General features: G+C 44.5%; 3 protein-coding genes and 2 pseudogenes across 3 annotated transcripts; 4 read left to right on the top strand and 1 right to left on the bottom strand.

Annotated features, from left to right (window-relative positions):
- The first annotated feature begins 1,136 nt into the window (after positions 1–1,136).
- LOC117978449 (heterogeneous nuclear ribonucleoprotein C-like 1) lies at positions 1,137–2,745 on the top strand. The gene has a single exon (XM_034951237.4). The coding sequence runs from the start codon at positions 1,736–1,738 to the stop codon at positions 2,615–2,617; it is 882 nt and encodes a 293-aa protein (XP_034807128.3). The 5' UTR covers positions 1,137–1,735; the 3' UTR covers positions 2,618–2,745.
- An 11,320-nt stretch (positions 2,746–14,065) lies between these two features.
- On the top strand, positions 14,066–17,932 carry LOC129393894 (PRAME family member 15-like). Its single transcript, XM_055098115.2, has 3 exons — positions 14,066–14,373; positions 15,041–15,622; positions 17,371–17,932. Exons 1-3 carry the CDS (start codon positions 14,081–14,083, stop codon positions 17,930–17,932), a joined length of 1,437 nt encoding a protein of 478 aa, XP_054954090.2. The 5' UTR covers positions 14,066–14,080.
- Positions 17,933–35,224: 17,292 nt separating this feature from the next.
- On the bottom strand, positions 35,225–38,283 carry LOC134728966 (PRAME family member 2-like; annotated as a pseudogene).
- Positions 38,284–39,665: 1,382 nt separating this feature from the next.
- Positions 39,666–40,834, top strand: LOC134728965 (heterogeneous nuclear ribonucleoprotein C-like 2). Its single transcript, XM_063596223.1, has one exon. It carries the CDS (start codon positions 39,900–39,902, stop codon positions 40,779–40,781), a length of 882 nt encoding a protein of 293 aa, XP_063452293.1. The 5' UTR covers positions 39,666–39,899; the 3' UTR covers positions 40,782–40,834.
- A 9,261-nt stretch (positions 40,835–50,095) lies between these two features.
- On the top strand, positions 50,096–54,489 carry LOC129395009 (PRAME family member 10-like; annotated as a pseudogene).
- Positions 54,490–60,706: the final 6,217 nt, after the last annotated feature.

Below are 60,706 nucleotides of genomic sequence, written 5' to 3'. Positions count from 1 at the left end.
TGCAGGGCCCTTCAGATCACCTGGCATCAGTAGTTTCACTGACATGCAGAACCTGAAAGAATATGTCAAATGAAAAAGTTAATGCTTCACAATGCTTAAATTGTTGTCTGCAGGGCAGTTAAGGGGAACTGTAATTTAAGGTCTACATGATTTTGGGACAGTAGGCTGCCAGCAACCATGAGGAAGCAGTTCAAGCTGACCTCATGATGAATGCTGAATGAGCTGCAAGCTTGCTTTATTTTTGTTTCTCCCCCTCCCTTCTTCACTGATTAAATTCATAAAGTTTATATGTATGGTTTCAATTTCTTTCAGAGAAGCCTTAACCTAAGCCCTGAGACCACTGACACCCTCAGTAGCACCTCTCTTCCACCAGAATGAGCATATAACCTGCTACCTTAGGTGATATAAAACCCACAAGACCATTCCATACATGGAGCTTTTTATTCTTATTTTGTAGGGATGACTTCTCTGTTTTTATAAAGCTATTTTAACTATAAAGCATTTTTAAAATATTGATGTGGCCAAAGATCTCCCAACAACACTACTCTCAGGTTTTATTTTTCTGTCTAATGTCCGGACCAGAGCAACCCCTTCCCTGCCTCACACTCAGGGCTATGAAGGTGACATATCAGTAAAATTCCATCAGTGCTTGTGGAGTTCGTGAATGAAGGCATTCTTTTTGTTGTTGTTGTTGTTGTTGTTGTTGTTGTTGACAGAGTCTCCCTCTGTCACCCAGTCTGGAGGGCTGTGTGCAATCTCGGCTCACTGCAACCTCAGCCTCCTGGGTTCAAGCAATTCTCCCACCTCAGCCTCCCAAGTATCTGGATTACAGGCAGCCGCCATCATGCCCGGCTAATTTTGTATTTTTGTAGAGACAGGGTTTCACCATATTGGCCAAGCTGGTCTTGAACTCCTAACCTCAGGTGATCCGCCTGTCTTGGCCTCCCAAAGTGCTGGGATTACAGGCATGAGCCAACTCAGCTGGCCTTAAATGAATCAATTCTTGACTTCCACTCTATCCCTAATGCTGTCAATTTCTTGATTCATGAAATGAATATGGATATGTGATATGAATGGATATTTGGTTCAATCCATTAATATGCGGAAAGCCAAAAACCCAATCAGGATTAGCTGGGTGGAACTTCAGAAATGCAATCAGATATTGCTTTTTGATTGGAAGCTAGCAGTGCATACGTGGAAGGGCGTGGGTGGGAGTTGTGATTAGAAAGGTCAATAAAAGCTTCTAAAGACCCAGAGGAGAGACCCAAAGTCTTCAAGCCTGGAGTTCCTGCTTGGTTCTTCCTGAGGTCTGAACACCCTGCAAACTGAGTCCAGATCTGGTAAGTCACCAATTTCTGTAAGGACACTCCCATCTGACCTACAGTCAGCCGATGTAGAATGGTGACAGTGCAGCCTACGATGGCACAGAACTCTATCCTGTCTTTTTTTCTTTTTTTCATAAGAACGGTTTCAAGCTTTGATCTTTTTTTTTCTAAATGCAGTTTTGTCTTTATTTCAAAAATGTTGATTGTGCTTTTCTTTACGTCATTTCAGAATTCTTGTTGGGAGCCATTTTGTGAAGAGAGGAAGACTGAGCTGTTTTGGCTGCATTTCTGGCCTCGAGCTGCAGTCAGCTTCTCCACGTAGAACCCGGCAGTAAGAGACTTAGAATCGAATCTCTTCTCCCTCCCGCCTCCTGTTTTTGGCTTTTGGAGAAACCTTATCATCCAACACAATGGCCAGCAACGTTACCAACAAGATGGATCCTCACTCCATGAACTCCCGTGTGTTCACTGGGAATCTCAACACTCTTGTTGTCAAGAAATCGGATGTGGAGGCGATCTTTTCCAAGTATGGCAAAATTGCGGGCTGCTCTGTTCATAAGGGCTTTGCCTTCGTTCAATATGATAAGGAGAAAAATGCCCGGGCTGCTGTAGCAGGAGAGGATGGCAGAATGATTGCTAGCCAAGTTGTAGATATTAACCTGGCTGCAGAGCCAAAAGTGAACCGAGGAAACGCAGGTGTGAAACGATCAGCAGCAGAGATGTACGGCTCCTCTTTTGACTTGGACTATGGCTTTCAACGGCATTATTATGATGGGATGTACAGTTTCCCAGCACGTGTACCTCCTCCTCCTCCCATTGCTCTGGCTGTAGTGCCCTCGAAACGTCAGCGCGTATCAGGAAACACCTCACGAAGGGGCAAAAGTGGCTTCAATTCTCAGAGTGGAAAGCGGGGATCTTCCAAGTCTGGAAAGCTGAAAGGAGATGACCTTCAGGCCATTAAGCAGGAGTTGACCCAGATAAAACAGAAAGTGGATTCTCTCCTGGAAAACCTGGAAAAAATTGAAAAGGAACAGAGCAAACAAGAGGTAGAGGTGAAAAATGCTAAGTCAGAAGAGGAGCAGAGCAGTAGCTCCATGAAGAACGATGAGACTCATGTGAAGATGGAGTCTGAGGGGGGTGCAGATGACTCTGTTGAGGAGGGGGACCTACTGTATGATGATGATAATGAAGAACAGGGGGACAACCAGCTGGAGTTGATCAACGATGATGAAAAAGGGGCTGAGGAAGGAGAGGATAACAGAGACAGCACCAATGGCCAGGATGACTCTTAAGCACATAGTGGGGTTGAGAAATCTTATCCCATTGTTTCTTTACCTAGGAGCTTGTCTAACATCAAATTTTTCACCAGATCCTCTCCCTTAGTATCTTCAGCACATGCTTACTGTTCTCCCCATCCTTGTCCTTCCCACATTCAGTAATTCATATTGCCCTGCACCTGGTTCCATTTTCACTTCCCTTGGTGCTCCTAGAAGTTTTCTTAAGTCTTACCCTGCAATTTTTGCTTTTAATTTAGATACCTCTTTATGACTTAACAGTAAAAAGGATGTATGGTTTTTATCAACTGTCTCCAAAATAATCTCTTGTTATGCAGGGAATACAGTTCTTTTCTTTCATACATAAGTTCAATAGTTGCTTCCCTAACTGCAAAGGCAATCTCATTGAGTTGAGTAGCTCCTGATAGCAGCTTGGAGTTAGAAGTATGTGTGTTACACCCCATATTAGTGTGCTGTGTGGGGCAGTTCAACAAAAATCTAACAATGTATTTTTGTGAATGAGAGTTGGCATGTCAAATGCATCCTCAGAAAAATAATTAGTGTTATACTCTTAAAATGTGTTTTCTAAAGTTGATACTGTGGGTTATTTTTGTGAACAGCTCCATGTTTGGGACCTTTTTTCCTCAAAATAAACAAGTCCTTATTAAACCAGGAATTTAAAGAAAAAAATTATTGGTGGGAGCAGTGACTCATGCGTATAATTCCAACACTTTGGGAGGCCAAGGTGGGAGGATCATTTGAGCCCAGGGCTTCGAGACCAACCTGGGCAACATGGCAAAACCCTATCTCTACAAAACATTTGTTTTGAGGGGTGGGGATGGTATCTGGCTCTGTTACCCAGGCTGGAGTGCAGTGGCATGATCTCAACTCACTCCAACCTCTGCCTCCCAGGCTCAAGCGATTCTCATGCCTCAGCCTCCTGAGTAGCTGCGATTATAGCCACCCGCCACCATGCCCGGCTAATTTTTATATTTTTGGTAGAAACAGGGTTTCACCATGTTGGCCAGGCTGGTCTTGAACTCCTAACCTCAAGTGATCCACCTGCCTTGGCCTCCCAATGTGCTGGGATTACACCAGTGAGCCACCAATGCCCTGCTTCTTTTTTAAAAAATTAGCCGGGCTTGGTGGCATGGATCTCTAGTCCCAGCTACTTGGGTGGCTGAGGTGGGAGAATCCCTTGAGTTCAGAAGATTGAGGCAGCAGTGAGCCATGTTCACACCACTGCTGTACTCCAGCCTGGGCAACAGAGTGAGACCTTGTCAAAAAAAAATCTTAGCCAAAGAGTTTTTTAAGACAACCAATTAATTGTAATCAGTAGGCAGATCCCAAATTCCCCAAAAAAAGAAGAGAGAGTTTAGAAGGCTCTACGTGCTAGCATCCCATTCAGACTGTTTAATCCTACAATTGTGGTTTTGTAAGAAAAACAGTCTTAAAGATTTCCAATAATTCCCACAATGGCCATAAATTATCCTGGGTGTCATTTTCCCATCAATTTAAAAAGGCACATGAGAGGCCGAGTGCAGTGGCTCAGGCCTGTATTCCCAGCACTTTCGGAGGCTGAGGCAGGTGGATCAGCTGAGGTCAGGAGTTCAAGACAAGCCTGGCCAACATGGAGAAACTCCATTCCTACTAAAAATACAAAAAAGAGCCAGGCGTGGTGGCGGGCACCTGTAATCCCAGGTACTCAGGAGGCCGAGGCAGGAGAGGCACTTGAACCCAAGAGTTAGAGGTTGCAGTGAGCCGAGATCATGCCATTGCACTCCAGCCTGGCCACAGAGCCAGACACTATCTCCAAAAATAATAATAATTATTATAACAGCATGTCTATTCACTCTCCAAAGTGTCTGGGACTGGACAATTAATTGTGAGGTCCTTTTCTGTAGCACCATACGCTATAACATATATGTGGATTTAAATAAATACACATACAAAATGCAAGTATATAGTCTATATGCTTTCCATATACTTATGTTCCATGAGGTCACAAGCAAATTCAAGGCTAGGTCAAAGAGTAGAGTGGCTGTCTATGGAAAGGAGAGTGGAAGTGAATCATAGTAATAAAAGGAAATAGATACAGATATGAATAGGTAGACATACACACATATAGCTGCAAGAAACGGGGTTGTCGTGGACCAATGATGTCAGTGAGCCATGTAAAAAGGCTACAGTTCTTGTGATTGTGTGTCCGTTTTCAGGATGGGTTGTAGATTACCTTTTTAGAAAGACTGATGCCACAGTCATAGTCAAAAAAATGATTATAAAATTTGCTTCCTTTCTGGGGCATCTCTGGAGAAATCTCCAATGGGAGGAGAACTCAGTTACTGGGCAGGTTATCACACAGGTAAGATTTTACTGATCCAATGGCACTAATATTAACTTCATTATCCTTCGTATTCTACAAAGGTTGAGTGAACAGACTGTATCTTGAAACTAAAATTAGCTGAACCAATAAAGGAGACTGCATTCTTTTTATTTTTTGTTTAGAGACAGAGTCTCTGTTGCCCAGGCTGGAGTACAATGGTGCTACCTTGGCTCACTGCAACTTCTGCATCCTGGGTTCAAGTGGTTCTCCTGCCTCAGCCTCCTGAGTAGCTGGGATTATAGGCACATGTCACCACACTGAGCTAACTTTTGTATTTTTAGCAGAAAGGGGGTTTCTCCATGTTGGCCAGGTTGGTCTCAAACCTCTGACCTTGGGATCTGCCTGCCTCAGCCTCCTAAAGTGCTGGGATTATAGGCGTGAGCCACCATGCCTGGCTGAATCTTTTTTACTTTTCTCAAACATGGTGTCATAGTATTGGGTTCTATGCACTTAGAAGAGTGAGCCCATCGTTCAGTAACAATATGAATCAATACTGCAAGACCTTGATGCAGTATTTGAAAGACTATTTCCACTAGGTGAAGGAGGCTTTCAGTGATGCTTAGACCCTCATGCCCTAGCATTTGGAGATTGCATCCTTTAGAAATGACACCAAGGGAAATCTGCCCATGAACAGCATTGGATCAGACCGTACCAGATGACTTAAACTTAAGGATATCTGAGGAAAAGCCTTCCCTAGAAGCACACATCATCACCTGGTAGACAGCTTTTCCAAGACAATGGAGCAAGACTCCATTTGATCTTCTTCCATTGACTGAGACGTGGTTTTGTTTTGTATTAACACAAAATTATCAAACCTATATTTTATGTTGTTAGGTACTTTCACCACTCAAACCAAACACTTTCTAAGATCTTCTGTTCAAAATGTGGCCACTCTCACTAACCAAAGCAATTGCTGGCTATGGAGTCATTTAGATGAAAGGGAAGGATCACACCTAATACTAAAACCTGCTTTCGTACACATTTGGGTAGCAATTGAGGATGCTAAATTCATGATAAGATTTGTTATCCTTCCTTTGGTAGGTTGGTTAATATTTATAATTAAATGACTTGGCATTGAGAAGAAGCTATAGGTGCAAATGGGTGACCTATGACTATTATTGATTTCATTACTGGTAACTTATCTCTATGCATAGAAAACATTAGTGTAACTGGGTCTAATCTAGATGGTGTGCCAGACTCCGACTAGAATAAACTCTGGTTTGACGCATATTATGAAGACTGGAACGCTATAGTTATCGACATAGACACAGAATCAGAACATGACCATGTTACCCTCTGCCATATAATCAGAGAAACTTACTGAAACTAGACATTGGTTCATTGGAGATTCTAGAGGGAAATAGAATGCATCTATAGCTCTAGTATATGAAATAAATATTAGTTTTGTTTATTGGATGCATCAATACTCAGGACATATTTGGAGAGGAACCTACTCATTCTTCTATGGAGATGACATGCAAGGATTACTTTATAAAAGACATAGAAATATTTTTTCTTCCCACCCCAATTCAAACCATTACCATGCAACCTTGTGTCAATAGAAGATAAGGCTGTTGAGGTAGAAATAATTAACGAAAGCTTCACTGGAAGCTAAATGTGAGGATTGACCTGGAAGACACACACTGACAAAGTGGGTGTTTTCCAAAGTCTGTTACAAGTTGGAATGCTTTTGTAAGAAAGGTTAAAAGAAGGGAATGGGACTCCTCCTATCAGTTTGTTTTTAAATTTTCTTTTGTCTTATTGACCTGGCAAGGCTCAAATAGAATTGAGTTTTTGTTTTTGTTTTTTTCCATTGGACAGGACAAGACAGAGTTTACAATCATTGGCTTTAGATAACAACATAACAGGATAAAACATATTCCTTGCAAGACAACCAGCAAAACTTCATGATCAGAATCAAATCAGCGTCCTTCTCACTGTCAGTGGGTGAAGCCTTCGTCAATACTTGTGGGGTTTGAGGCACTCATGAACTCATGATCAGACACTTTACTCAGGGACAGGATGTAAGCCAAGCAAAAGACCTTCCACAGGTGGTGAATTTGGAAGCCTGCCCAATGTGCCCTGCAAGTTTTCACTGGCAATATGCAGGTGCAGATATGACAAAGAATAATCATGACCTTTACATCACCCCCAGCTGTTGAGGAATGGGATCCTTTTGACCGTTTCTGTCCAGAGAACCAGGTTACTCATCTTGTGTGGCAACAACATATATGGTCTACTTAACAGAGAAGAAGACTCTGTAAAAAAAAATGTTTATTATGAAGTAAGCAAAGAAATGGGAATAGATGTGAGATTATTTGGGGAGATAAAGGAAGTTGAAGGTTTTGAAAGGAAAAATAAGGAGGATTATACAAATTGTTTTGAAAGACTCATACTTGGTCATAAGGATTAAAACCAAAAGGGCATCAGTGCAATGTTAGATAGATTCCTCTTACACCCACTCAATAACCCCCAACATGTTCAGCAAGTCTTGGTTCACTCCCAGGTTCCCATTAAAAACCCAGCTCAACCCTGACCAGCTCCACCCTCACTTCCCATTTGTAATTTTCACATGACTTTATTACAGGACCATCAGGTTCCTATGCCTGCTGCACAGTAGCTTAGCAATATTCTGAGACAGCAGGGTTTGCAGCAGAGAGTTTAATGATCACAAGGTGGCTGAATGAGAAGCTAGGAGGAGATCCTCAAATTCATCTCCCCAAGGAGTACTGAGGGTTTCCAGTGGATGCTGGATAGCAAGGGGCTGGAAAGTTGGGGTAGCAGTAAGAGGGAAGAAGTCAACAGGATGTAGAAACTGCATTCTTTGGTGAGTTGGTGCATTGCAGGGCCCTTCAGATCAGCTGGCATCAGTAGTTTCACTGACATGCAGAACCTGAAAGAATATCTCAGATGAAAAAGTTAATGTTTTGCAATGCTTGAATCGTTGTCTGCAGGGAAGTTAAGGGGAACTGTAATCTAAGGTCTATATGATTTTGGAACAGTAGGCTGCCAGCAACCATGAGGAACCAGGTCAGAGAGCAAGAAGACCTCCTGATGAATGCTGAATGTGTTGCAAGCTTGGTTTATTTTTGTTTCTCTCCCTCCCTTCTTCACTGATTAAATTTATAAAATTTAGGGAAGTGGTTTCAATTTCTTCCAAAGAAGCCTTAACCTAAGCCCTGAGACCAATCACGCCCTCAGTGGCACCTCTCCTCCACCAGAACGAGCATGTAATCTGCTACCTTAGGTTATACAAAATCCCAAAAACCATTCAATACCTTGAGATTTTTATTCTGATTTCATAGGGATGACTCCTCTGTTTTTATAAAGCTTTTTAAAGTATAAAGCATTTTTATCTTTTGATGTGGCCAAGGATCTCCTAACAACACTACTTTCAGATTTTATTTTTCTGTCTAATGTCGTAAACAGATCAAATCCTTCCCTGCCTCACACTCAAGACTATGAAGTGCACATATTAGTAAAATACCATCAGTGTTTGTGGAGTTCATGAATGAATGATTTTTTTATTTTTTGACAGAATGTCCCTCTGTCACCCAGACTGAAGTGCAGTGGCACAATTCTGGCTCACTGCAACCATTGCCTCCTGGGTTCAAGCAATTCTCCTGCCTCAGCCTCCCAAGTAGCTGGGTTTCAGGCGCCTGCCATCATGCCCAGCTAATTTTTGTGTTTTTGTAGAGACGGGGTTTCACCTTTTTGACCTGGCTGGTCTTGAACCCCTGACATCAGGTGATCTACTCACCTTGTCCTTCCAAAGTGCTGGAATTACAGGTATGAGCCACCTCGCCCACCCTTGAATGAATGTATTCTGGACTTCTACCCTATACCTAACACTGTCAATTTTTTGCTTCACGAACTGAATATAGATATGTGATATGAATGGATATCTGACTCAATCCATTAATCTGGGGAGAGCCAAAAACCCAATCAGGATTAACTGGGTGGAGCTTCAGAAATGCAATCAGATATTGCTTTTTGATTGGAAGCTAGCAGTGCATACGTGGAAGGGCGTGCGTGGGAGTTGTGATTAGAAAGGTCAATAAAAGCTTCTGAAGACCCACAGGAGAGACCCAAAGTCTTCAAGCCTGGAGTTCCTGCTTGGTTCTTCCTGAGGTCTGAGCACCTTCTAGACTACATCCAGATCTGGTAAGTCACTCATTTCTGTAAGGACACTTCCATCTGACCTACAATCAGTCGGTCTGGGATGGTGACAGTGCAGCCTAAGATGGCACAGCGCTATATCCTGTCCTTCTTTTTTTTCATATGAACAATTTGAAGCTTTGAATTTTTTCCTCTAAATGCAGTTCTGTCTTTATTTCAAAAAAGTTGATTGTGCTTTAGCTGATGCCTTTTTAAAATTCTTGAAGGGAGCAGTGACTCATGCCTTTAACCCCAACACTTTGGGAGGCCAAAGTGGGAGGATCATTTCAGCCCGTGGGTTTGAGACCAACCTGGACAACACCACAGAAATCCTCCTCTACACAACGTTTTTTTTGGGGGTGGGGTTGGAGTCTCACTGTGTTGCCCAGACTGGAGTGCAGTGGCACGATCTCAACTCACTGCAAACTTTACCTCCGGGGTTCCAGCAATTCTCATGCCTCAGTCTCCATCCTCAGAAGCTGGTGTCACAGACATCTGAAACCATGCCTGGCTAAGTTTTGTATTTTTAGTAGAGGTGGGGTTTCACCCTGCTGGCCAGGTTGGTCTCAAACACCTGACCTCAAGTGATCCACCTGCCTTGGCCTCCCAAAGTGCTGGGATTACAGCTGTGAGTCACTGGTGCTTGGCCTCTACTTTTTTTTTTTTAATTAGCCGAGCATGGTGGCATGCATCTGTAGTCCCAGCTATTTGGGTGGCTGGTGTGGGAGAATCACTTGAGCCCAGAAGATTGAGGCTGCAGTGAGCCATGCTCACACCACTGCTGTACTCCAGCCTGGGCAAAAGAGAGAGACCCTGTCCAAAAAATAAAAACAATATCTTAACCAAAAAGGGTCTATGACCTTAATTTTAAACCAATCACGTCCTCACTGTAATTCTTCCACCGGAATGGAGACATGGGTGTGGGGGTGCATGCCTGTAATCCCAGCTACGTGGAAGGCTGAAGCATGAGAATTGCTTGAATCTCAGAGGTGGAGGTTACAGGGAGCTGAGATGGCGCCCCTGCACTCCAGCCTGGGCGACAAAGTGAGACTCAGCTTCACACACACCAAAAAAAATTAGATTATACCACCCAGGTGATCATTGGATACATGAAGATTTCTATTGTGTTTTCTTGGGGACTGTCAACTCTGTCTTTGAAAACTGTTTTAACTCTGAAATATTTTGAGAAATTTGATGTAGCCAAGGATCCCTCAACAAAGACACTTTCAAGTCTTTTCTTTCTGTCTAATATCAGGAAGAGATTCAACCCTTCCCTATCTCACACTCAGGACTGTGAAGGACACATATTAGTAAAACTCCATTTTTGTGAAGGGAATCAGTGGATGAGTCCTGGACTTCCACCCTATCCCTAAATCTTTCACTTTGATGGATGAATATCTACTTCCATCAGTAAATCTGGAAGAAAGCCAAAAGTCCAATCAGGATTAACTGGGTAGAATTCGAATCAAATGTCGTTCTGTCTCTCTCTTTTTTCTTTTTCTTTCTTTTTTTTTTTTGAATCTAGCCTATTTCCCAGGCTGGACTTCAGTGGTGTATTGTCAGCTCACTGCAACCTCTGCCTCCTGGGTTCAAGGGATCCTCCTGTCTCAGCCTCCCTAGTAGCCTGGACTATAGGCGCAGACCACCGCAACTGGCTAATTTTTTAATTTTAGTAGAGGTAGGGTTTTACCATGTTGGCCAGGCTGGTCTCAAACTCCTGACCTCAGATAATCCACCTGCCTCTGCCTCCCAGAGTGCTGGGATTACAGGTGTGAGCCACTTCGTCTGGCCTTGAATGAATGTATTCTTGACTTCAACCCTATCCCTAACACTGTCAATTTCTTGCTTCATGAAGTGAATATAGATATGTGATATGAATGGACATCTGATTCAATCCATTAATCTGGGGAGAGCCAAAAACCCAATCAGGATTACCTGGGTGGAGCTTCACAAATGCAATCAGATATCATTTTCTGATTGGAAGCTAGCAGCGGATACGTGGAGGGGCGTGGGTGGGAGTTGTGATTAGAAAGGTCAATAAAAGCTTCTAAAGACCCACAGGAGAGACCCAAAGTCTTCAAGCCTGGAGTTCCTGCCTGGTTCTTCCTGAGGTCTGAGCACCTTCTAGACTACATCCAGATCTGGTAAGTCACTAATTTCTGTAAGGACACTTCCATCTGACCTAGAGTCAGTCGGTCTGGGATGGTGACAGTGCAGCCTACGATGGCACAGAGCTATATCCTGTCCTTTTTTTATATATATATGAACAATTTGAAGCTTTGAAGGTTTTCCTCTAAATGCAGTTCTGTCTTTATTTCAAAAAAGTTGATTGTGCTTTAGCTGATGCCTTTTTAAAATTCTTGAAGGGAGCAGTGACTCATGCCTTTAACCCCAACACTTTGGGAGGCCAAAGTGGGAGGATCATTTCAGCCCGTGGGTTTGAGACCAACCTGGACAACACCACAAAAACCCTACTCTACACAACGTTTTTTTTGGGGGTGGGGATGGAGTCTCACTGTGTTGCCCAGACTGGAGTGCAGTGGCACGATCTCAACTCACTGCAACCTTTACCTCCCGGGTTCCAGCAATTCTCATGCCTCAGTCTCCATCCTCAGAAGCTGGTGTCACAGACATCTGAAATCATGCCTGGCTAATTTTTGTATTTTTAGTAGATGTGGGGTTTCACCACGCTGGCCAGGTTGGTCTCAAACACCTGACCTCAAGTGATCCACCTGCCTTGGCCTCCCAAAGTGCTGGGATTACAGCTGTGAGTCACTGGTGCTTGGCCTCTACTTTTTTTTTTATTTTAATTAGCCGAGCATGGCGGCATGCATCTGTAGTCCCAGCTATTTGGGTGGCTGGTGTGGGAGAATCACTTGAGCCCAGAAGATTGAGGCTGCAGTGAGCCATGCTCACACCACTGCTGTACTCCAGCCTGGGCAAAAGAGAGAGACCCTGTCCAAAAAACAAAAACAATATCTTAACCAAAAAGGATCTATGACCTTAATTTTAAACCAATCACATCCTCTTCCACCCAAATGGAGACATGGCTGTGGGGGGTGCATGCCTGTAGTCCCAGCTACGTGGAAGGCTGAAGCATGAGAATTGCTTGAATCTTGGAGGCCGAGGTGACAGTGAGCCAAGATGGTGCCACTACACTCCAGCCTGGGCAACGAAGTGAGACTCAGCTCCCTCAACACCAAAAAAAATTATATGACCCAGGTGATCATCGGATACATGAAGATTTCTATTGTGTTTTCTTAGGGACTGTCATCTCTGTCTTTGAAAACTGTTTTAACTCTGAAATATTTTGATAAATTTGATGTAGCCAAGGATCCCTCAACAAAGATACTTTCAAGTTTTCTTTCTTTCTGTCTAATATCAGGAAGAGATTCAACCTTTCCCTGTCTCACACTCAGGACTTTGAAGGACACATATTAGTAAAACTCCATGTTTGTGAAGGGAATCAGTGAATGAGTCCTGGACTTTCACCCTATCCCTAAATCTTTCATTTTGATGGATCAATATCTAAATCGATCAGTTAATCATTAAGAAAGACAAAAATCCAATCAGGATTAACTGGGTAGAGATTAAGAAGTCTAGTGAAATGTAGCTCTCTCTGTCTCTCTGTTCAATCTAGCCTATTTCCCAGGCTGGAGTGGAGTGGTATAATGTCAGCTCACTGCAACTTCTGCCTCCTGGGTTCAAGCGATCCTCCTCCCTCAGCCTCCCTAGTAGCTTGGACTACAGGCGCAGACCACTGCACCTGGCTAATTTTTGCTGTCTTAGTAGAGGCAGGGTTTTACCATGTTGGCCAGGCTCGTCTTGAACTCCTGATCTCAGATGATCCACCTGCCTTGGCCTCACAAAATGCTCAGATTACAGGTGTGAGTCACTGCACCCAGCCAAAGTGGTTCAGTTTGAATATGTGTAAGAGGTGTGCATTGGAAACATCTATCTTGTGAGTGATGCATAACAGTGTCACATAGCTTTCAGAGCTTCTCACTGAAATTTTCAATAATGAGGCTGGGACGGAGGCTCACACCTATAATCCCAGTATGTTGGAAGGCCAAGAGGGATAGATTGCTTGAGACTAGGAGTTCAAGACCAGCTTGGACAACATAGCGAAATCCACTGTCTTTACAAAAATTCAAAAAATAAAAGATGAGCTGGGTGTGGTGATGCATAACTGTGGTCCCAGCTACTTGGGAGGCTGAGGAGGAAGAATCCTTTGAGCTGGGAGGTCAAGGCTGCACTGAGCTGAGATCCCACCACTACACTCCAGGCTGGGTGACAGAGCAAGACCCTGTCAGAAAGAGAGTGAGAGAGGGAGAGAGAGAAAGAGAGAGAGAATGAAAGAAGGGATACAGGGAAAGAAGACAAAGAAAGAAGGGAGAGGGGGAAAGAAAGAAAGAAGGGAGGGAGAGAGGGAAAGAAGGAAAGAAGAAAGAGAGAGAAAGAGAAAGCAAGCTTAAATAATGAAAAGAAAACAAATAAAACCTGTTCTAGGGATGCCCCATGAATGTTCCCAACAAGCTTATTTGTAGGAACTGAAAATGTGGACATGCAGGGTTGTGACACTCCCATTACCATTGTTTTAGAACCTTGAGTAATTAGTAATTTCCCCCAATGGTAGGAGGCGTTCGCTTTCAGGTTCCTCCACACTCACTAGTCACTGGATGGAGCACTGGATAGAAAGGAAGGGCTACTTGTGGCCCTGCTTCCTCACTGCTTCGGAGACGCTCATGCTGATGCAGCAGAAGCAGAATGCTGGCTTAATGGCCACTGAGTACAGAGTAGAATTGGGGTAAACTGAGGGCTCTTTCACCATTGCCAGAGCAGTGACTTTTGCCATAGGAGAAGATGAGATTGCATGGGCTTGGCCTGAGAGTGATGCCTTTTCTCTGGGTTTGTCCTCTGGAAGTTTTCCCTGCAGATTCATGAAGATGAGCATCCGGACTCCACCCAGACTCCTGGAGCTTGCGGGGCGGAGCCTGCTGAGGGACCAAGCCTTAGCCATGTCCACCCTGGAGGAGCTGCCCACGGAACTTTTCCCCCCACTGTTCATGGAGGCCTTCAGCAGGAGACGCTGTGAGGCCCTGAAGCTGATGGTGCAGGCCTGGCCCTTCCGCCGCCTCCCTCTGAGGCCTCTGATAAAGATGCCTTGTCTGGAGGCTTTCCAAGCTGTGCTCGATGGGCTTGATGCACTGCTTACCCAAGGGGTTCGTCCCAGGTGAGGTGGGCCAGGTGGGCTGGTGGGGTGGGCCCAGGTGTCCAACAGAAGGAACAGCGGGGTCATGAGAAGTGAGGAGGCCCAAGGGGGCATGGTGGTGGTGAGGAAGCTGAGAGGACTTGGCCATTCACCAGCTCCTCAGGGAAAGCACTGCTGACCACACAAGGTCCATGGAGGTACCAGGAACCTCTCCTCTAATGGCACTGAAAGGCACCATGAAAAGTGAGAACTGGGCCAGGCATGGTGGCTCACAATGTAATCCCAGGAGATTGGGAGGCTGAGGTCAAGAGTTGGAGGCCAGCCTGTCCAACATGGCAAACCCCAACTCTACTAAAAATACTAAAATTAGCTGGGCATGGTGGGGGGTTCCTGTAATCCCAGCTACTTGTGAGGTTGAGGCAGGAGAATCATTTGAACCCGGGAAGCAGAGGTTGCAGTGAGGTGACATCACACCACTGCACTCCAGCCTAGGCGACAGAGGGAGACTTGGTCTCAAAAAAAAAACAAAAAAATGTGGAAGTGGGCAGGATCCAAGGGGAAAACAGGGTGAAGAAAAGTCAGAGAGAGGGACAACAAGCAGGGAGGGGAGGAGCTGCTATCCAGCATGTGGAGTTTAAGTTCAGAAATGAGTTCTGAAGTTCTCAGTCTCACCTCTATTTTCCCACAGGAGGTGTAAACTTCAAGTGCTGGATTTACAGGATGTCTGTGAGAACTTCTGGATGGTTTGGTCTGAAGCTATGGCCCATGGGTGCTTCCTCAATGCCAAGAGGAACAAAAAACCAGTGCAGGACTGTCCAAGGATGAGAGGACAGCAACCCTTGACTGTGTTCGTAGAACTTTGGCTCAAGAACAGGACTCTGGATGAATACCTCACCTACCCCCTTCTATGGGTCAAGCAGAGGAGAGATTTACTACACCTGTGCTGTAAGAAGCTGAAAATTTTGGGAATGCCCTTCCGCAATATCAGAAGCATCCTGAAAATGGTGAACCTAGACTGTATCCAGGAGGTGGAAGTGAATTGCAGGTGGAAACTGCAATTCCTGACACAGTTTACCCCATACCTGGGCCACATGAGGAATCTTCAGAAGCTCGTTCTCTCCCAGATGGATGTCTCTCGCTACGTTTCCCCAGAGCAGAAGAAGGAGATTGTTACCCAGTTCACCACTCAGTTCCTCAAGCTGCGCTGCCTCCAAAAGCTTTATATGAACTCTGTTCCTTTCCTCGAAGGCCACCTGGACCAGCTGCTCAGGTGAGGGAGGGTGGTGAGCTTTCTCTGCAGACCACAGCAGAGCCTGTTACAATAAACACTAGTGGGCATCTACTGTGAGCCAGCCTATGAGGATGTAACAGTGAAGGGGACACTAGAATGTCCATGCATTGTCCTGTTGGCGGCCCTGTCCTGAAATGGGTATCACGCAACCATCGCAATAGAGGCAGAGGGATCAGCTAGGGGAGATGCTATAGAGAGGTTGCCATAATAGGAAGCTAGCTACTGGGGGTTTCAGATCTAGTGAGGGTGCCTTTCTGAATTCTTCCTGAGGACGTGTGTCTAAGTTAAGATGATGAAAAATAGGCCAGGGGCGGTGGCTCATGCCTGTAATCCTAGCATTCTGGGAGTCTGAGGCAAGAGCATAGCTTGAGCCTAGGAGTTTAAGACCAGTCTGGGTAACATCCCAAGACCCCTGTCAGAAATGAATAAATAAAAGTAAAAACAAACAAGATTACTTTTTTTTTCTGAGATGGATTTTCACTTTGATGGTCCAGGCTAGAGTGCAGTTGTGACATCTCAGCTCGCAGCAACTTCTGCCTCACAGGTTCAAGCGATTCTCCTGCCTCAGCCTCCTGAGTGCCTGGGATTACAGGCGTGGGCCACCACACCTGGTTAATTTTTATATTTTAAGTAGAGACAGGGTTTCACCATGTTGGCCAGGGTATTCTCCAACTCCTGACTTCAGGTGATCCATCCACCGTGAACTCCCAAAGTGCTGGGATTATAGGCGAGAGCTACCACGCCCAGCCAACAAGATACTTTTTAAGAAGATGATGTGAAGTAGGGAAGTGAAGTGGGCACTGAAGAGGGGAATGCTCAGCAAACCTGCACATGTCAGAAAATCAGCTTTGTGCCCCACAGTTTGGTGAACATGAATGATCCCATCTCTAATTCCCTGTTGTAAAAGTTTCTTTTGAGCTCCAGGTAAATTAATTACCTAGGCAATGCATGATTCTGAAACAGAGGGTCAGGGAGCAGGCACAAAGAATGGTGAAAGTGATAGATGGTTTGCTGATGATACAGGCGTGTCAGGGACGCCTGCAGCCCGTCCACCCCAGCTGATGTTGCAGGATCCTGTCTGAGTTTGTCCTTTATGCCTGCATCTCCACTGGGCTCCTGTGGCCCAGGGATGTGGTTTTCTGCCTGACAGATGAGGAAAGGGAGCTTGAGGGATTCTGTGAACTTGATCCATTCCTGTAAATGATGGTGAAATGAGTCAGCCTCAAATGGAATTATTTTTTCTCCTTTTTTTTTTTTAATACAGAGTCTCGCTCTGTCACCCAGGCTGGAGTGTAGTGGCATGATCTCTGCTCACTGCAACCTACACCTCCTGGGTTCAAGTGGTTCTTCTGCCTCAGCTTCCCAAGTAGCTGGAACTGCAGGCTCCCGCCAGCACACCTGGCTAATTTTTGGATTTTTAGTAGAGAGGAGGTTTTGCCATGTTCACCAGGCTGGTCTCAAACTCCTGATCTCAAGGAATCCACCAGTCTCAACCTCCCAAAGTTCTGGGATTACAGGTGTGAGTTACCTGGCTGGGTCTAAAATGGAATTGACCTCGGTGGCAAAGCTCTTCATCACGCATCATCCTAAGTGTTGACCATCAGGCCATGAGAATGACCCTGGACTTGGGCAAAAAGGTCTCCATCCATTACCTTGAAGCCATTCCCCACCACCGTCCACTCACCCCTATGATTCCCCAGAATTAACTTCTTGCTCTCTCTCCCCAGCTGTCTGAAGACCTCGTTAAAGGTCCTCACAATAACTAACTGTGTGCTTTTGGAATCAGACTTGAAGCATCTATCCCAGTGCCCGAGTATCAGTCAACTAAAGACCCTGGACCTGAGTGGCATCAGACTGACCAATTTCAGTCTTGTGCCTCTCCAAATTCTCCTAGAAAAAGTTGCAGCCACCCTTGAGTACCTGGATTTAGATGACTGTGGCATCATGGACTCCCAAGTCAATGCCATCCTGCCTGCCCTGAGCCGCTGCTTTGAGCTCAACACCTTCAGCTTCTGTGGAAATCCCATCTCCATGGCCACCCTGGAGAACCTGCTGAGCCACACAATCATACTCAAAAACTTATGCGTGGGGGTGTATCCTGCCCCGCGGGAGAGTTATGGTGCTGATGGTACTCTCTGCTGGAGCAGATTTGCTCAAATTAGGGCTGAGCTGATGAACAGAGTGAGGGACTTAAGGCACCCCGAGAGGATCTTTTTCTGCACTGACAACTGCCCTGACTGTGGCAACAGGTCATTTTATGACCTGGAGGCAGATCAAGACTGCTGTTGAATGCCTGCCTATTTGGATGGGTATGTCAAACGCTTTCTTCTGGACACTTGGAAACTAAAACCTAGGTCTTAGGTACATCCTAAAGGGATCACAGAACCCATCATTTCACACATAGGCTCTGAAAGTGGGAAAGGAAAGCTGATCAAGCAGGGGCTGGACTTGGGGGAAATGTTGCCATGGATTCGATGGCACTTTGGGGACCTGTGTCCTGTAGAGTCGAAAATGGGAATCTGAATGTCTAGAGTGGAATTCAGGCTTGAGAATACATGAGGGAGTTACTCTTGCATGGATGGTTGTAAAGAAACAATCAGAAATAAAGGAAAACTGAGCAGAATCTGTCTGGTGCCGTCTATTATTAAGTAACCTGTTTTCCAGTTTAAGCCTCAGGAATCTTCAGTTATTGATGGAAAAAACAAAAGGCACTGACTGAGTTGTCCAATCAATAAGATGCAGCCCAAGAAAATCAAGGCATTTAAATGAAATTTGGTTATTGTAATCAGTTTCCTCCCATTCTTTTATTTGAGACAGAGTTTCACTCTTGTTGCCCAGGCTGGAGTTTAGAGTGCAATGGTGCCATCTCAGCTGACTGCAACCTCCACCTGGGGTTTAAATGATTCTCCTGCCTCAGCCTCCCAAGTAGCTGGGATTACAAGCATGCACCACCATGCCCAGCTAATTTGTGTATGTTTAGTAGAGACAGGGTTTCCTCACTATGTTGGTCAGGCTGGTCTCAAACTCCTGACTTTGGGTGATTCACGCAAGTAGGCCTACCAAAGTGCTGGGATTACAGGTGTGAGCCACTGTGTCAGGCTTTTTTTTGTTTTTGTTTTTTAGAGGTCTCCTGTCACTCAGGCTACAGTGCAGTGGCACAATCATACCTCACTGCAACCTCAATTTCCTGGGTTCAAGCGATCCTCCCACCTCAGCCTCCTGAGTAGCTAGGACTACAGCTGTGTGAGCCACCACACCTGGATACTTCTTTTTAGTAGAGACAAGGCCTCGCTGTCTTCCCCAGGCTGATCTGGAACTCCTGAGCTTGTGATTCTCCTGCCTTGGCCTCCCAAAATGCAGGGAGTATAGGCGTGGACCACCACGCTTGGCTTGGCCTCCTCCAAATCTTCACTTCTTTAGATGTCTGTTAACTCCTTGTTAGTTGCTGTGGCTGTTCAGTGGGTTAATACACACTAGGTGGACACCAAAGGCCTGGAACATTACTGGGCAAGAACAGTGAGCCAATCCACACGGAAAGCACCTTCTTCTCAGCGTCTTTCACCACTAGCCAGATGCTGAGACCCCGCCCACTCCCTGTGAGTCTCCACATGCTTCCAGAAGCCTTAGTTGGTGGACGTCAGCTTCACTGCACAAGGAGCCACTCTCTTCCCGCTGCCGTGGAAGGGGATGTCCATATTGTGTATTAGCTGGAGACTCTGGGCAGCATCAACCCTTGCTTGTTCTCCTGATGACCAGCAGCCCTTCTTGAATTAAACTCGTTGTAGCCAGTAAAGACAGCCACATTCCCTTTAAGTAAAATACTAAAACTATACAGGCATGTAACACTTTTTAAATATTTCCATCTGACATTTTAAAAGTTACATCTTTTTGGGGAGCTAGGTCAGATTGATGAGAGATTTTCTCATAACACCTTCCCTCTCTCCCTATGAAGGAAGAGACTAGTGCAGCGTGTTCTGGAATCTGACAGCATCAAAGGGTGGATAACGATCAAGGGCCTGTGGGTGATGAGTGACCTTCCCTGTGCTGAGGAAGCCTGCATAATGGGCACCCAAGTGAAGGATCCTGCTGAGTACTCAGGGGCTGGTGTTGCTGTCAGGGATGTTAGCCAAGAGCCTCAGCTTCCTGTAAAATGAGGATGATGATGTCCAACAGCTTATGGGACCTTGGTAGGATCCAATGAGATGGTTCATGTTTAGGGCTTGGCATGGGGTCTGGCATACAGTAAGATCAATACATCTTGTTCTTTTTTCTCTTCTCAGCAGAAGTCCCAGCACTTTTCATCTTTCAATCTCACCTCCTTTTCCTGATAATAGAGAGGCAACAAGAACTCAGGGCATGCAATGGGGCTCAACTTCTACTCTCTGCCACAATTTCATCATGATTCCCCCAAAGAGCAGAGCCCCAGGAGCCAGCAGGGGGCAGGGTGGGCATTTCTGGACTGGATTCATTCATAATAAGATCAAAATTTCCAATCCGTAAGTCTCGGGAGCCATCTGCTGATAGATCCGACCAGATGGTATAATTGAGTGTTGCAAGGATTATATTTTATGGTGTTTTTAAAAATTTACTATTATGAGCCAGGTGCAGTGGGTCATACCTGTAATTCCAGCACTTTGGGAGGCTGAGGCAGGTGGATTACCTGAGGTTGGGAGTTTGAGACCAGCCTGAGCAACATGAAGAAACCCCTTCTCTACTTAAAATACAAAAAATTAGCCAGGCGTGGTGGCGCACATCTGTAATTGCAGCTACTTGATAGGCTGAGGTGGGAGAATCGTTTGTACCTGGGAGGTGGAGGTTGTGGTGAGCTCAGACTGAGCCATTGCACTCCAGCCTGGGCAACAGTAGCAAAACTCCGTCTCAAAAAAAAAAAGATAAAATAAAATTTATTATTATGGCCGGGCATGGTGTCTCACACTTCTAATCCCACCACTTTGGGAGGCCAAGGCAGCCTCGGGATTTTGAGACCAGCCTTGCCAACATGGTGAAACCCCGTCTCTACTAAAAATACACAAAATTTGCTGGGAGTGGTGGCATTCGCCTGTAATCCCAGGTATTCAGGAGGCTGAGGCAGGACAATCACTTGAACCCGGGAGGTGAGGGTTGCAATGAGACGAGATCGCACCACTGCACTCCAGCCTGGGCGACAGAGCATGAAAAAAAAGTTACTATAATGTGAATACTATTAGAGTATAAATATTTGTGTTGTAACTTATGTATATGAAAGATTAGAAGTTTTAAAGAATGCAACGTGATATTTCAAGAATGGTTAATGGCCAGGTGTGGTGGCTCATGCCTGTATTCCTGGCACTTTGGGAGGCCGAGGTGGGCAGATCACGAGGTCAGGAGTTCCAGACCAGCCTGGCCAACATGATGAAACCCCGTCTCTACTAAAAATACAAAAAATTAGCCTGGCGTGGTGACAGGTGCCTGTAATCCCACATAGTCAGGAGGCTGAGGCAAGAGAATTGCTTGAACCTGCGAGGCAAAGGTTGCAGTGAGCCAAGAATGCACCACTGCACTCCAGCCTGGGTGAAAGAGGAAGACTCCGTCTCAAGGAGGGTGAGAAAAAGAATACTTAACTTGGTTTGAAATGTCAAAACAAATGAGATTTTAAAAACTAATTTTAAATACACTGAACAATAATCATTTCTGCTTTAAAATATATTTAGAATAATACAATTTTAGCTTTGAAAGGAAACATTACAGTTTTTAAAAATATTGAGTTTATTTTATTTTATTTTATTTGGAGACAAAGTCTCACTCTGTCGTCCAGATTGGAGTGCAGTGGCATGATCACGGCTCACTGCAGCCTTGACCTCCTAGGCTCAGGTGATCTCCCTGCCTCAGTCCCCCGAGTAGCTGGAACAACAGGCATGCACCATCATGCCTGGCTTATTTTCGTATTCTTAGTGAAGACCAGGTTTCACCATGTTGCCCAGACTGGTCTTGAAATTCTGGGCTCAAGCGAACCACCTGCCTCGGCCTCCTAAATTGCTGGGAGTGAGCCCTTATAGGCATGAGCCACCGCACCCAGCCTTGCGTTTATTTATTTATTTTGGAGATGGAGTCTTACTCTTTCACCCAGGCTGGAGTGCAGTGGTACGATCTCAGCTCACTGCAACCTCTGCCTCGAGAGTTCAAGCAATTCTCCTGTCTCAGCCTCCAGAGTAGCTGGGATTACAGGCATGCACCACCACACCTGATTAATTTTTGTATTATTATTATTTTTTTTTTTTAGTAGAGACAGGGTTTTGTCATTTTAGCCAGGCTGGTCTGGAACCACTGACCTCAGGTGATCCACCCGCCTCGGCTTCCCAAAATGCTACGACTATAGACGTGAGCCACCACGCCCAGCCTATTTTTTTCTTTACAGCAGTTTTAGATTCACAGAAAAACTAAGCAGAAACTGCAGAGTTCTCATCTACCTTCTTCCCCCTTCAATACACAGCACCCCCACAGGATCAGCACCCACACCAGCACAGAGCATTCATCACAACCAATGAGCCACAGGGACACATCATTATCACCCAATGTCCATAGTTCACATGAGGGATCATTGCTGGTTTTGTAAATTCTGTGTATTTTAACAAAGGGATAATGACATGTATCCACCATTAGAGCATCATGGAGAGTAGTTTTCTTTCCCTAAAAGTCCTCTGTCCTCTTCCCATTCATCCCATTGTACTCCCAACCCCTTGCATCCACTGGGCTTTCTACTGTCTCCTTAGAAAAATGCAAAAGCTTTTTCTGGTATGTCTAACAGGATGAGTCTTTTCAGATTGCCTTCTTTCACTTGTACAATAACGTGCATTTAGGAATTTTTCATGTCTTTTTACAGCTTTATAATAGTTCACTGACTGGATGGATCAGTTTGCTTATCCAGTCACTGACCGAAGGGCAACTTGCTAGCTTCCAAGTTTTGGCGATTATGAATAAGTTGCTGTAAACATCCAGGTGTGGGTTTACTCACTTCATTAAATATCCAGGAGCATGATTACGGAATTGTAGGGGTATGGTATGTTTTACAATGATTTCTTCTTTCTTGACAATCTCACTTGTTCGATATTGTTGCTAAAGGTCAGGAACTTTGTCTCCATCATCCTGTGTTCCCACTGCTGAGCATGGAATGTGGCACTTGGTAGCAAATGCTGTTGACCACGTGATGCATGGAAACGTTTATCATTGGTATAGTCACTAAATTGCTACCTTGGGGACATCAACATTAGCTCACTACCAATAATATAAATAAATTGGATTATGGAAAAAAATGGCCCTTGTGATACTGTGGATACTCCAGGTGTATCATGAATGTCCAGCAATTGACCAGGCACAGTGGCTCACATCTGTAATCTCAGCACTTTCAGAGACTAAGGTGGGTGGATCACTTCAGTCAGGAGTTCAAGATGACTCTGGCCAACATGATGAAACCCTGTCTCTATTAAAGATAAAAAATTAACTAGGGGGTTGAGCCAAGATGGCCGAATAGGAACAGCTCCAGTCTACAGCTCCCAGCATGAGCGGTGCAGAAGACGGGTGATTTCTGCATTTCCAACTGAGGTACCAGTTTCTTCTCACTGGGGAGTGTCAGAAAGTGGGTGCAGGACAGTGGGTGCAGTGCACCGAGCGTGAGCCAAAGCAGCGTGAGGCATTGCCTCTCCTGGGAAGGGCAAGGAGTCAGGGAATTCCCTTTCCTAGTCAAAGAAAGGGGTGACAGATGGCACCTGTAAAATCCGGTCACTCCCACCCTAATACTGTGCTTTTCCAACAGTCTTAGCAAATGGCACACCAGGAGATTATATCCCGTGACTGGCTCAAAAGGTCCTATGCCCACGGAGCCTCACTCATTGCTAGCACAGCAGTCTGAGATCAAACTGCAAGGTGGCAGCAAGGCTGGGGGAGGGGCGCCTGCCATTGCCGAGGCTTGAGTAGGTAAACAAAGCAGCCAGGAAGCTGGAACTGGGTGGAGCCCACTGCAGCTCAAGGAGGCCTGCCTGCCTCCGCAGACTCCATTTCTGGGGGCAGGGCATTGCCAAACAAAAGGCAGCAGAATCCTCTGTAGACTTAAATGTCCCTGTCTGACAGCTTTGAAGAGAATAGTGGTTCTCCCAGCACGCAGCTGGAGATCTGAGAATGGACAGACTGCCTCCTCAAGTGGGTCTGTGACCCCTAAGTAGCCTAACTGGGAGGCACCCACCAGCAGGGGCAGACTGACACCTCACATGGCCAGGTACTCCTCTGAGACAAAACTTCCACAGGAACGATCAGGCAGCAACATTTGCTGTTCACCAATATCCACTGTTCTGCAGCCTCTGCTGCTGATACCCAGGCAAACAGGTTCTGGAGTGGACCTCCAGCAAACTCCAACAGACCCGCAGCTGAGGGTCCTGACTTTTAGAAGGAAAACTAACAAACAGAAAGGACATCCACACCAAAACCCAGTCTGTACATCAGCATCATCAAAGACCAAAGGTAGATAAAACCACAAAGATGGGGAAAAAACAGAGCAGAAAAACGGGAAACTCTAAAAATCAGAGTTCCTCTCCTCCTCCAAAGGAACGCAGCTCCTCACCAGCAATGGAACAAAGCTAGAGGGAGAAGGATTTTGATGAGTTCAGAGATGAAGGCTTCAGATGACCAAACTACTCTGAGCTAAAAGAGGAAGTTCGAACCCATGGCAAAGAAGTCAAAAACATTGAAAAAAAAAATTAGAAGAATGGCTAACTAAAATAACCAATGCAGAGAAGTCCTTGAAGGACGTGAGGGAGCTGAAAACCATGGCACGAGAACTACGTGACAAATGTACAAGCCTCAGTAGCTGATTCAATCAACTGGAAGAAAGGGTATCAGTGAGGGAAGATCAAATGAATGAAATGAAGCGAGAAGAGAAGTTCAGAGATAAAAGAATAAGAGGAAATGAACAAAGCCTCCAAGAAATATGGGACTATGTGAAAAGACCAAATCTATGTCTGACTGCTGTACCTGAAAGTGATGGGGAGAATGGAACCAAGCTGGAAAACACTCTTCAGGATATTATCCAGCAGAACTTTCCCAATCTAGCAAGGCAGGCCAACATTCAAATTCAGGAAATACAGAGAATGCCACAAAGATACTCGTTGAGAAGAGCAACTCCAAGACACATAATTGTCAGATTCACCAAAGTTGAAATGAAGGAAAAAATGTTAAGGGCAACCAGAGAGAAAGGTCAGGTTACCCACAAAGGGAAGCCCATCAGACTAACAGCGGATCTCTCAGCAGAAAATCTACAAGCTAGAAGAGAGTGGGGGCCTATATTCAACATTCTTAAGAAAAGAATTTTCGACCCAGAATTTCATATGCAACCAAACTAAGCTTCATAAGTGAAGGAGAAATAAATTCCTTTACAGACAAGCAAATGCTGAGAGATTTTGTCACCACCAGGCCTGCCCTATAAGAGCTCCTGAAGGAAGCACTAAACACGGAAAGGAACAACTGGTACCAGCCACTTCAAAAACATGCCAAATTGGAAAGACCATCGATACTAGGAAGAAACTGCATCAACTAAAGAGCAAAATAACCAGCTAACATCATAATGACAGGATCAAATTCACACATAACAATATTAACCTAAAATGTAAATGGGCTAAATGCTCCAATTAAAAAACACAGACTGGCAAATTGGATAAAGAGTCAAGACCCATCAGTGTGCTCTATTCAGGAAACCCACCTCACATGCAGAGACACACATAGGCTCAAAATAAAGGGATGGAGGAAGATCTTCCAAGCAAATGGAAAACACAAAAAGGCAGGAGTTGCCATCCTAGTCTCGGATAAAACAGACTTTAAACCAACAAAGATCAAAAGAGACAAAGAAGGCCATTACATCATGGTAAAGGGATCAATTCAACAAGAAGAGCTAACTATCCTAAATATAGATGCACCCAATACAGGAGCACCCAGATTCATAAAGCAAGTCCTTAGAGACCTACAAAGAGACTGAGACGCCCACACAATAATAATGGGAGACTTCAACACCCCACTGTCAACATTAAACACATCAATGAGACAGAAAGTTAACAAGGATATACAGGAATTGAACTCAGCTCTGCGCCAAGCGGACCTAATAGACATCTACAGAACTCACCATCCAAAATCAACGGAATATACATTCTTCTCAGCACCACACTGCACTTATTCCAAAAATTGACCACATAGTTGGAAGTAAAGCACATCTCAGTAAATGTAAGAGAACAGAAATTAAAACAAACTGTCTCTCAGACCACAGTGCAATCAAACTAGAACTCAGGATTAAGAAACTCACTCAGTGTGTGATGTTCCCTTTCCTGTGTCCATGTGTTCTCATTGTTCAATTCCCAGCTATGAGTGAGAACATGCAGTGTTTGTTTTTTTGTGCTTGTGATAGTTTGCTGAGAATGATGGTTTCCAGCTTCATCCATGTCCCTACAAAGGACGTGAACTCATCATTTTTTATGGCTGCATAGGTTACCATTAGGAGGTATACCTAAGGCTAAATGACGAGTTAATGTGTGCAGCACACCAACATGGCACACGTATACATATGTAACAAACCTGCACGTCATTCACATGTACCCTAAAACTTAAATCATAATAATAATAATAAAAGAAACTCACTCAAAACCGCTCAACTACATGCAAATTGAACAACCTGCTCCTGAATGACTACTGGGTACATAACGAAATGAAGACAGAAATAAAGACACTCTTTGAAACCAATGAGAAAAAAGACATGACATACCAGAATCTCTGGGACACATTCAAAGCAGTGTGTAGAGGGAAATTTATAGCACTAAATGCCCACAAGAGAAAGCAGGAAAGATCTAAAATTGACAACCTAACATCACAATTAAAAGAACTAGAGAAGCAAGAGCAAACATATTCAAAAGCTAGCAGAAAGCAAGAAATAGCTAAGATCAGAGCAGACCCGAAGGAAATAGAGACACAAAAACCCCTTCAAAAAATCAATGAATCCAGGAGCTGGTTTTTTGAAAAGATCAACAGAATTGATAGACTGCTAGCAAGACTAATAAAGAAGAAAAGATAGAAGAATCAAATAGACGCAATAAAAAATGATAAAGGGCATATCACTACGGATCCCACAGAAATACAAACTACCATCAGAGAATACTATAAACACCTCTATGCAAATAAACTAGAAAATCTAGAAGAAATGGATAAATTCCTCAACACATACACCCTCCCCAGAATAAACCAGGAAGAAGGTGAATCTCTGAATAGACCAATAACAGGCTCTGAAATTGAGGAAATAATTAATAGCTTACCAACCAAAAAAAGTCCAGGACCAGATGGATTCACAGTCGAATTCTACCAGAGGTACAAGGAGGAGCTGGTACCATTCCTTCTGAAACTATTCCACTTAATAGAAAAAGAGGGAAACCTCCCTAACTCATTTTATGAGGCCAGCATCATCCTGACACCAAAGCCTCACAGAGACACAACAAAAAAACAGAATTTTAGACCAATATCACTGATGAACATCGATGCAAAAATCCTCAATAAAATACTGGCAAACCGAATCCAGCAGCACATCAAAAAGCTTATCCACCAATATCAAGTCGGCTTCATCCCTGATACGCAAGGCTGGTTCCACTTACGCAAATCAATAAACGTAATCCATCACATAAACAGAACCAATGACAAAAACCACATGATTATTTCAATATGTGCAGAAAAGGCCTTCGATAAAATTCAACACCCTTTCAGGCTAAAAACTCTAGATAAACTAGGTATTGATGGAACATATGTAAAAATAATAAGAGCCATTTATGACCAAACCACAGCCAATATCATACAGAATGGGCAAAAGCTAGAAGCATTCCCTTTGAAAACCAGCACAATGCATGGATGCCCTCTCTCACCACTCCTATTCAACATAGTATTGGAAGTTCTGGCCAGGGCAATCAGGCAAGAGAAAGAAATAAGAAGTATTCAAATAGGAAGAGAGGAAGTCAAATTGTCTCTGTTTGCAGATGACATGATTGTATATTTAGAAAACCCCATCGTCTCAGCCCAAAATCTCCTAAAGCTGATAAGCAACTTCAACAAAGTCTCAGGATACAAAATCAATATGCAAAAATCAAAATCATTCCTATACATCAACAATAGACAAACGGGGAGCCAAGCATGAGTGAACTCCCATTCACAATTGCTAAAAGAAAATAAAATACATAGGAATACAACTTAAAAGGGATGTGAAGGACCTCTTCAAGGAGAACTACAAACCACTGCTTAAGGAAATAAGAGAGGACACTAACACATGGAAAAACATTCCATGCTCATGGGTCTGAAGAATCAATATCATGAAAATGGCCATACTGCCCAAAGTAATTTATAGATTCAATGCTATCCCCATCAAGCTCTAATGGAGTTTCTTCACAGAATTAGAAAAAACTACTTAAAACTTCATATGGAAGCAAAAAAGAACCTGTATACACAACACAATCCTAAGCAAAAAGAACAAAGCTGGAGGCATCACGCTACCTGACTTCAAACTATACGACAAGGCTACAGTAACCAAAACAACATGGTACAGTTATCAAAACAGATATGTAGACCAATGGAACAGAACAGAGGACTCAGAAATAATGCCACACATCTACAACCATCTGATTTTTGACAAACCTGACAAAAACAGCCAATGGGGAAAGGATTCCCTATTTAATAAATGGTGTTGGGAAAACTGGCTAGCCATATGCAGAAAACTGAAACTGAACCCCTTCCTTTCACCGTATACGAAAATTAACTCAAGATGGATTAAAGATTTAAATGTAAGACCTAAAGCCATAAAAACCCTAGAAGAAAACCTAGGTGATACCATTCAGGACATAGGCATGGGCAAAGACTTCATGGCTAAAACGCTAAAACCAATGGCAACAAAAGCCAAAATTGACAAATGGGATCTAATTACAATAAAGGCTTTTGCACAGCAAAAGAAACTATCATCAGAGTCAACAGGCAACCTATAGAATGGGAAAATTCTTTGCAATCTATCCATCAGACAAATGACTAATATCCAGAATCTACAAGGAACTTAAGCAAATTTACAAGAAAAAAACAAACAACCCTGTCAAAAAGTGGGTGAAGGATACTAACAGACAACTCTCCAAGAAAACCATTTATCCAGCCAACAAACATATGAAAAAATGTTCATCACCACTGGTCATTTGATTTGCATTTCTCTAATGCAAATCAAAACCACAGTGAGATACCATCTCAGGCCAGTTAGAATGGTGATCATTAAAAAGTCAGGAAACAACAGATGCTGGAAAGGATGTGGAGAAATAGGAATGCTTTGACACTGTTGGTGGGAGTGTAAATTAGTTCAACCATTGTGGAAGACAGTGTGGCAATTCCTCAAGGATCTAGAACCAGAAATACCATTTGATCCAGCAATCCCTTTACTGGATATATATCCAAAGGATTATAAATCCTTCTACTATAAAGACACATGCACAAGTATGTTTATTGCAGCACTATTCACAACAGCAAAGACTTGGAACCAACCCAAATGCCCATCAATGATAGACTGGATAAAGCAAATGTGGCACATATACATCATGGAATACTATGCAACCATAAAAAATAAGTTCATTTCCTTTGCAGGGACATGGATGAAGCTAGTAACCATCATTCTCAGCAAACTAACACAGGAACAGTAAACCAAAACACCACATAAGTGGGAGTTGAACAATGAGAACTCATGGTCACAGATAGGGGAACATTACACATCAGGGCCTCTCGGGGTGTGGAGGGCTAGGAGAGGGGTAGCATTAGGAGAAATACCTAATGTAGATGACGGGTTGATGGGTGCAGCAAACCACCATGGCATGTGTATACGTATGTAACAAAACTGCACATTCTGCACATGTACCACAGAACTTAAAGTGGAAAGAAGAAAGAAAGATAGAAAGAGAGAGAGAGAGAGAAAGAAAGAAAGAAAGAAAGAAAGAAAGAAAGAAAGAAAGAAAGAAAGAAAGAAAGAAAGAAAGAGAAAAGAAAAGACAAGACAGTGGAGGGGAGGGGAGAGGAGAGGAGGTGAAGCGAAGGGAAGGGAAGGGAAGGGAGAAGAAAGGAAATACCCATAAAATAGGAAAGCTGGCTGGTCACAGGAGAAGCATGAAAATATCAAGCAGTGATTTCATATAGCAGCAAGAAAAGAGCTTGTAAAATTAGCTGCAAGAATAAGGATAAGCCTTGACCAATAAGATCCGAACAAGCATGAAGGGGCTATGCTGGCTGACACTGAATTGGTCAGACATGGCACTGGGTTTGACCCTTGCCCTACCCCAGGCCTAATTATACACCTATTATGACAGTAAGTCACACACCAGCGCCAGGACGGTTCTGAGAATGCCCATATTTAGTATAAAAATAGTTAACACCTAGCCAGGTGCAGTGGCTCATGCCTGTAATCCCAACATTTTGGGAACCTGAGGCAGGCGGATCACCTGGTGTCGGGAGTTTGAGACCACCCTGACCAACATGGAGAAATCTCGTCTCTACTAAAAATACAAAATTAGCCGAGTGTGGTGGTGCATGTCTGTAACCCCAGCTACTCCAGAAGCTGAGGCAGGAGTATTGCTTGAACCCGGGAGGCAGAGGTTGCAGTCAGCCAAGATCGCGCCATTGCACTCCAGCCTGGGCAACAAGAGCGAAACTCCATCTCAAAACATAAATAAATAAATAAATAAATAAATAAATAAATAAATAAATAAATAAGTGACACCTCAGTTCTAAGGAAACTTCACCATTTTTTCTTAAAATCCTAATGATTATTTCCACCTCTCCTTAGAAATCCTATAAAATTAGAAACCCAAACTCTCTTGTACCTGACTCGCTCTCCTGAATAAGCCCTCTCTTGAGTGTGTTCCTTTGCTTTGCAATAGACACTTCTTGCCTTTTGCTTCATTCTGCCTACTTCCTAAACTCTTTCTTGCAGCGGTGACAAGAATGTGGACACTGGTTGGTGATTGAGTCCCTGGGCACCTGGAGACGACCTAAGAACTATGGCAATAGTCAGTCTAAAAATCACACAGGATATCCCAATTCACTCTCTGGTTTTCTTGGGGGAAAAATCCAGTAACTTTGGCCCCATATCCCCAAGGGGCATCACTCAGCACAAACTGAGAAGCAGCAGTCCTACCGCTGGGTTGTAAGTATGTGGCTTTATTCCGGGGTTCTCTATTCCATTCCATTGGTCTATGTCTCCACCTTCATACTGGCACCACGCAGTTTTGCTTACTATTGCCTTACTGTATAAATTGAAGTCAGGTAATGTGATGCCTCCATATTTGTTCATTTTGCTTAGGATTGCTTTGGCTCTTCAGCCTCTTTTTCATCTCCATATGAATCTTAGGATTCTTTTTTTAATCTTGTGAAAATGGTGTTTGTATTTTGGTGTATGAAATTTTTAGACTGACGTTTTTAGATTGATGTTTGATGTTTGCAGTTTTTAGATTGCTTTGGGCAGTGTGGTCATTTTCACAATATTGTGTCTGTCAATCCATGAGCATGGGATGTTTTTCTACTTTTTTGTTGTCTATGATTTTTTTCAGCAGTGTCTTGTAGTTCATCTGATAGAGATCCTTTACCTAATGGTTAAGTGTATTCCTAGGTTGTTTTTGTTATTGTCACTGTTTTTGTTGTTGTTTTGCAACTATTGTGAAGGGATGGAGTTCTTGAATTGATTCTCAGCTTGCTTGTTGTTGGTATCAAACAGTGGTACTGATTTGTACATATTCATTTTGTACCTGAGATTTAAGTGAATTCACTTATCGCATCTACGAGTCTTGGTGGAATCTTTCCAGTTTTCTAAGCACATATGATCACATCATTGGCAAACACAGGTAGTTTCACTTCCTTCTTTCCAATTTAATTATACTTTATTCCTTTTGCTTACCAGATTGCTCTGACAAAAATTTTCAGTCCTATGTTGATTACAAGTGGATAAAGTGAGCATTTTTGTCTGCTTATAGTTCCTAGCAGGAATACTTTCAACGTTTCTTCATTCAATATGATGTTGCATGTGGATTTGTCATTTTTGGCTTCTATTATTTTGATGTATGTTCTTTCTAGGCATAGTTTGTGTAAGCGTAGTCTATTATTTTACAAGCTCAGATTTGTATTCTGTTTTACCTGAGTGCATTGTGAGATTTGGCATCTATTTTACCTGATATAAGTACAGCTACTCTTGCTGTTTTTGGTTTCCAGTTGCATGGAATATCTTATTCTACCCCTTCACTTTCCATCTACATGTATGCTTATAGGTGAATTGAGTTTCTGGAAAACAGCCTATAGTAGGGTCGTATTTTTTTACTCCTTCAAAGACCCTATGCCTTTCACTTGCAGAATTGAGATAAATTATATTCATTGTTTTTATTGATAAAGGCTTAGTGCTCCCATTTCATTTCTTGTTTTTTGGTTGTTTAGAGACTTCTCTCTTCCATCCTTTTCTTATTGTCTTTCTTTGTGTTTAAGTAATTTTCTCTTCTGGAATCCTTGGAATGTGACTCTTCTGGCCAGAAACCTCTGTGGCTGGGGGCACCTTTGCCAGAGTTTTGATGGGGTTCACTGGGTTCGTTCTGCCCATGCAGCCTGGTAGACTATGCTTGGCTCATGTTTTAGGCCTGGAGCACATGCCTATTAAGGGCGGGTCAGGGCTGGAGTGGTGAGGGGTGTGTGAGTGAGCAGGGGGTCTGGCCACTTTGGACGGTCACCGGCTGCTGCTGCTGCAGCAGTGGGATGGGCAGCTCCAGGTGCCAGCATGGGTGCCAGATTTCTGCAAGGCTGCAAATGAATCAGGCACAGCACAAACAGCTTCCATGGTTGTCACTGGAATACACAGTGACACCAACACTGAAAGCTTGGAAATGCCAGGAACTGCAGAACCCCCAAAAGGGAGTCACAGCCCTGGCTCAGGAAGCTCCCACATCTGGGCTCCTGGAAGAGTAGTCGCTCTTCTCTTTTTCTCTTCACCTACAATTTGGTGAGCAAGGGGCATGTTTCAGCTTTATTTGTGTTATTGCTCTTTTACCCCACCATTAGGCGGGTCTCAAGTTTTTGTCCTGTGACCAGGAAGAGTGAAATATGCAGGCAAGTGGAGGGTGAGTGAGATAAAGAGGAGCTTTACTGAGCAATAGAATAGCTCAGAGACCCACAGTGGGTAACTTCTTTCTACAGCCAGGGCGTCCTGATGAGTGTTTAGCTCTGAGCAGAGAGGAGGCCCTGGGGTGCGTGACCCCTCCCTCCTGGCAGGTTATTCCATCATCACCACAGCTCTCAGTAGAGAGGAGGCCCTGGAGTGGGTTGCTGCTCTCTGCAGGAAAGTCATCTCATCATCTCTACAGCTCTCAGCAGAGAAAAGGACCCGGAGTGGGTTGCTTGTCTCTACAGGAAAATCATCCCAACAGTGGGTAGTTCCTCTCTGCCACTGGTCTTCCTAATGTTCTCCCTGAGTCTGGGGTTTTTTTGACATCAGACAGGAGAAAGTATGCACTCATTGGGTCATAGGTGGCCATGAGCAGGCACAGAAAAGGCAACACATGTTCCCACTCTGGTCCATAGGACTGGTGGCCCAGCCCACGGGCTTCATGCCCTCCTTGATCAGAAGGTGGAGCTTCACCAGTGACCCTCACCTTCCTGTCCAGGATTCTGTCTGCCTCCCACCACCAACCATGGAGTCCAGGTCACTTGTACCAAGGAGCATCCAAAGACCAGTGCTGATCAGTCCGCAACACCCCTCAGCCTCCCTCCTACACTCATCAAGGCCCAAAGTCCAGAGGGTTCAAGACAGCAGTGGGATGGTGCATCAGCACTGACCCGAGTGTGCACAGACCCGCCTGGGCTGTGACAGCATCTGGGCTTGACCACAACCACACTCCAAAATTAGAGCAGGTGCCATGAGAGATGAGGCAGTGAGAGCGGACACCCCCAAGCTGCAGGAGAAGGGGGGATCTCCTGGACCCTCGAGAGTACTGGGGGACCTCATTTGGTAACTGTGACCTGGACAGCTTCAGTTGCATCTTTGGAGCTACTGCCCTGCCAACTCAGGAGGACCAGGACTCCCTCTTGTCCCAGGCTCCCATCAGCTCTGAAGTGTACGCAGCCTTGGCTGTGCCCTTTCTCTGTGTTTCCCTGCAGAAGTGACAGTTGAGAAGCAGGTACACAGCAGCTCTGGCCAACCCCGCACAAACAAACCCAATGCTCCTGGGTGTGGTTTAACCAGCCCCAACTGCACTATCATCCAGGAGCTTGCAGGCTAACAGCAGGCAGTGAGCAGTGAAGTAGAGGCTGTGGTGGAGACTCCAGACCTGGGACAAGGTTCCATTTTGCCATGAGAGGGTGTGGGTGGCACAGCTGGCTGCCTCAGGGAAATGGAGCACAGGCCTGCCTCATGACCCAGTCAACGGGGGTGCTTCCAGGAGTGGTTCATGGTTCCCAGGCCCAGCAATCGGGCTGGTCACCCCTATGGGGGGCGGATCTCGGAAACACAGCATGGGGTGGATCTGCATAGAACCTCCCTTCAAGACCTGGGAGCTTGACACTGTTAGCAGGATGGGCACAGTGGCCAGATAGCTGGCCAGGTCCTTGAAACAGGTGCCATTTCTGCTTCTCACCCTGGCCCCCTAATGGATGGCCCCAGCTATGCCTTCTGGGCCTGGCATCCGCACATCTTGTGAGAGCGTGGCACCACCCCATTCCTATCTTCTCCTTGGGGCCCCTCTCTGCCCGTCCCTTCGCGCCTGACCGAGCTGCTCCCCTTGGGCAAAAAAGTAAGAAAAAAACTGATGACTGAAGAGAAGTAAAGAATGGGTGGAGATCATCTGTATGCCTGTTTTCCCAGCGCTTTGGGAGGCCAAGGTCAGTGGATCACTCAAAGCCAGGATCTTGAGACCAGGCTGATCAACATGGAAAAACCCCATCTCTATTAAAAATACAAAAATCAGCCAGTCTTGGTGGAACGTGCCTGCAGTCCCAGCTATTTGAGTGGTTGAGGCACAAGAATCACTTGAGCCCTGAAGGAAAGGATTGCAATGAGCCCAGATTGCACCACTGCACTCCAGCCTAAATGACAAACTGAGATATTGTCTCCAAAACAAAACAAAGAACAAGAATGGGTGGGAAATACTTAAAATGATCAAATTTTATTTGGTTGCTTTGATGTTCTACAGCTGAAACTCAATCACAGACAAAGTAGTATTTCATTATTTTTCCATCAGTAACTCAATAACAAGATATTTCTGGTGGATAAATTGCTACAACAGGTTAAAAGTTTTCATTCAGGGGCTCTTTATTTCTGATATTCCTTGGTAACCATCCTTGCAGGGATAACATTCTCATCACTGTAGAACTTTAGCTTCTCTTTCCGACTCTGTAGGACACGGGTCCCTGAAGTTCTCATTGATGTCACCTCAATATTTTCCTTCAGCCTTGCCCCCTGCTGTTATGTTTTTTTCCCTCACACTGAGCACTTCCCTGTGCTTCCTTTAAGTTGCATGTGGCCTGGACACAGTCACTCATGCCAGTAATCCCAGCACTTTAGGAAGCTGAGGCAGGAGGATCCCATAAGCCCAGCGGAGGCAGGAGGATCCCAGAGCAACACAGAGAAACCCTGTCTCAAATTGTCTTTAATAAAAATTTTGGAATTATTAAAAAATGAAATAAATAAGAAAAGAGAAAAATAGTTTGCACCTACATAGTAGATTTTAGTGTCCAAGTGCCTGGAAGAGAACTTTGGATTTCTCTACCCCACTGGGCACGCCTTCCCTAGCAGCAAAGATGGAGCTCCAGTTCCTCAGACGGTGATGAGCCACAGGAAGGGCAGGGGGTGGGGCCAATGAAGATCCTCTTGGGCTGCCTGACTTCCCTCAGTGTACACATCAGCTCAGCCCGAAGTGGGGTGAAGATCTCCCAAATGACACGAACCAAGGAATTCAAACTCTCCTCAGGGGCAGGATATGTCTCCAGGCTTAACTTGCTCAGCCCACGGGTGTGGCGCAACAGGTCCTTCAGGGCGTCAATAGACATGCAATTTCTGCCAAAGTAGAAGGTGGTGAGCTGGGAGCAGTGGCTCAGGCCAGGCAGGATGGCACTGAGTTGGGAGTAGTGGATCTGACAGCCCTCCAACACGAGGGTCTCAAGAGAGGCAGCAATTTTCTCTAGCAGAGCTCCTAGGGGTTCAAGACTGATGCGGAACAGCAGCACGTAGCTGAGATTCAGATGCTTTAGGTAACCGAGGCTTGGGAACTGGGAGAGACACTTCACATCCTCTTCCAATAGGTTGCCACAAGTTAATTCCAAGTTCTCCAAGGGGTTCTGGAGGCACCTGTGGAGATCAAGAAGTTAGTTCTGGGCAATGGTACCAGTTAGATGAAGGTAGTGGGGAATAACCTCAAGGAAAATACCTGCTTCAACCAAACACAAGTTTGTTGCCACCATCTGATGATGGTCCTCATGCAAGTTGCTGCATCATGAGGACCCTGATCGTTCAGGGGCCGTCCCATTTTAGCCTCAGCCCTTTCACCATTGCTTGTGTGATTGGCTCAAGGCCATGAAATCTCTAAAGCCTTTTTTTTTCATCTTTTAGCAGAAAACTTCATCTCTGGGCCACAGGTACCCGGTGGGAGATGTGCACAAAGAACTCAACTGAGCAAGGTCTAGGGACATCAGCTAGGACTACATGTCAGCAGGGGCTCCCTGACATGCCTGCATCTGCAAACCAACTGTCACTTTTTACCACTCTCATGCCTACTCCCTCACCTCCATCCCCGAAGCACACATTTCCCATGTCAATTACCTTTCCTGGAGTTCAAAACAACCTTTTACAAACAGGGAATTAGAGACAGGATCATTCGTGATCACTAAGCTGGTGAGGACAGACCTTCTATTGTGAAATGGACAGGTTTGATGTGCTTTCCCTCCTTTCATACCCTCTTCTATTATCTCTTTGACATCATATCAACTTGAAACACACTTTGTAACAGGAAATTCACACGTGCACCCCCAATAGAGCTGAAACCCCCACTAACTAGCTTGTACATGATGTCCCTCTCTAGCTTCTACCCCAGGTGACCCCTCTGCCCTTATTGCAGTGATCCTGTGATAGCCACTCCAGGACATGGAACACTGAATGGGACAATGTGTTGACATTCTGGTGTCCCCTTCACTGTGACGTTGCCACTGGCTGGCACACAGTACATGCCTTCTAGTGTTTGCTGTAACAGAACAAGTCTGTGCTGTGGTCTGCATACAAAGTGCACAATCCTTTCTCACCTGATCAGCTGTTCCAGGTGCCCACTGAAGAAGGTGATCAATTTTATTTTAAGCAACTGGAGGTGATCCAGCCTGAGGAACACAGAGCTGAATTTGGCGACTAACCATCCCTGGAGTTCATTATCTGACGTGTAATGATGGCACCTGGAGAAAACGAGTTTGCCAAGAGTCTTCATCCCCTTCAGGTAACAACGAAGCTTTCTTATCAGATGTGGCCAGCACGTGTTGTGAATTTCCAGCTCCTCAATACTATTCAGGTATATTATTTTCTTTTTTTTTCATTATACTTCAAGTTTTAGGGTACATGTGCACATTATTTTCAATGACTTTCTGAGATATTTAATTGACATTAGATAATTGACCAGCTTACTACAGCACAGGTGTACTAAACCTCTCCTTTGGTAAACCCACTGAAAGAGGTATCTCAGGCATTCATCCTGGGGTATTGCCTTGAGGCAGATGTCTATGAACACCTTTAAGGGCTGGTGCTCTCCCGTCCTTGGACAGTCCTCTGCTGTCTGCCTCTTACTCATGGCCTCTGGGAAGCAGGACAGGGCCCAGGCTCCAGGCCATATGGCCCAGAAATTCTCATCAACATCCCGCAAATCCAGCACTTGAAGTTTCCACCTCCTATGGATAAAGTAAGGGAGAGGCTCAGAATTTAGAAGGACTCATCCCTGACCTTTGCTTTCATTCTCATCCCATAAATCAGTTGCTCCTGTCCTCAGTGCTCCCTGTTCTCTTTGTCTTTTCTCAATCCCTTTTCCCTTTGGATTCTGACTGGTCCCCACTTCTATTCCCTTTACCTTCCCCTGAGTAAAAGCCGGTTTCTGTTCCCACAGTGGACCCTGTATGGTGAGCAGTCCTTTCTCTGAGGATCTGGACAATGGCCAAAGCCTCCCTGAGCTTCCTCGCCAACACCATCAGAAGACTCTGGGCCACACTTGGGTTACTTCTCTGCCTGACCCTGCTGTTCTTTCCCTGGACACCTAAGCCCTATCTATCAGCCCTCCTGGGTCACCTCACCTGGGGCGATCCTTCTGTGTAAGCAGCATATGAAGCCCTTCCAGCAATGCTTTCAACGGCTCCAGATGAAGCGTCTTCATCAGCGATCCCAGAGGGAGGCAGGTGAAGGGCCAGGCCTGCACCATCACCGTCAGAGTCTGGAGGTGTCTCCTGCTGAAGGCCTCCATGAAGAGTGGGAGATAGAGCACCCTGGGCAGCTCCTCCACAGCAGAGATGGCCAAGGCCTGGTCTCTTAGCAGGCTCTGCCCTGCCAGCTCCAGGAGTCTCGGTGGGGCCTGGATGCTCATCCTGATGAATCTTCAAGAAAAATCTCTAGAAGACAAATCCAGGGAAAATGTATCACTCTCAGGGCAAACACAATCACCTCATCTTCCCCTAGGACCAATATCATTGCTCTGGTAGAGGTTGAAAAATTACCACTTTACCCCAATTCCACTGTGCTTGGTGGCCTCACATCTATACTTCTTCTCCTGCTTCCAAGGAAACCAGGAAGAATATCTTCCAAACACCAAGGAAGGAGGGGTCAAAGAGACCATTGACCCATTAATTTTCATCCTTCGCTCCACTGAATCCCAGAACCACTGGACAGTGCCACTGAGGATCCTGAAATCCAAGCTCTACCTCTTTGAGGAAAAATTTCTTGTCACTTACCACCCTAAAGCATTCAGAATGAGTGTCCCGTGGGCCCAGACAGCCTCCATTCTCAGTTTACACCATGAACATGCTGGGGGAACACTAAAGGGACTCCCTAAAATCGATGCCATTATTTTTTATTTTGAAAATTTTCTACCAGAAATGGACCAGGTGCTGTGGCTCATGTCTGTAATCCCAACACTGCTGGACACCAAGGCAGGCAGATCACTTGAGGTCAGGAGTTTGAGAACAGCCTGGCCTACATAATGAAACCATGTCTCTACTAAATATACAAAAATTAAGAATCATTTGACTCCAGAAGGCAGAGGTTGCAGTGAGCCGACATCGTACCACTGCACTCCAGCCTGGGTGACAGAGTTGGACTCTGACTCAAAAATAAACAAATTGATAAATTAATTAATTTAAATATTAGCCAGATGTGGTCATGCATGACTGTAATCCTACCTACTCTGGAGGCAGAGGAAGGAGAATCACTTGAAGCCCAGAGGCAGAGTTTCCAGGGAGCCCAGCTCAGGGCCCTGCACTCCAGTCTGGGTGACACACTCAGAGTACATCGCAGAAAAAAACAAACTAATTCACTGGAACTGTAAAAGTGGTGTGATGGTATTCCACAGCATTTGGAAGGTATGTATAGAAATGCTAACTGTAGCTGGGCGTGCTGGCTCACTCCTGTAATCCCAGCACTTTGGGAGTCTGAGGTGGGCAGATCTCCTGAGGTCAGGAGTTTGAGTCCAGCATGGCCAACATGACAAAACCCCGTGTCTACTAAAAATACAAAAATTAGCTGGGCATGGTGGTGAGTGCCTGTAATCCAAGCTACTCAGGAGGCTGAAGCAGGAGAATCACATGTAACTAGGAGGCAGAAATTTCAGTGAGCCAAACCACACCATGGCACTCCAGCCTGGGCAACAATAGGGAAACTCCATCTCAAAAAGAAAATTAACCAGAAACTGTAAAAGTGCTACCACGCTATTCTAGAGCACTGTTTCAAGCTTTGATTTTTTTTCTAAATGCAATTTTGTCTTTATTTCAAAAATGTTGATTGTGCTTTTCTTTACGTCATTTCAGAATTCTTGTTGGGAGCCATTTTGTGAAGAGAGGAAGACTGAGCTGTTTTGGCTGCATTTCTGGCCTCGAGCTGCAGTCAGCTTCTCCACGTAGAACCCGGCAGTAGGAGACTTAGAATCGAATCTCTTCTCCCTCCCGCCTCCTGTTTTTGGCTTTTGGAGAAACCTTATCATCCAACACAATGGCCAGCAACGTTACCAACAAGATGGATCCTCACTCCATGAACTCCCGTGTGTTCACTGGGAATCTCAACACTCTTGTTGTCAAGAAATCGGATGTGGAGGCGATCTTTTCCAAGTATGGCAAAATTGCGGGCTGCTCTGTTCATAAGGGCTTTGCCTTCGTTCAATATGATAAGGAGAAAAATGCCCGGGCTGCTGTAGCAGGAGAGGATGGCAGAATGATTGCTAGCCAAGTTGTAGATATTAACCTGGCTGAAGAGCCAAAAGTGAACCGAGGAAACGCAGGTGTGAACCGATCAGCAGCGGAGATGTACGGCTCCTCTTTTGACTTGGACTATGGCTTTCAACGGCATTATTATGATGGGATGTACAGTTTCCCAGCACGTGTACCTCCTCCTCCTCCCATTGCTCTGACTGTAGTGCCCTCGAAACGTCAGCGTGTATCAGGAAACACCTCACGAAGGGGCAAAAGTGGCTTCAATTCTAAGAGTGGAAAGCGGGGATCTTCCAAGTCTGGAAAGCTGAAAGGAGATGACCTTCAGGCCATTAAGCAGGAGTTGACCCAGATAAAACAGAAAGTGGATTCTCTCCTGGAAAACCTGGAAAAAATTGAAAAGGAACAGAGCAAACAAGAGGTAGAGGTGAAAAATGCTAAGTCAGAAGAGGAGCAGAGCAGTAGCTCCATGAAGAACGATGAGACTCATGTGAAGATGGAGTCTGAGGGGGGTGCAGAAGACTCTGCTGAGGAGGGGGACCCACTGGATGATGATGATAATGAAGATCAGGGGGACAACCAGCTAGAGTTGATCAAGAATAATGAAAAAGAGGCTGAGGAAGGAGAGGATAACAGAGACAGCACCAATGGCCAGGATGACTCTTAAGCACATAGTGGGGTTGAGAAATCTTATCCCATTGTTTCTTTACCTAGGAGCTTGTCTAACAACAAATTTTTCACCAGAACCTCTCCCTTAGTATCTTCAGCACATGCTTACTGTTCTCCCCATCCTTGTCCTTCCCACATTCATTAATTCATATTGCCCTGCGCCTAGTCCCATTTTCACTTCCCTTGACACCCCTAGTAGTTTTCCTAAGTCTTACCCTGTAATTTTTGCTTTTAATTTTGACACCTCTTTATGACTTAACAGTAAAAAGGTTGTATGGTTTTTATCAACTGTCTCCAAAATAATTTCTTTTTATGCAGGGAATACGGTTCTTTTCTTTCATACATAAGTTCAGTAGTTGCTTCCCTAACTGCAAAGGCAATCTCATTCGGTTGAGTAGCTCCTGAAAGCAGCTTGGAGTTACAAGTATGTGTGTTACACCCCATATTAGTGTGCTGTGTGGGGCAGTTCAACAAAAATCTAACAATGTATTTTTGTGAATGAGAGTTGGCATGTCAAATGCATCCTCAGAAACAAAATTGGTGTTTTAGTCTTCAAATGTGTTTTCTAAAGTTGATACTGTGGGTTGTTTTTGTGAACAGCTTGATGTTTGGGACCTTTTTCCTCAAAATAAACAAGTCCTTATTAAACCAGCAATTTAAAGAAAAAAAATTCTTGGTGGGAGCAGTGACCCATGCCTGTAACTACAACACTTTGGGAGGCCAAGGCGGGAGGATCATTTGAGCCCAGGGGTTCGAGACCAACCTGGGCAACATGGCAAAACCCTGTCTCTACGAAACATTTGTTTTGAGGGGCGGGATGGAGGCTCACTCTGTTACCCAGGCTGGAATGGAGTGGCACAATCTCAGCTCACTCCAACCTCTGCCTCCCAGGCTCAAGCGATTCTCATGCCTCAGCCTCCTGAGTAGCTGGGATTATAGCCACCCACCACCATGAGCAGCTCATTTTCATATTTTTGATAGAGATGGCAGTTCACCATGTTGGCCAGGCTGGTCTCAAACTCCTAACCTCAAGTGATCCACCTGCTTTGGCCTCCCAAAGGGCTGGGATTACACCAGTGAGCCACCAATGCCCTGCCTCTTTTTTAAAAAATGAGATGGGCATGGTTGAAGGGGAGCAGCCTCTCCATACCTGTGGGTATATCGCATCAGGTGGGACGACAGACTGTGAAAAGAAATAAGACACAGAGACAAAGTATGGAGAAAGAACAGGGGGCCCAGGGGACCGGCGCTCAGCATAAAACGTGAGCAAAGGAATCTGTGTCACAAATGAGTTCAAGGGAAGGTACTCTGCTTGGATGTGCATGTAGGCCAGATGTATGCTTCCCTCCACCCAAACATCTCAGTGGAGTAAAGAATAAAAGAGCAGCATTGCTGCCAACATGTCTCACCTCCCAATACAGGACAGTTTGTCTCCTATCTCAGAATAGAACAAATCTACAATTGGGTTTTATACCGAGACATTCCATTCCCAGGGACAGGCAGGAGACAGAGGCCTTCCTCTTTTCTCAACTGCCAGAGGCCTTCCTCTTTTACTAATATTCCTCAGCACAGACCCTTCACGGGAGTTGGGCTGGGGGATGGTCAGGTCTCTCCCATCCCAAGAGGCCATATCTCAGGCTATCACATGGGGAGAAACCTTAGACAATACCCGGCTTTCCAGGGCAGAGGTCCCTGTGGCTTTCCACAGTGCATTGTGCCCCTGGTTTATCAAGAATGGAGAATGGCGATGATTTTACCAAGCATATTGCCTGTATACATATTGTTAACAAGGCACATCCTGCACTGCCCTAGATCCCTTAAACCTTGATTCCATGCAACACGTGTTCTTGTGAGCTCAAGGTTGGGGCAAAGTTACAGATTAATAGCATCTCAGGGCAAAGCAATTCTTCAGGGTACAGGTCAAAATGGAGTTTCTTATGTCTTCCTTTTCTACATAGACACAGTAACAGTCTGATCTCTCTTTCTTTTCCCTACACATGGTGGCATGCATCTGTAGTCCCAGCTACTTGGGTGGCTGAGGTGGGAGAATCCCTTGAACCCAGAAGATTGATGCTGCAGTGAGCCATGCTCACACCAGTGCTGTACTCCAGCCTGGGCAGCAGAGTCAGACTGTCGAAAAAAAAAAGATCTTAATCAAACAGTTAAAAAAGTGCAATTAATTGTAATCAGTAGGCAGATCCCAAATTCCCCAAAAAAGGAGAGAAAGAGAGTTTAGAAGGCTCTACATGCTAGCGTCCCATTCAGACTGTTTAATCCTACCATTGTGGTTTTGTAAGAAAAACAGCCTTAAAGATTTCCAATAATTCTCACTATGGTCATAAATTATCCTGGCTGTCATTTTCCCATCAACTTAAAAAGGCACGCGAGAGGCCGGGCATGGTGGCTCATACCTGTAATCCCAGCAATTTGGGAAGCCGAGGCAGGTGGATCACCTGAGATCAGGAGTTTGAGACCAGCCTGGCCAACATGGAGAAACTCCATTTCTACTAAAAATACAAAAAATAGCCGGGCATGGTGGTAGGCACCTGTATTCTCAAGTACTTGGGAGGCTGAGGCAGGAAAAACAGTTGAACCCGAGAGGTGGAGGTTGCATTGAGCCAAGATAGCACCTTTGCACTCCAGCCTGGCCACACAGCAAGATTCCATCTCCAAAAAATACTACTAATAATAATTATAACAGCATGTCCATTCACTCTCCAAAGTGTCCGGGACTGGACAATTAATTGTGAGGCCCTCTTCTCTAGCACCCTACGCTATAGCATATATGTGGATTAAAATAAATACACATAAAAATGCAAGTATATATTCTATATACTTTCCATATACTTATATTATATAAGGTCACATGCAAATTCAAGGCTAGGTCAAAGAGTAGAGTGGCAATATATGGAAAGGGGAGTGGAAGTGAATAATGGTAATAAAAGGAAACAGATAGATATAGATATAGATATGAATAGGTAGACATACACATATATAGCTGCAAGAAGGGGGGTTGTCATGGACAAATGATGACAGTGAGCCGTGTAAAAAGGCTAAAATTCTTGTGATTGGGTTTCCATTTTCAGGATGAGTTGTAGCTTACCTTTTTAGAAAGGCTGATGATGCAGTCATAGCAAATAAGTGATTATAAAATGTGCTTCCTTTCTGGGGCAATTCTGGAGAAATCTCTAATGGTATGAGAATTCAGTTTACTGGGCAGGTTATCACACAGATAAAATTTTACAGATCCAATGACACTAGCATTAACTTCATTATCCTTGGTATTCTATAAAGGTTGAGTGAACAAATGGTATCTTTAAACTAAAATTAGCTAAACTGACAAAGAAATCTGGATTATTATTATTTATTTTTGAGACAGAGTCTCTGTTGCCCAGGCTGGAGTACAGTGGTGCTACCTTGGCTCACTGCAACCTCTGCCTCCCGGGTTCAAGGGGTTCTCCTGCCTCAGCCACCTAAGTAGCTGGGATTACAGGCACACACCACCACACCCAGCTAATTTTATTATTTTTGGCAGAAGTGGGGTTTCACCATGTTGGCCAGGTTGGTCTTGAACCCCTGACATCGGGATCTGCCTGCCTCAGCCTCCTAAAGTGCTGGGATTATAGGCATGAGCCACCACACCTGGCCGAATCTTTTTTTCTTTTCTCAAAGATGGTGTCATAGTATTGGGTTCTATGCACTTAGGAGAGTGAGCCCATCATTCAGTAACAATATGAATTAATACTGCAAGACCTTGATGCAGAATTTCAAAGACTATTTCCAGTAGGTGAAGGAGGCTTTCAGTGATGCTTAGATCTTCCTGCCCTAGCATTTGGAGATTGCATCCTTTAGAAATGACACCAAGGGAAATCTGCGCATGAGCAGCAATGGACGGGACCGTACCAGATGACTGAAACTTAAAGATACCCTAGGAAAAGTCTTCCCTAGAAGCAGACATCATCACATGTTAGACAGCTTTTCCAAGACAATGGAGCAAGACTCCATTTGATCTTCTTCCATTGACTGAGACTTGGTTTTGTTTTGTATTAACACAAAATTCTCAAACCTGTATTTTATATTGTTAGGTACTTTCACCACTCAAACCAAACACTTTCTAAGGTCTCCTGTTCAAAATGTAGCCACTCTCACTAACCAAAGCAATTACTGGCTATGGAGTCATTTAGATGAAAGGGAAGGATCCCAAATAATAGTAGAACCTGCTCTCATACACAGTTGGGAAGCAATTGAGGATGCTAACTTCATGATAAGGTTTGTTATCCTTCCTTTGGAAGGTTGGTTAATATTGATAATTAAATGACTTGGTACTGGAAGAAGCTATAGGTGCAAATGGGTGGCCTATGACTATTATTGATTTCATTACTGGTAATTTATCTCTATGCATAGAAAACATTAGTGTAACTGGGTCTAATCTAGGTGGTGTCCCAGACTCTTGTTGCCCAGGCTGTTGAGGCAGAAATAATTAAACAAAGCTTCATTGGAAGCTAAATGTCAGGATCGACCTGGAAGACACACACTGACAAAATGAGTGTTTTCCAAAGTCTGTTACAAGTTGGAATGCTTTTATAAGAAAGGTTGAAAGAAGGGAATGGGACTCCTCCTATCAGTTGTTTTTTTTTAATTTTCTTTTGTTTTATCCTGGCAAGGCTCTAACAGAGTTGAGCTTTTTTGTTTTTGTTTTTTCCATTGGAAGGGACAATACAGAGGTTACAATCATTGACTTTAGATGACAACATGACAGGCAAAAATATTTTCCTTGCAAGACAACCAGCAAAACTTCACGATCAGAATCAAATCAGTGTCCTTCTCACTGTCACTGGGTGAAGCCTTCATCAGTCTACTTGAAGAGTCTCAGGCACTCATGAAGTCAAGATCAGATTCTTTACTCAGGGACAGGATGTAAGCCAATCATAAGACCTTCCACAGATGATTAATTTGGAAGTCTACCTAATGTGACCTGCAGGTTTTCACTGGCAATATGCAGGTGCAGATATGACAAAGAATAATCCTGACCTTCATATCACTAGCTGTTGAGGATTGGGATTCTTTTGTCCCTTTCTCTCCATAAAACCAGGTTACTCATCTTGTGTGGCAACAAAATATATGGTCTACTTAACAGAGAAAGACACTCCACAAAAAAAAAAAAAAAGGATTTTTATTATGAAATGAGCAAAGCCATGGGAATGGATGTGAGATTATTCGGGGAAGTAAAGGAAGACAAAGGTTTTGAAAGGAAAAATGAGGAGAATTGCATAAATTTTTTTGAAAGACTCATTCTTGGTCACAAGTATGAAAACCAAGGGAGCCTCAGTGCAATGTTGGAAAGATTCCTCCTCCACCCTCTCAATAACCCCCAACACATTTACCAAGTCTTCATTCACTCCCAGGATTCCATTAAAATACCCAGCTCCACTCTGACCAGCCTCCACCTTCACTTCCCTTTATAATTTTGACATAAATTTGTTACAGGACCATCAGGTTCCTATGCCTGCTGCACAGTAGTTTACCAATATTCTGAGACAGCAGGGTTTGCAGCACAAAGTTTAATGATCACAAGGTGGCTGAATGAGAAGCTGGGAGGAGATCCTCAAATTCATCTCCCCAAGGAGTACTGAGGGTTTCCAGTGGATCCTGGATAGCAAGGGGCTGGAAAGTTGGTGTAGTTTGATGGCAATAAGAGGTATGAAGTTATCACGATGTCAGAACGGCATTCTTTGGTGAGTGGATGCCTTGCAGGGCCCTTCAGATCAGCTCGCATCAGTAGTTTCACTGACATGCAGAACCTGAAAGAATATCTCAAATGAAAAAGTGAATGTTTCACAATGCTTAAATTGTTGTCTGCAGCGTAGTTAAGGGGAAGTGTAGTCTAAGTTCTACACGATTTGGGGACAGTAGGCTGCCAGCAACCATGATGAAGCAGGTCAGAGGGCAAGCTGACCTCCTGGTGAATGCTGAATGTGCTGCAAGCTTGGTTTGTTTTTGTTTCTCCCCTTCTCCTTTTCACTGATTAAAGTTATAAAGTTTAGAGATACGGTTTCAATTTCTTCCAGACAAGCCTTAACCTAAGCCCTGAGACCACTCAAGCCCTCAGTGGCACCTCTCTTCCACCAGCATGAGCAAATAAATTGCTACCTTAGGTGATATAAAACCCACAAGACCATTCGATACATGGAGATTTTTTTTCTGATTTTGTAGGGATGACTCCTCTGTTTTATAAAGCTGTTTTAACTATAAAACAATTTTATAATTTTGATGTGGCCAAAGATCTCCCAACACTACTTTCAGGTTTTATTTTTCTGTCTACTATCCGGAACCGATCAAACCCTTCCCTGCCTCAACCTCGGGACTATGTAGGTCATATATCAGTAAAATTCCATCAGTGTTTGCGGAGTTCATGAATGAATGAATTCTTTTTTTTTTTTTTTTTTTTTTTTGACAAAGTCTAACTCTGTCACCCAGAACGGTGTGAAATGGTGCAATCTTGGCTCACTGCAACCATTGCCTCCTGGATTCAAGCGATTCTCCCACCTCAGCCTCCTGAGTAGCTGGATTACAGGCACCTGCCATCATGCCAGGATAATTTTTGTGTTCTTGTAGAGATGGGGTTTCACCATGTTGGCGTTGCAGGTCTTGATCGCCTGACCTCAGGTGATCCAGCCAACTTGGACTCTCAAAGTGCAGGGATTACAGGTGTGAGCCACCTCACCCGGCCTTTAATGAGTGAATTCTTGATTTCCACCCTATTCCTAACACTGTCAATTTCTTGATTCATGAACTTAATATGGATAGCTGATATGAATGGATATCTGATTCAATCCAGTAATCTGGGGACAGCCAAAAACCCAATCAAGATTAACTGGGTGGAGCTTCAGAAATGCAATCAGATAGCACTTGTTGATTGGAAGCAAGCACTGAATACATGGAGGGGTGTGGGTGGGAATTGTGATTAGAAAGATCAATAAAAGTTTCTGAAGACCCACAGGAGAGACCCAAAGTCTTCAAGTCTGGAGTTCCTGCTTGGTTCTTCCTGAGGTCTAAGCACTCTGCAAACTCAGTCCAGATCTAGTAAGTCACTCATTTCTGGAAGGACACTCCCATTTGATCTATAGTCAGCTGGTCTGGGACTGGGACAATGCAGCCTTTGATGGCACCGAGCTATATCTGTCTTTTATATATATATATGAACAATTTGAAGATTTGAATTTTTTCCTCTATATGCAGTTTTGTCTTTATTTCAAAAAATTGGATTGTGCTTTGGTTTATGTCATTTCAAAATTCTTGATGGGAGCAATGACTCATGCCCATAACCTCAACACCTTGGGAGGCCAAAGCGAGAGGTTCATTTGAGCCCAGGTGTTTGAGACCAACCTGGGCGACATGGCAAAAATGCATCTCTACAAAACATTCTTTTTTTGAAGCGGGGATGGAGTCTCACTCTGTTGCCAAGGTTGGAGTGCAGTGGCAAGAGCTCAACTCACTGCAACCTCTTCCTCCCAGGCTTTTCAAGCCTCAGCTTCCTGAGTAGCTGGTATTACATCCCTCTGCCACCATGCCTGCTTAAGTTTTGTATTTTTAGTAGCGGTGGGGTTTCACCATGCTGGCCAGGTTGGTCTCAAACTCCTGACATCAAGTGATCCTCCTGCCTCAGCCCCTCAAAGTGCTGGAACGACAGCCGTGAGCCAATGGTGGTCAGCCTCTACAAAATATATATATCTTTTAATTTGCCAGGCATGGTAGCATGCATCTGTATTCCCAGCTATTTGGTTTGCTGACATGGGAGAATCACTTGAGTCCAGAAGATTGAGACTGCAGTGAGCCATGCTCACACCACTGCTGTACTCCAGCCTGGGCAACAGAGTAAGACCCTGCTAAAAACAAAAACAAAAACAAAACAAACAAAAAAAAACCTTAACCAAAGAGAATCTTTGACCTTAATTTTAAACCAATCACATCCTCACTGTAATTCTTCCTCCCGAATGGAGACATGGGTGTTGGGGTGCATGCCTGTAATCCCAGCTACGTGGAAGGCTGAAGCATGAGAATTGCTTGAATCTCAGAGGCGGAAGTTACAGTGAGCTGAGATGGAGCTGCTGCACTCCAGCCTGGGCGACAAAGTGACACTCAGCTTCACCCACACCAAAAAAAATTAGATTATACCACCCAGGTGATCACTGGATACATGAAGATTTCTATTGTGTTTTCTTGGGGACTGTCAACTCCGTCTTTGAAAACTTTTTTAACTCTGAAATATTTTGATAAATTTGATGTGGCCAAGGATCCCTCAACAAAGATACTTTCAAGTTTGCTTTCTTTCTCTCTAATATCAGGAAGAGATTCAACTCTTCCCTATCTCACACTCAGGACTATGAAGGACACATATTAGTAAACCTCCATGTTTGTGGAGGGAATCAGTGAATGACTCCTGGACTTTCACCCTATCCCTAAATCTTTCACTTTCATGGATGAATATCTAATTCAATCAGTTAATCTGGAAGAAAGCCAAAAATCCAATCAGGATTAACTGTGTAGAGTTTAAGAAGTCAAATCAAATGTAGTTCTCCCTCTCTCTCTCTTTTCTTTTCTTTTCTTTTCTTTTTTTTTTTTTTTTTTTTTTTTTTTTTTTTTGAATCTAGCCTATTTCACAGGCTGGAGTGCAGCGGTGTATTGTCAGCTCACTGCAACCTCTGCCTCCTGAGTTCAAGCGATCCTCCCACCTCAGCCTCCCTAGTAGCTTCGACTATAGGCACAGACCACCGCACCTGGCTAATTTTTCTAATTTTGGTAGAGGTAGGGTTTTACCATGTTGGCCAGGCTGGTCTCAAACTCCTGACCTCAGATAATCCACCTGCCTCTGCCTCCCAGAGTGCTGGGATTACAGGTGTGAGTCACTGCACACAGCCAAAGTGGTTCATTTTGAATATGTGTGAGAGGTGTGTATTGGAAACATCTGTGTCTTGCCAATGATGCATAACACTGTCACATAGCTTTCAAAGCTTCTCACTGAAATTTTCAATAATGAGACCAGGCAGAGGCTCATGCCTGCAATCCCAGCACTGTGGGAGGCCAAAGTGGGTGGATTGTTTGAGTCTAGGAGTTCAAGACCAGCCTGGACAACATAGTGAAACCCACTGTCTTTACAAAAAGTCAAAAAATAAAAGAGTAGCTGGGTATGAGATCTGAGCTTCAGAGATCCTCGGTAACATTTGCAGTGCTATGAGTTTAGTGGATCAGTGGCTAATAATTCATAGACTAGGAGGGATCTTGCCTGCTCTTTAGAAGTTGGGACACATTCTTCATGGTACCAGAAGGGTAGAACTATGTCTCTGTGGCCACTTATTGCAGAAAGGAACTGGAGTAAACTGAGGGCTCTTTCACACATGCTAGAGAAATGACTTGGGCCCTGGGAGAATTGGGGGTTGCAGGGGATCGGCCTGAGGAACTTGCCTTTTTGCTGGATTGTGCTGTAGAGTTTTTCCTTTCAGATTTGTCAGAATGAGCCTCCAGGCCCCATCCAGACTCCTGGAGCTGGCAGGGCAGAGCCTGCTGAGGAACCAGTTCTTGACCATCTTCACCCTGGACTAGCTGCCCAGGGAGGTCTCCCCTCTGATGTTCATGGAGGCCATCAGCATGAGATGTTGTGAGGCCCTGAAGCTGATGGTGCAGGCCTGGCCCTCCCTTCACCTCCCTCTGGGATCCCTGATGAAGACACCTCATCTGGAGACCTTGCGAGCTGTGCTGAAGGGACTTGATACACTAGTGTTCCAGAAGGTTTGCCCCAGTTGAGGTGACTCAGGTGGCCTGGTGGGAAGGGTCCAGGCATCCAGGGAAGGGACAGCTGGCTCAGGAGGAGTGGCAGTGTGTGGGAGCTAGGGTGGCTCAGAGGCTTCTGATGGTGCCCATGAGAGGCCTTGGCCATTGCCCAGATCCTCCGGAAAAGGAATGCTCACCATACAGGGTCCACTGAGGAAACAGGAACCTGCTTCCTCCCAGTGGAAGGTAAAGGTACTAGAAGTGGGTACCACGCAGAATCCAAGGGGGAACGGGATGGAGAAAAGACAGAAGGAGGAGCACTGGGACAGGAGCAGCTGACTCATGTCCTGGATGTGGAGTGAAAGTTCAGGTCAAGGGTCGGTCCTTGCCTACATTCTGAGCTTTTCCCTTATGTTACGCACAGGAGGTGGAAACTTCAAGTGCTGGATTTGAGGGATGTTGATGAGAATTTCTGGACCATATGGTCTGGAGTCAGGGTCCTCCCCTGCTCCCCAGAAGCCATGAGTAAGAGGAAGACAGTGGAGGACTGTCCAAGGATGGGAGAGTGCCAGCCCTTGAAGGTGTTCATAGACCTCTGCCTAGAGGAAAGTACACAGGATGAATGCCTGAGCTACCTCTGAAGGTGGATCCACTACAGAAGAGGCCTAGTGCACCTGTGTTGTAGTAAGGTGCAGAATTACTCAATGCCAACTTCAAGTTTCAGAAATCTATTGGAAAAGACATACCCAGACAGTATCCAGCAGTTGGAAGTCTGGAAAAAGTGCTCTCTCAATAAAACAGGAAAGTTTGCCCCTTACCTGAGCCAGATGAGCAATCTTCGCAAACTTTTTAGCCTTCGGTTATGAGCCTGAGTTATACGTGAGCGGCCAATGGCAGTTCATTCCTGACTTGGATTGTCCATTCCTCTGCCTGTACTACCCCCAGATGCATTATATAAGAAAGGTCAGTAATATCAAAGAGCACCTGGAGCACCTGCTCAGGTAGGAAACAATGCTGGGCTTTCTCTGCAGACCATAACACATAGTTTTGTTCTTTTTCACAGTAAGCGTTAGTGGGCATCTACTGTGTGCCATCCACTGGGGATGTCACAGGGAATGGGATGCTAGAATGTCAACTCATTAAGCTGTTCAGTGTTCTATATCCTGAAGTTGGTATCACAAGACCACTCAAATAAGGGCAGAGGGATGGCCTGGGGTAGATGCTACAGAGAGAGATGTATAGGGAGCTAGTTAGTTGGGGGTTCAGATCTAGTGAAGGTGCATTTGTGAATTCCTCCTTAGGAAGTGTGTATAAAGTTAATATGATGAAAACGTATTCTTCATAAAGAGGAGGGTATGAAAGAAGGGAAAGTGCAGTCTGGTGCGATGTCTCACGCCTGTAATCTCAGGACTTTGGAAGGCTGAGGCAGGCAGATCACGAGGTCAGGAGTTTCAGACCACCCTGGCCAACACAGTGAATCCCTATCTCTATTAAAAATACAAAATTTAGCTGAGCATGGTGACAGGCACCTGTAATCCCAGCTACTTGGGAGGCTGAGGCAAGGGAAGTGAAGGCTGCAGTGAGCTGAGATTGTGCCACTGCACTCCAGCCTAAGTTACAGTGTGAGACTCTGTGTCAAAAAAAAAAAGAAAAAAAAAAGAAAAGAAAAAGAAGAAGGGAAAGTGCATGAAACCTGTGCATTTCACAGTAGAAGCTCCGTCCTCAGCAGCTTAATAAACACCAATGATCCTGTCTGTAATTCCCTGTGTGTGAAAGGTTGTTTCGAACTCCAGGAAAGGTAATTGATATGGGAAGTGCATGCTTCTGGGATGGAGGGTGAGGGAGTAGGTGTGAGAGTGGTACCAATCACACAAGCGAGGCTGAAAGGACGGAGCCTAAAATAGAGCTGCCCCTGAATGATCTGAGTCTTCATCAGGCAGCACCTTGCATGCAGACCATCATCTGGTGATGGGAACAAACTTGTGTTTGGGTGAAACAGGCTTCCCCGTTGCAGTTACTATAACACCTGTGTGGTAGTAAGGTGCAGAATTACTCAATGCCCACTTCAAGTTTACCATTGAGATGATTTCCCACCCCCCTCCTCTAACTGGCACCATTGCCCATAACTAACTTCTTGCTCTCCCCAGGTACCTCAAGAACCCCTTGGGGGCCTTTATATTCAGTGATGCTTACCTAACTGATCGGGACATGGAGTGTCTGTCTCAGTGCCCAAGCCTCAGTCAGCTAAAGGAGCTGTGTCTGATTCATATCCTGATGGGGACCACCAATCTTGAGCCCCTTGGAGTTCTGCTGGAGAAAGTTGATGCTACTCTGAAGACCCTCGTCTCAGAGAACTGTCGGATCCAGGCCCCCCAACTCAGGGTCTCCCTGCCTGCCCTGAGCCACTGTTCCCAGCTCACCACCTTCTACTTTCATGGAAATCAGACATCCATGAATGCTCTGAAAGATCTGCTGCGTCACACAGGCAGGCTGAGCAAGTTAGGCCTGGACATGTATCCTGCGCCTCTGGAGTGTCTTGACAACAGGGATCATGCCAATTGGGAGATCCTCACCCCAATTCGGGCTGAGCTGATGCGTACACTCAGGGAAGTCAGGCAGAACAGGAGGATCTTCTTTGGTCCCACCCCCTGCCCTTCCTGTGGCTCATGGCCATCTGAGAAACTGGAGTTCCATCTTTGCTCCTAGGGAAGGCCTGGTTAGTGGGATGGATAAGCTTTCTTCCGGACACTTGGGAACTAAAATCTTGTACATGGGTGCATTTTTTATTTGAATTTAATTTAATTGTTTATATTTTTATTTTATTTTATTTTATTTTTGAGACAGAGTCTCACTCTGTCCCTCAGGATGAAGTGTAGTGGCACAATCTCAGCTCATGGCAAGCTTTATCTCCTGGGTTCAAGTCATTCTCCTGCCTCAGCCTGCCAAGTAACTGGTGTTATGGGTGTGGGCCCCAAGCCCGGCTAATTTTTGTATTTTTAGTAGAGACAGGGTTTCACAATGTTGGCGGAGGCTGGCCTCTAACTCCTGACCTCAAGTGATCTGACCGCCTTGGGCTTCCACAGTTCCAGGTTTACAAGTGTGTGCAGCCGGGCCCGGTCAGCCGTTTCTTAAAGGAAGCACACAGCTGTGTGTTTCAGGCACCTGCTCACCGTGAGTGGAAAAACAAAGGTGACTCAGCCGGGGGCAGGACTGGGTTAAAAATGCTGACTTGGAATCAATGAGGCCTTCAGGGACCTGTGTTCTAGACTCAGAAATGGAGCCTGAAGTTGTAGACTGATGCAGGAGTTACCACCGCAAGGATGGTTATTTAAAAATGTCAAAAATAAATGGAACCTGAATGGAAACTTTCTGGTGTCTTCCACGATTGATCAACCTGTTTTAGACATTTATGTATCAGAAGTCTCTAGAAATCAGCCTCCTGGGTTCAAGCAACTCTCCTGCCTCAGCCTCCCGAGTAGCTGGGACTACAAGGAACCGCCACCACACCTGGCTAATTTTTGTATTTTCAGTAGAAAGGTGGTTTCACCATGTTGGCCAGTCTGGTCTCCAACCCCTGACCTCAGGAAAAGCACTTGCCTCAGCCTCCCAAAGTGCTTGGATTGTAGACATGAGCCACTGCACCTGGCCTGATATTCTGATACAAGCATAAAATGCGTAATATTCAAATCATGGTAACTGGGATATCCACCATCTCAAGAATTTATCATTTCTTTCTGCTAGCAACATTCCAATTCCATTGTTTTAATTATGTAGAAATTTACTACGAACTATTGTCAACATGACTTGCCCTATTGTGCTACTAAACCCCAGATCTTATTCCTGTCTCTGTTTTTGTTCCCATTAACCATCCCCTTCTTATTCTCTATTTCCCAGTACCCTTCCTAGCTTCTGATAACCGTCATTTTACTATTTTTAAGTTTCGTGTTTTTTAATTCCCAAATATGAGTGCGAACATGCCATGTTTGTCTTTCTGTATCTGGCTTACTTCACTCAACATAACGCCCTCCAGTTCCATCCATGTTGTCGCAGAGGACAGGATTTCCTTCATGTTTATGGCTCAACGATATTCTGTTGTGTATGTTTACCACATTTTCTTGATCCATTCATCTGTTGATGGACACTTATGTTGATTCCAAATTTTGGCTATTGTAGATAGTGCTGCAATAAATAGGAGAGTGCAGGCTGAGTGCAGTGGCTCATGCCTGTAATCCCAGAATTTTGGGAGGCTGAGGCAGGTGGATTACTTGAGGTCAGGAGTTCGAGACCAGCCTGACCAACATGGTAGTGTAGATATCTCCTGGATATATTTCTTTTTTTTTTCTGGATATATATCCAGCAGTGGGATTTATGGTTTATATGGTAATCCTATTTTTATTTTTTGGAGGAAACTCCATACTGCTTTCCATAGTAGTTGTACTAATTTACATAACTACCAATGTTGTACCAGGGTTCTCATTTCTCCATATTCTTCATAGCATCCATTATTTTCAGTTGGTTTTTTATGGGGGAGCTCCCCTTACTATTAAAACTCAAATCCAGTTTGGTGTAAACACAGAAACCCTGCTAGAGTTGCCTGCCACCTTTGAAACAGGCCATTGGAATGAAAATTGTCCACCTATGCACCAGGTCTCTATTGGACAGAAGGCTTTTGTCCCAGAGGTTGTTCACATTAGAGGACATTTCTTTTTTGTTTTTCTTTACTTTTCTGACTTTTTTTTTTTTTTTTTTGAGGTAGAGTTTCACTATTGTTGCCCAGGCTGGAGTGCAATGGTGGGAACTCAGCTCACTGCAGCCTCCACCTCCCGAGTTCAAGTGATTCTCCTGCCTCAGCCTCCCAAGCAGCTGGGATTACATTCATGCACCACCACAGCTGGCTAATTTTGTATTTTTAGTAGAGACAGGGTTTCTCCATGTTGGTTAGGCTGGTCTCCAACTCCCAACCTCAGGTTATTCCCCCACCTCAGCCTCCCAAAGTGCTGGGATTACAGGCATGAGCCACCACATCTGGCTAGAGGACATTTCTGATGCCTCCATATTGATGGAATTTAAAATAACTCTCTGGTAAATTGTTTTCTATAATAGCTTTAAATAAAAATGGAGAAGCTGAGATTAAGATCATTGCAGACTTAGGTACAGTATTGGTGGAAACCAGGGCTGCCATATCCAGTTTACAGCCAATATATCAGCAAATCCCTTGGAGAAAGGAAAATATTTCTGAGGAGGGGTTTCACATGAAGTTCGGAAAATTCCTGTGTTTGAAGCAGTCCAAATGACATTTGGACCATTTTTAGGAAAGTGTGGCTTTTTATTAAGTGACAACATGGGGATGAGATTTGCTTTCTCTGTTAAGGTGATGCGTAAAGCTTTCTTTGGAGGGAGAGAAAACCCTAGAGTTTCCTGACCTTCCTTAACCTGAACTGCTTGTTTCCCTAAAAGCAGAAATTGATCATATTGGAATCCAAACTCATACCAACCTTGACCTTCATGAAGTACTCAAGTGTTTCTGCTCTTCTTCTTCATGTGATGTAGAAAGTATTAAAAGTGATGAGTCTAGGCCGGGCACGGTGGTTCATGCCTGTAATCTCAGCACTTTCAGAGGCCGAGGTGGGTGCATCACCTGTAGTCAGGAGTTCCAGACCAGCCTGGGCAATATGGTGAAACTCTCTCTCTACTAAAAATACAAAAACTAGCTGTGTGTGGTGGCCTGTGCCTGTAATTCCAGCTAACTGGGAGACTGAGGCAGGAGAATCACTTGAACAGGGAGGCAGAGGTTGCAGTGAGTCGAGATCGCACCATTGCACTCCAGCCTGGAAAACAAGAGTGAAACTCCATCTCAAAAAAAAATTAATAAATAAATACATTATAAATAAATTAATTAATTAATGCTTTAAAGAAAAAAGAAATAAACTTTGCCTACAAGTTTCATATGCAATTGAATACCTCTTAAATTTTGATGTGAACCGACCGGGCATGGTGGCTGAGGCCTGTAATCCCAGCACTTTGGGAGGCCGAGGCGGGCAGACCACGAAGTCAGGAGATTGAGTCCATCCTAGTTAACATGGTGAAACCCCGTCTTTACTAAAAATACAAAAAATTAGCCAGATGTAGTGGCATGCACCTGTAGTCCCGGCTATTTAGGAGGCTGAGGCAGGAAAATTGCTTGAACCGGGGAGGCAGAGGTCAAAGTGAGCTGAGATCGTGCCACTGCATTCCAGCCTGGTGATGGAGCAAGACTCCATCTCAAAAAATAAATGAATAAAATAAATCAATCAATAAAAATATTGTGACAGGAACCAACATTGCTCAACTTGTACACTAATGTCTTACAAAATCCTTTCCTTGTCACCTTCAAATCTCCATTTCAAATGCTACACTCTGGAAAACTCTACCACTTGGTTACCATTTCCTGATGATGGAGAAGACCATACCTGTGTGTGTGGCATCAGAACTATTGACTCCTCCTATTGATGTTTAAGATATTCCATTACACAAACCTGGGTTCATACTTTTTGTTGATAGATCTTATGCCAAAAATGTAGGCAAAAAATGCCAAGCAGGAAATGCTATCAGTTCTGAAGATGAATTCATAGAGATGGAAATTCTTTCAGAATTTATTTTTCCAGATTTTTTCGTTGTTTGTTTGTTCGTTTGTGTTTGTTCGTTTTCAGACGGAGTCTTGCTCTGTCACCAAGTTGGAGTGCAGTGGGGAAATCTTGGCTGACTGCAACCTCCTCCTCCTGAGTTCAAGCGACTCTCCTGCCTCAGTCTCTTGAGTAGCTAGGATTATGGGTGGGTGCCAACATGCTCAGCTAATTTTTGTATTTTTAGCAGAGACAGGGTTTCACCATGTTGGCTAGGATGGTCTCAATTTTTTGGCATCGTGATCTACCTGCCTTGGCATCCTGAAGTGCTGGGATTACAGGTGTGAGCCACCACCGTGCCCGGCCTTTTTTTTTTTCCTTTTGAGATGGAGTCTCACTCTATTGCCCGGGCTGGGAATGGGACTCCTCCTATCAATTATTTTTTTAAATTTTCTTTTGTTTTATTGACCTGACAAGGCTCAAATAGAGTTGAGTTTTTGTTTTTGTTTTTTCCATTGGAAGGGACAATACAGAGGTTACAATCATTGGCTTTAGATGACAAGATAAAAGAATAAAACATATTCCTTGCAAGACAACCAGCAAAACTTCATGATCAGCATCAAATCAGTGCCTTCTCACTGTCAGTGGGTGGAAGCCTTCATCAATACTTGTAGAGTTTGAAGCACTCATGAAGTCACGATCAGACTCTTTACTCAGGGACAGGATGTAAGCCAAGCAAAAGACCTTCCACAGGTGGTGAATTTGGAAGCCTGCCCAATGTGACCTGCAAGTTTTCACTGGCAATATGCAGGTGCAGATATGACAAAGAATAACCATGACCTTTACATCACCCCCAGCTGTTGAGGAATGGGATCCTTTTGACCCTTTCTGTCCAGAGAACCAGGTTGCGAATCTTGTGTGGCAACAAAATATATGGTCTACTTAACAGAGAAGAAGACTCTGTAAAAAAAAAAATGTTTATTATTAAGTAAGCAAAGAAATGGGAATAGATGTGAGATTATTTGGGGAGATAAAGGAAGTTGAAGGTTTTGAAAGGAAAAATAAGGAGGATTATACAAATTGTTTTGAAAGACTCATACTTGGTCATAAGGATTAAAACCAAAAGGGCATCAGTGCAATGTTAGATAGATTCCTCTTACACCCACTCAATAACCCCCAACATGTTCAGCAAGTCTTAGTTCACTCCCAGGTTCCCATTAAAAACCCAGCTCAACCCTGACCAGCTCCACCCTCACTTCCCATTTGCAATTTTCGCATGACTTTATTACAGGACCATCAGGTTCCTATGCCTGCTGCACAGTAGCTTAGCAATATTCTGAGACAGCAGGGTTTGCAGCAGAGAGTTTAATGATCACAAGGTGGCTGAATGAGAAGCTAGGAGGAGATCCTCAAATTCATCTCCCCAAGGAGTACTGAGGGTTTCCAGTGGATGCTGGATAGCAAGGGGCCGGAAAGTTGGGGTAGCGGTAAGAGGGAAGAAGTCAACAGGATGTAGAAACTGCATTCTTTGGTGAGTTGGTGCCTTGCAGGGCCCTTCAGATCAGCTGGCATCAGTAGTTTCACTGACATGCAGAACCTGAAAGAATATCTCAAATGAAAAAGTTAATGTTTTGCAATGCTTGAATCGTTGTCTGCAGGGAAGTTAAGGGGAACTGTAATCTAAGGTCTATATGATTTTGGAACAGTAGGCTGCCAGCAACCATGAAGAACCAGGTCAGAGAGCAAGAAGACCTCCTGATGAATGCTGAATGTGTTGCAAGCTTGGTTTATTTTTGTTTCTCTCCCTCCCTTCTTCACTGATTAAATTTATAAAGTTTATCGATGTGGTTTCAATTTCTTCCAAAGAAGCCTTAACCTAAGCCCTGAGACCACTCACGCCCTCAGTGGCACCTCTCCTCCACCAGAACGAGCATGTAATCTGCTACCTTAGGTTATACAAAATCCCGAAGACCATTCAATACATTGAGATTTTCATTCTGATTTCGTAGGGATGACTCCTCTGTTTTTAGAAAGCTTTTTAAAGTATAAAGCATTTTTATCTTTTGATGTGGCCAAGGATCTCCTAACAACACTACTTTCAGATTTTATTTTTCTGTCTAATGTCGTAAACAGATCAAATCCTTCCCTGCCTCACACTCAAGACTATGAAGTGCACATATTAGTAAAATACCATCAGTGTCTGTGGAGTTCATGAATGAATGATTTTTTTATTTTTTGACAGAATGTCCCTCTGTCACCCAGACTGGAGTGCAGTGGCACAATTCTGGCTCACTGCAACCATTGCCTCCTGGGTTCAAGCAATTCTCCTGCCTCAGCCTCCCAAGTAGCTGGGTTTCAGGCGCCTGCCATCATGCCCAGCTAATTTTTGTATTTTTGTATTTTTGTAGAGACGGGGTTTCACCTTTTTGACCTGGCTCCTCTTGAACCCCTGACATCAGGTGATTTACTCACCTTGTCCTTCCAAAGTGCTGGAATTACAGGTATGAGCAACCTCGCACACCCTTGAATGAAAGTATTCTTGACTTCTACCCTATCCCTAACACTGTCAATTTCTTGCTTCACGAACTGAATATAGATATGTGATATGAATGGATATCTGACTCAATCCATTAATCTGGGGAAAGCCAAAAACCCAATTAGGATTAACTGGGTGGAGCTTCACAAATGTAATCATATATTGCTTTTTGACTGGAAGCTAGCAGCGGATACGTGGAGGGGCGTGGGGGGGAGTTGTGATAAGAAAGGTCAGTAAAAGCTTCTAAAGACCCACAGGAGAGACCCAAAGTCTTCAAGCCTGGAGTTCCTGCCTGGTTCTTCCTGAGGTCTGAGCACCTTCTAAACTACATCCAGATCTGGTAAGTCACTAATTTCTGTAAGGACACTCCCATCTGACCTACAGTCAGTCGGTCTGTGATGGTGACAGTACAGCCTACGATAGCACAGAGCTATATCCAGTCCTTTTTTTTTTTCATATGAACAATTTGAAGCATTGAATGTTTTCCTCTAAATGCAGTTCTGTCTTTATTTCAAAAAAGTTGATTGTGCTTTGGTTTAGGTCATTTCAAAATTCTTGAAGGGAGCAGTGACTTATGCCTTTAACCCCAACACTTTTGGAGGCCAAAATGGGAGGATCATTTCAGCCCAGGGGTTTGAGACCAACCTGGGCAACATGACAAAAACCCTCCTCTACACAGTGTTTTTTTTTTTTTGAGGGTGGGGATGGAGTCTCACTGTGTTGCCCAGACTGGAGTGCAGTGGCACGATCTCAACTCACTGCAACCTTCACTTCCCGGGTTCAAGCAATTCTCATGCCTCAGTCTCCAGTCTCAGAAGCTGGTGTCACAGACATCTGAAACCATGCCTGGCTAAGTTTTGTATTTTTAGTAGAGGTGGGGTTTCACCAAGCTGGCCAGGTTGGTCTCAAACACCTGACCTCAAGTGATCCACCTGCCTTGGCCTCCCAAAGTGCTGGGATTACAGCTGTGAGTCACTGGTGCTTGGCCTCTACTTTTTTTTTTAATTAGCCGAGCAT

Source organism: Pan paniscus, chromosome 1 (assembly GCF_029289425.2).
Source record: "Pan paniscus chromosome 1, NHGRI_mPanPan1-v2.0_pri, whole genome shotgun sequence".
Taxonomy (NCBI): Eukaryota; Metazoa; Chordata; class Mammalia; order Primates; family Hominidae; genus Pan; species Pan paniscus.
This window is presented reverse-complemented; position numbering and strand designations above follow the sequence as displayed.

What these genes read in the sequence shown, in the direction of transcription:
- LOC134728965 (XM_063596223.1), top strand. Translation starts at nt 39,900, where the DNA reads ATGGCCAGCAACGTTACCAACAAGATGGATCCTCACTCCATGAACTCC.
- LOC129393894 (XM_055098115.2), top strand. Translation starts at nt 14,081, where the DNA reads ATGAAGATGAGCATCCGGACTCCACCCAGACTCCTGGAGCTTGCGGGG. An exon ending in ACCCAAGGGGTTCGTCCCAG is followed by an intron (nt 14,374 to 15,040) that starts GTGAGGTGGGCC and finishes ATTTTCCCACAG; the next exon opens with GAGGTGTAAACTTCAAGTGC. An exon ending in CACCTGGACCAGCTGCTCAG is followed by an intron (nt 15,623 to 17,370) that starts GTGAGGGAGGGT and finishes CTCTCTCCCCAG; the next exon opens with CTGTCTGAAGACCTCGTTAA.
- LOC117978449 (XM_034951237.4), top strand. Translation starts at nt 1,736, where the DNA reads ATGGCCAGCAACGTTACCAACAAGATGGATCCTCACTCCATGAACTCC.